General features: G+C 35.3%; 2 protein-coding genes and 2 long non-coding RNA genes across 5 annotated transcripts; 2 read left to right on the forward strand and 2 right to left on the reverse strand.

The window, feature by feature from the left end:
• Window positions 1-3371: 3371 nt before the first annotated feature.
• LOC123553562 (uncharacterized) lies at window positions 3372-9335 on the forward strand. Its single transcript, XR_006686784.2, has 3 exons — window positions 3372-3813; window positions 6936-6990; window positions 7431-9335. It is a non-coding gene; the product is annotated as an uncharacterized LOC123553562 (long non-coding RNA).
• A 2591-nt stretch (window positions 9336-11926) lies between these two features.
• LOC128556499 (uncharacterized) lies at window positions 11927-17459 on the reverse strand. The gene is made up of 3 exons (XR_008370715.1): window positions 14274-17459; window positions 13467-13506; window positions 11927-13197 (listed from the first exon to the last, which is right to left on the reverse strand). It is a non-coding gene; the product is annotated as an uncharacterized LOC128556499 (long non-coding RNA).
• Window positions 17460-23425: 5966 nt separating this feature from the next.
• Window positions 23426-27615, forward strand: LOC123552375 (probable G-protein coupled receptor Mth-like 11). The gene has a single exon (XM_045341994.2). The coding sequence runs from the start codon at window positions 23959-23961 to the stop codon at window positions 26149-26151; it is 2193 nt and encodes a 730-aa protein (XP_045197929.2). The 5' UTR covers window positions 23426-23958; the 3' UTR covers window positions 26152-27615.
• A 9198-nt stretch (window positions 27616-36813) lies between these two features.
• On the reverse strand, window positions 36814-57918 carry LOC123553563 (sialate O-acetylesterase-like). 2 transcript variants are annotated; one of them, XR_008370716.1, is made up of 10 exons: window positions 57810-57918; window positions 57214-57414; window positions 49155-49276; window positions 42334-42472; window positions 41552-41839; window positions 40926-41059; window positions 40547-40662; window positions 40014-40171; window positions 38583-38784; window positions 38337-38474 (listed from the first exon to the last, which is right to left on the reverse strand). XR_008370716.1 is itself a non-coding variant. In XM_045343263.2 (9 exons), exons 1-9 carry the CDS (start codon window positions 57871-57873, stop codon window positions 38214-38216), a joined length of 1569 nt encoding a protein of 522 aa, XP_045199198.2. In that variant the 5' UTR covers window positions 57874-57918; the 3' UTR covers window positions 36814-38213. The 2 variants fall into 2 exon arrangements, 1 of the variants encoding a protein (XP_045199198.2); XM_045343263.2 differs by lacking the exon at window positions 40547-40662 and having other exon boundaries at window positions 36814-38474.
• Window positions 57919-72089: the final 14171 nt, after the last annotated feature.

Raw genomic sequence — 72089 nt, forward strand, 5'->3', positions numbered from 1 at the left:
AATTGGATTTGATTATCATTGGCCATGACGACTGCCGACTATTGTGCAAATTTAGCAATCATGCTAATAAACTCCAGAAAGAGCCAAGTACATAACAATGAAAAGTAAAAAGGTATTTCTTAGAATGGAAAAAGTGGAAACTCCACTGGCCGCTCAACATGACAAATTGCTCTGTTTGAATGAGCCTGTTCCTAGATGGTAGTGGAAATGGATACTACCAAGCACGCCCTCTAGCCCCGGGTTGAACAGAGCTCAACATTTAGAAGTTGCTTTACGATTGTAAATACCAAAGTAATGATTTTGATTAATTTGATGTTTTCGTTAAACCCTTTCATGCTTTGTTAAATCAAAATCTGTGTTGTTGCTACAAGATATTTTAATATTAGATATATAATTCAAAGATTGCGGTTTTCGCTTTATCATTTACGTGTTTCAAAATATTCCATCTTCAAGTAATATTTCGATTTGAGCACGGTTTGTTTCCCAGATTGAAAGTGACGATATTTCATAACTACTAGTAAATCACTTTGTATGTCACAATTATTACATCCTAGAGGTGCCCTGAAAATGAGCTGGCAACAAAACAGATATGAGCTGCACCATGAGAAAACCAGCAAAGTGCATTTGCGGCTCATTTCAGGATGAAGGCAGTAATCCTAGTTATAGTGTTAGCATTGAAATGATATAAACCTTGTCGTTCAGATATATAATCATTAGACTTAAGTTGCAAAAGAATTATACCACAAGGACCAGCCCTTGTGATATAATAATACATAAAGACCACTTCTGAACAGAGATCACCTGACTGTAAAGACCACATGTTTTGTTTCCCATTTTAACATTTATAGTGTATTTTAACCTGTGAATAAAGACCACCTCCTAATAAAGACCACATTTTGGCTCTCCAAAGGGTGGTCTTTATAGATAGGTTTGACTGTTATAGACAGGTTTGACTGTTATAGACAGGTCTGACTGGTATAGACAGGTTTGACTGTTATAGACAGGTTTGACTGTAGATCAAAACCGGATGTAAGGTAACTTATTCGCTCAGCTGGCTGCAATAATAGTTGTCCGTGGATTTGTTTATTTACAAGACAATGTACTACCTTATATCACATAGATAAACTGTATGCAGCGTACCTCCATTTCAGTGTAATAAGATTCAGTCATTATATAGCATATATATAATAAAACAGATTTCAACTGAGTTCAATACTTGCATACAATACTAAAGAAAAATATTCATATATAATAAATCAGTTAAATAATTTATAACAAATATATCAAAGCAAACAAGTACTCATTTTAATATGCAATCTGAATAAGTCACAAAAGCAAGAAACCTTTTCTTATACAGACGACAATTGTAACAAGGAAAATCTTTTAAAAAGCACTTCTCTACATAACATACTCTTATCACACCCTTATTCATGTGATACGCAGACCGTATTCAGCTCTTTCTTTAATTTGATATATGTTGGTATTTGAACAGGTTTTTATCATATTTATTAAACTTACTTATCATTTTTAGATATATCAATATTCTTGCTAAATATACTGAGCCAAAGTTAGCTTTAAAACTGTGAACAGCGTCGTTTAGGATAAACGCTTTGTCTACATTTCACTCGGCGTAGCACAATCAACAGAGTGAAAGAAATTGGCACTCTCGTCCAATCAGGCAGAGTGTTGCATAAATCTTCCATTTTGATAAATTATCTATAATGCGTTATCAAGTAGTTTGATTTGCAAACTGAAGTCACGTGACATAGGTAACGAAAACGAATTTAGACGGCGTCGCCGAAAAACATCGTTGCTTTGACTGGCCACAAACATACTGCTTTGTGTATTTCTTCGTTACATTATTCATATTTTAGTCATGTGACCGTACAAAACCAAGTGCTACATGTCATGTCATGTGACCTCCCCTGTTTTCAATTTTAGCCCGTTAAGCGTTTATTGATCTTTGTTTTTTGCATCTTCTGATCATTGTTACAACTAAAATAAATGGCAAATATTTTTTAAGTTTGTCAATATTCTCCGTAAAATATTGTTACAGTACCCATGGACTTCAAATGCTAGAAATACTACATATTCATACAAACAGTAAATCCGCCAGCATATTTATTTACATTTGGTATGTGTAAACTCTGGTTATTAAATCCGCCAAAACGAGATCGCCGCTAAAAACTTGAAATCCGCTAAAAATTTATATTTCCTTAATAGACGTACGTACACCTCCTATATTAAACTTTTTTATACTAACATTTTGAAACATTATGGAAACTCATACCAGGGTGGCATTATATAATAAACTTGTCTCATTAAATTAAAGTATTGTTGTATTTTATCTTGTTGATACAATATTTAAAGTATAGAAACAGTCATTGGTCTTTATGTGAATTTTGGTAGTTCTGTATTCGGCCTTTGTGCGTAGTTTACCCATTTCCAGATAAATATCACTACCGTACCATCTTTAATTCTATACCAAATAGCCCTGTCACCTGGGCAATAGCAAATATGATAATCGTTCTGACTATTACAATATGCTTTGTCTTTAATGTTTGGAGGGATGTAGACAGTTCTGTATGTTACTGTTGTTTTCCGCCCTTGGCCAATGAAAAAACAATATACTGTGCTTAAAAGAGCATTCAATTTAACCGCAAAATTCGTATGCTTGACGGAAAGCCGTCAACGAGAGTTGATAAATATCATTATTTTAAGTGTTACATTGTACAATTGATTATTCAGAAATAAATACCGCATGCAAGTGTGGGTGATATGAGATTGGACGCAGCGGTCGAGTGGTAACACTGTCTAACTATAAAATCTTTGGTCACGGGTCCCTTGTAACTCCCAGATTTAAGAACAGGGCAGCTTCTGGAATTAGAGCGTCTTCTGTATCTTGCTCTATTCTCGACCTAAAATTCCTCTTGACGATTCGCCCATGTGGGTTACCGGTGGCAGCTATAAATAAGCTTTAGTACACAAAATGTATAACATGAGTATTGGCAACCAGAAAATAATTTCACTTGAAGCGAAACCGAGGTTTATGATTAGTTTCTAAAATAAACATTATTCATTTCAGTGTAAGTGGTAGTTGTTCTATCTATCATCCCCCGCCACCTCCCCAAAAAAAGGTTTTACTGTATAAAATTCAAATTTCCATTCCTAAAAATATGTAATTTACACTGAAACTAACCAATATAACGATTATTTTCTGTTAAGCTTTGTCGATGAACTGAACGCAGAGATAATATTTTCCAGATAACAGCTAAACTACCTTTTAATTTTTTACAATATCTTATATTTGATTTTGTGTTGCCTCACATCCTTTTTCTATCTAAAGATAGTTATCAAAAAGCTTGAACACAATAAATGTGAATATCGGATTTGTTTTCACCTCGCGTTATGAAGAAAAAATCGTTTTGCACGAAATGCGATGAAAATAAAATGTTTTTTTTACATTATGAATAATCTCTAACTTAAGTGTCTTCTATAATTATAAATTTGCAAATGGTGTTTTAGCTCGATTAGTACACGGAAATATACTTTAGACCAATAAACAGCACGATTTTGTTCGCGTTTTATTTCATTGATTATAAAAACATTTTCTAAACTTTATCAGTGTTTATGATACTGTTGTGAAGAATGTGAGTTTTCACGTTTTGACATATCATTTACCCAAAGAATTTCTAGGACAGAGGAAGAACAGAGCATTCTTGTCTGGAAAAAAAAAACGTTCATGATTTATAATTTCATATTATAAAAAAACAGATGTTTCCAAGGAAACGGAATCGCAGGTATTTAAAAACCGTAGGTATTACTTCGGTATTTACTAAAAATAAACTATTGCATTTTTCAAAATTTCGTAGAAAACACGATGCAAATGAAGAAATCCTGATTTCAAATTTATTGCAATAATTTTAAAATACCTGTGTCTAATGTTTTCTCCAAATTTTGTGATAGTTAATCTTTTAAATGTATTTCTAAACCAACTTTATTGTTAACCATAACATACAATGCTGTAAGATCTGCGGAGATTAGTGTTTGGTCGTTGAATTTAAATCTTATATGTTTAAAATTTGTAGAATTGTACACTGGCGTTTCTGGTGATTTTACTCATCCCGCATCTGTCCACCCTCAAAAACCCTTGTATTGCTAATGACAATTAACGAGTCGTAATGTGATTATAATTATATTGTTCATGTAAAATCCGTTAAAAATCAATCATCTTTTGGTTGTAGCTCTTTGTTCTTTAAAGTATATTTCTGGATTTAAAGTATGGTTTGCAGAAAAAAAACATAACGTTACGCATCAAGTTATAAAACTAAACTGGAACCTTGTTATTCTGTGTCTCTGAAACATCATGACGTCGTTTCTGTTTACAGATTTTTAATACGCTTCTATAAGAAAGAGAAAGAAAATATTTCGTTTTGCTTTATTCTGTAATTTATAAGAAAAGCAATCTGACATTAGTTGTATATGTAAATCCAGATTATAATATCAGGTGTGCTGATAATTGTTTTGGCTGAAACAAGGCTCTGCTTGTATAATAATCATAACTCTAAAAGGATTCGTTGCCAAATAACAATGAAAACAATCAAAAACAGTTTTGTTATCCCTATTGGATTTCTTGTTTTGTTGTTGTTACAGTAAATGTATTGGCATTAAAAACGCGCCCATTATTGTCAAACTCGTAACAATGCCTTTCTAAATTGACTTGCAGTCTCATTTCAGTAAATTTATTCCAAATTCTTATTCCGTTCCATTAAAAAAAACATGACACTCGGAATTTATATTGACAAGGCCATTAGCGTTTGAAAGAGCTTGGCAAAGGCCTCTCTCGGGCGACGTCTAACTCTCCTATAGCTTAACCTACATTTGCGTAGACCAGAATCTGTCTAAAAATGATATTCACAGACAACCTGCATGTAATATGTCTGATGGATGTTTAGATCTTGATGTGGCGTCATAACGCGTGGATGACTAAGGAAAATAAATCAGCTACTGATCCCGTTATAATGTACATATGATGGAGACGTAGAAAAGACGACTCGCGAATCTTGCAAAAGCGCTATGCATACGACCTCCCGAAATCTGACCAATCGAGTCCAGATAGTCACATTATATAACACTTAGTAGCATAATGGTATAAATACGATGTTGTTTTTTTTTGTTGTTGATGATGTTTTTTTTTTCATTTTAATAAGTAATACACTTTATCTCAAAGACTTTATTCAATTTGAGCCGCCCATGAGAAAATCAACATAGTGGCTTGCGCCACATGGATCCAGCCACCTGGCATCGCGCAGTTCTGGTCAGGATCCTGCTGTTCGCTTTCAAGCTATTGCAATTACAGAAACAGTAGCGACAGCATGACCTACACGACTGCGCGATACCAGCTGGTCTGGATCCATGCTGGTCGCAAAGTGATTTTTCATGCGCGGCTCAATTTTATTTTTTTTTTTTTTGATGCAGTGAAAAGCCTGCACAAGCATGCACGTGAGTTTTGCTTTACTTGTTGTTTGATAAAAAATTTATTTTCGAGTACCTAAATAACACTTTAAAAAGTTTTAGCAATAAAATTGTTTGAACTTATTGCAGGAAAAAAAGGAAACATAAACACTTTGGTTTTAATGAGGATAAGTACAAATGTTATCTTTTACAAACAACACCATCTGTTCAAAATGCAGTATTTTTTGCGAATGCTTAGTTGCAGAAGATTATATAATTGCTATTTTGTATATAATTACCGATAAAAACAAACAAGAGTCATGGAAGGTATTTGTGTTATCAAAAATAACAAGAAACAGACTGCACATTGATCGTTTTGTTTTGTTTTAATGTGGAGTCCTATCTACACAATTCTCGACATCATACGGCTATATTTAAAGTTTTTGCTGGTGGAGGAAGGCACCAGTTGCAAAATCTGACACTATTTCATTCTAGTGCGGACACCCGGGTAGAACCATCGATTGCGGACAGCGACCGTTACCACTTGGGCACATTGATTGTATTAAATAGTTAACATGTTATCTATTTATCAAGGTCAATGCATGGCCTTCAGCATATTATGCTGTTGTACTGACTTCTTTGATATAATGTGTATGTAATACGTAAGCGTGCAAGAACCGTTCGGTCACGTTTAAAATCACCATTTTGCATTTTTTATGAAAAATGATATTTGAATAAAATCACTTGTAAACGCTTTTATATAATGGGGAGACATGAAATGGACGACTCGTCAACCCTGAAATCAACTTGTTGTACGACCGCCCTAAAATTGACAAATCGCTTGTAATTTCACGTAAAATTTACTTCAAAATAAAACTAGACAATGTTTTGTTTACACAAATTGATGTATTTGATAACAGATAAACCAAACATTGCATGATCAATTTGGAAGCTGGTCTATGAAAGCACTGTGTGCAGCAATGTCTAAACAGAGCTTTCGTGTATGTATAGATGAATATCCTGTTGTTACAAAAGAGAACATTGAGTAATTTGAAATCATCAAAATTTTAAATATTAAATACATGCAGCTCTGAAACAAGCTCTGCATATCTTAGTTTTATTTAACCAAGCAAAGGGATGAGTAAGACGTTGTCCAAATGTTTATGGTTAATAGACTTAACAACGGAATAAATGCGAATCCAGCCTTAACTTAGCTACTACACTTAACATTTATTTCAATATCACATTCCTGTCCAGAATTGTTCAGCAGAAATATATTATCTGTTTTAGTAACAGCGACCCCAGTGACACAAATAAAATCCAAAGCTTTGTCGATTTTTATCTTTGAAAAAACCATCATTGGTGACAACATATCAATCCAAACTGAAACTATTGACCAGAAATATATTTCACTCTTTATAAAATGTGACCTTGACCCCACTGACGCAGATGACATCTAAATGCTCTTTTTCTTATTACAGAATATGTGTACAAAAGAATGTTACACTGACCAACGCAAAAGCCCATTCAGCCTAGGTGAATTTTTATTTTTTATTCAAAATTTAGTTTTAAAATGTGTGTTTACTAGTGTAAGAGTTACAGTTCTTGTGCACTACACTTTTTCTAATTATCACCTTTTATTATTAAAAGAATTTTTAAATTACATTCAATAGTCCCGGCGGAAAAGTGATGATGTTGAAAAGAGAAAACGGAAAAAAAAACTAATAAGTTACTGATTCTTAGTCATATGAATTGCAAACTGCACTCCTTCTCAACGTCAGTCCCCGGTGTAGATTTTAAGTAATTCTCCAGAAATAGAAAAGAGGAACAACCTAATCGTAACTAAAGCTAGAGTTGTTGCTACCTACCTAACTCCACTTTAAAGTCAATCCCTTGTGCCGGCTCGACAGGCAGGATGGTATTACGATATGATTTTACTATCAAAACCTCCTAAACGGAATCTCCTTTCATTACAGATATGAAGCTGGAAACGAATTACAACATATGAAATAAAAAGCAGATGTTTTCCTCAACAGTCCGCCAATTTGAATTGGATCTGGAAATCGATTACCATATGAACAATAACGATTACCATATCAACAATAAATGGTCCAGTGACATGGAAGGAAACAAGTTAGTAAAGAAAAAGTGTTGAATGATGGGGAAAGAGACAGTGCGGTTTCCGTTACCGTCAGTCTGACTGAAGTATACGATATCTGAAGACCTATTATTCAAGTTCTTCTTTGAAAACAGGTTACATTCTGTTACTTGTAACATGCGTAAATGTTGAGTTCTGCTCAACCCGGGGCTAGAGGGCGTGGACGGTAGCCAATACAGTAAGCATAGAATGCAACCATGCAGACTCAAACCAGAAAATATAACAACACGGAATCCAAGTACGGGGAGACATTTTATAACCACTAGACAGCAGTTAAAGTCTGCTGCTGTGATAGAAGAGTCTCAGTATAACCACCTAACAAGACAGCACTGGATTCTTTTATTCTGGAAATTAAACATTAAAAGTACGTTAGTCGTTCAAAAGCTGTGACAACTGTTAAACAGCTCTGGAAGAATTGGATTTTAATCACTTACTTCTTCGTGTAAAGGTTTTATCGCAATAATATTTCCTGGAAACATTTTACTTTTGAGATAAATCTTTTCAGTAAACTTCGCTTTATCAAGATGAATTTTAAAGTATCACGATAGCTACCTAGCTATCACGTGGCAGAAATATGCCACCATAGATGTTTAGTACTTCCGCGAAATGCGATAAAAGCTCTACCAGACATGTTTAATGGGTTTTGAACCTAAAGCGGGATTTTTATCAGATATTAAGAATGTGTACAGGTATTAAGCTTGAAGCAAGTGAAAGATATTAATGTAGCCTATGTACAAATGTCAGACTGAAATTCAGTTTTCTTTGGTTGTTGAAGCAGTATATAATTGTATGTGAATCGAAGTGCCTTCTTTTCAGTTCTACAAATCGATTTTCACAATTTAATATGCAAAATGTATCCATAGCAAAAGCTTATAGGTAGTGAACCCGTATCGAATCGACATGTTTCGCGGTCAGTAGTAGCAAGCTGGGCAGTTAGGTAATTAAACTCGGAAATCAAAATAAAAATGAAAAATTATTACACAATATTTAACATCTACAGTATATTTATAGTGAAGATGCCATTTAGCAAAAATGCTTATTTTTCAACAACTTTCTACTTGCTTTATAAAAATAAAAGTTAACAATTGCTGAAAACTATGTTACACCTAGTTATGTGATATTTCAGCATAGGGCCTTTATTGCAAAAGCATCTAAATGAAGATGCGTAACAGTTCGTTTTTTAAAAGCGCTGAACTGTCAAAATGTGTGGCCAGTTTATGCAGTACTTTTCCTGAAATTCAAAGTATAATTACATCAGTAAATTGGCAATCGTTTTGTAGAGTAATATACGTTTTTATATGATGTTATATTGCCATGCAAAACAACTATTTCTTTCTTTGATTGGTGTGGTTTCATTTGTTTTCCAAAACATAGACATAGCCGTTAAATAAAAGTGCATGGTGAGAGATAATTGTAAACATGGAAACGTGCATGAGAGCATGCAAGCATTTTTTTTTGCATACAAGAGAATCTGTTACAACACACTGATAAGCAGACTGCAGTCTGCAGTTATTTCTACATTCCAGTTCGATATTATTAAAATGTTTCGCACAACTCATAAAGAACTTAAAAGAACTGACTCTTAACACCTGACACTAATTAAAGCCATTCACAACGTTGCTATTTGACAAAACATATCCGTTATTACCGCATAGGTATTGAAGATGTATCTTATTTTAATTTTAAAACCAATTGTGTATTACAATTATGCTTAAATATCTCAATCGTGACGTGTTCTTGTTGTATCTTTATCATTTAACTATCTTTAAGGTTAAGATTCATAATGAATAACATAAAACAGTCTTACTTTTTAATCTTAGAACTAATGTGATTTTTAACGTTGTGAAACGTTGCCAAATGAAATAAGCAACAAGAACAAACCGTGAGAAAAGGGTGCTTAAAGTGTTTTAAGATATGGCATCATATTTATCAACTTTCACGTTATCTACAGAATTGTTATGCACACTTGTTTTCCTTGCTTAGTAGAATCCATATGCTTGGAATCATTTCGAAAGCCTATAAATGGAATTAAAAATAACCGTTCACCCAAAATAATATAGATTTTAATGTCTTTATCTGGCGATAGCATTTATTAGCACAATTGGACTTCAATTTAGAAATGTACTATGTAACAATACAAGGTTATCCTTCAAGTATGCATCACAAAACTGTTAACGTATTCCTTTCTATATTTTGACAATATATATAATTATAACTAAAAGAATATATATAGAACCTCTCATTCATTTGAAAACATAATTGAGCCTTGCCAGGAGAAAACCAACATAGTGGCTTTGCGACCAGCATGGATCCAGACCAGCCTGCGCATCCGCGCAGTCTGGTCAGGATCCATGTTGTTCGCTTTCAAAACCTATTGCGATTAGAGAAACCGTTAGCGAACAGCATGGATCCTGACCAGACTGCGCGGATACGCAGGCTGGTCTGGATCCATGCTGGTCGCAAAGCCACTATGTTGGTTTTCTCATGGCAAGGCTCATATGTTGTTAGCTTACAACTTATTGATTCTAGAAATTAATTACTCTTGACTCCTTATTCATGATATCATCTACCACCATGATTGTATAGTTGAGCAAGATTTCTCTTAATTTAAAGCTTCGTACAAGGGGGCTACTTGTACCATTTATCACGCCTTTGGTATTGCAGAACCCACATCCTCCGCACTCTACCATTAGGCTAAAAGGGAAGAAAATATTCTAAATTAAAGATATCAAAAATATCAACACAATCGAATTTTGCTATGTAATAATTCTATTAATGTTACGATTTCAAACATGTTTTAAGTTTAAAAGAAATATACATAGTTATCTGTAATTTACAAACGAGCAAATTTCATTAAAAACCAGGATAACCACTAGAAAGACAAAATAACGTCTTTAGTAGAATAACGGAATAAACCATGGCATTGCCCTATTTCAAGGAGTTCTGCCACAGCGTGTTTGGAATGGGTTCGGCAACAATGCTATGCCAAATTTCAAAGAACGAATGAAACGGAACAAAAGCCTATGCCAGGAAATGTTTATCTGATGCTAAACACGAAATAAGTTTTCCCGGATCTATGTTGATCATGAATAAGAATTCATATCATTATATCACATAGACTCAATGTTTCCCTTTTTTAATCTAATCAGTTGACGCCTGGTATATAGAGGATATTGCATGAGCGTCTTTTCATATTGAATTTATCAAACGAGTTGAATAAATTAATAAAATGCGAGGCTCTGCCGAGCATTTTATCTATTTTATTCAACGAGTTTAATAAATTCAATGTGGAAAGTCACAAATGTAATATTCTTTTTATCGCATGTTAGCCTTTCTTGTCAAAACATCAAAAAATCGACTTTCTTTTACAATATAACAAGTTAATTTGATCAACGTCTCCTATACTATAGTGTATTATCATTTTCATTTAATTGGTTTATTACACTCCCGCGACGTCAAACATGTGATAAACTTGCGTTATCTAATGAGATTTTGTCGTCATATGCGTTCCCTATCAAAAACGCTCTTTCAAAATCCCAAAGATCCAGTATACAAGTAAAGAAACATAATTTACTAGTAAACAGTTCCTGTTTGTTTTTTTTTTGTTTTTTTCCATCATTCGGGATTCTGATGAATAACAATAACTCTAGTCTTAACTGATTGGGATATTATATAATTAGATTTTTTCTAAGACCAACCTACAACATTTCATTCGTTTTGCCAAACATTTCATTCTACTTTCATTTTTTTCTTTTACCTAAGACTGAAATTGTTCAGAGGTTTCATCCATTTTACATTATTTTTTCGGGGAAAAATGTGGTATAATGATTGTTATTGTTTATGGTAAATGTAAAAGAAAAACAACTTCTTTACGAAAAATCCCCCAAAATAAAAAAAGAAAAAGAAAACAAAGTTTTTGGTATTTTAATTAAAACAATATTTTTGGAGTGCTTCTACACTTGTCCTGTAAGACTTCAGCAGAGTATGACATAACTGCAATAAAATTTAAGAACTTAAAAACTGCAGTTTCCTTAAGAAATTTAGTCAGTGAACGCCTTTTTGAGAAAGATAATCAAGTAACATGTTATATATACATGGAAGCATTTTTAATATATAATCGGTTGACAGTTTGGCATACTTGAGTTCTTTAACGAGATAAAAGCCGTCCTGACTAGGTTTTCCTCCGAGAGTCATACAGAATGCTCATTCCAGATATGTCAAAAGTCTGTCTACTTAGAATTTACTATTCAAATGTAATGATATTGTTATATTGTTCTAACCTAAGTTTACCATTAGGCTCCATTTCGCATTTTTTTTTTTAATTTCACCATTTAATTTACCTTTATAATTGGATCCCACTGCGCAATATTTGATGTAAATTCAATTAATAATTGATATTAATTTAAGCTAAACGGTTCAGTGGACTCAACGACACAATATTATTAAGATTACAATAAATATTCCAATCCATTTATCATTATACAGACCTTGGATCTATAACAATGTCAACATAGAAAGACAAGTTTATTTATATTATATTGCTCAACTTAAAACTTTAACAATTTAGTACATGAACTCATTGAATTAGAATTCAGTAACGACGAGCACAAAGTTCACCATAAAATCAAAAATTATGTTTTGTGAATTAATCTGTATAAAACATATATCAGTAAAACTCAAAATTTCACAAACATGTTTCATCTTCTTTCACCAAACAACAAATGTGTCTTTCTAATATGCCTTCTTTAGAGAATTGAAAAAATTCCTTTGATAATGTCATTTAGAACTTTAAACATTTATGCATAATGCATTTTTACTGTTTCCTGAACCTAGGACCAGTTTCGGCAAATACAACTTTATTATTGCATGATGAATGTACCTTTGGTGTCGGCCCGGTACAATTTCTCCTTCTTTGCTGTATAGTAAAACAAGCACTTTTGGACACGGATTGCGAATTTCACAACAAATTTACAGCACTGACAGCTCTGTATTTCTGAAGATTAATAATGTCCCAGTCAATAAACCATAAAGAAACACTATCATCAACAATGAACTTTTTTGCTACACATCAAAGTATCCAGTTAATGTTTAAATTTCCCATACATATTCTGTCATGGTTATAATGCAGTAATTCGGTCAAAAATGTGCTTCTGTGGTTTATCGAAAGAAGTCGGGAGCCAAATGGGCATTATTTCACTCGTGGAATGAATTTTACATAAAATAGGACACTTTTCATGCTAATATTCGCATGTTTTCGAGTCGTTTACTTGAAAACGAAAGTAGTGTGTTTATTCTGCGGACCGCTTTCTGAAATGCGGCAATATGAGGGTACCTGACTTCAGTTGACTTGCATTTCACTGCATACTATTCAACACCCCTTTTTCTTTTCGTTTTCTTGAAGCAAATGTATGGATATCTTGTGGAAAATAGGTCTACGACGGAGTGAAAATCTAGAAACTGTAACAAAATTGTTCTGAAGTAGCTGAATTTTATATGAAACAAAGAACAATTTCTTTTATTGGTATATAGCCTCATGGCCGCCAGTCTGTAGTAGTTTTTTAATCCTTCCGCACAGAAATGTAGTCCTGAAAAACACAGACAAACAACTGTTAAAGACATCAGAAAAATGTACACAGTGTCAATGAAAACATTTAGAATTTAACAAGTCAAAGTAGAGACAGCTTCAAATTGGGAACTTCAAAATTTCAAAGAACTGCTTCCTAGGATACAACGACCCGGAAGTACTTCAGTACCGGAGTGATACCTTATTATCTAGAAATGCGTTAGACCTTCCGAAAAATAATTCCGGCTAACTTTACAGGCTACATATGAGATACAGCAATTATAAACATACCGTAAATGTTGTAGTTGTGACACAACAGGTCCTTTTTCGTCTGCAATGAAAAGTAAACTTGCTAATGGTACAATCTTATTATCAATGTAGAGTTCATTTATGTTATATGAAAAGCAAGCTCTGCAAAGAGAACTCCGTTGTGTATGAATGTCTGTAATATTTACAATTTACGTGATTCTTAAGTTAACAATAATTTAGGGGAACGGTCCGTTTCTAATGTCGTGCTACGTAATAATAATTTATTTTTAAGTGTTTTTGTCTTTTTAGGCCCTAATTTATTGTTTTAACCATACCATTTGCAAACATTTTAAAGATATTTTCATATAGATCTGAGGGTGGACATGGAGTACAAAGTAAACAGCACGCAACTTTATATTGTATATCCCAGTGAAAACTGTTAAGTTTTACTCTGGCAGAAGCTATGATTGACTAAACATGGAATAAAATTATAATGTGATCGTTTTACGTATAACAGTCTATGAAATAAGCAGTTTGAGAGAGAGATTTCTTATCTATTGTCCTCTGCATCCTATTATAAATTATACATAATTGCTGATAAAACTTTCGGCATCTTAGAAGGACTAGATCATGTAGTTATATTTCACAAATTTTGTCATCAAAGTTACTAACAGAATGGTTAAAGTAAATATGAATGACATGTTAATAAGACAATATAGATACCAGCTTCCCTGATAATGAAATTAGATAAGGCCCTTGATCAAAATGATTCCTGATCAAAGTGATCAGGTTTAACAAGCTTGTTTCACCGACTGCGTAACGATAAAAATATCACTTTCATTCGTAAACCTTATAATATCTTGCATTCTCGCGTGCGGCGTGGCATCTGTTGTTCACTCTGAAAGTTCGATCTTAAACTGAAACAAACAAATGCTTTCTATACATTTGTTGAAATAAACAAATTTTCATTTAACCAGTTTTAATTACTAAAATAATCCAGAAGTTTAAATTAAGAGCTGGATTACTTTCAAATGACGTAATTCGAAGAAAAACTAACACTTGTAATGTAAAAGATTACTGCCAACCGGATTCTTATTTGAAAGTAGCCAGACACAAAGTCGAGCGAGCATCGATTTCAGCTTTGGGAATAAAAAATAGTCGCATGGTGCCAAGTCTGACGAGTGGGCTGGATGTTCCAAAACTCGTACCTTTTCTTTGCTCAAATAATCCTTTACAATATGAGCCTTGTATAAGGATGCATTGTCATGAAAAAAGTGAAATGTACTTTGTACCATTTTGTGGTCGATGCACTTTAAATTATTTGTTCAGTTCCTTAAGAACGGTTTCGTAGAATTTGGCAGTTACTTCCGTTTGGGCTCAAAGAAGTAAACCCGTGTGAATGCGTGCGTGCGTGCGTTCGGGTTTAACATCTTTTTCAACAATTTTTCAGTCATATAAACGACGGTGTCTACTTGTAGCAGTGAGCACAATGCCCAACTTTATAGTGCTGCCTCTGTGCTATATCACTGAAATATCACGCCGTAGACACGGAATATGATACCCCACCCAGTCACACTATACTGACACCGGGCTGACCAGTCCTAGAACTATCCTCTTAATGCTGATTTTTACGTCTTTAGTAAGACGCGGCCAGGGATCGAACCCACGACCTCCCGCACTCGAAGCGGATGCTATACCACTAGGCTACCGAGGCGGTAAGTGAACCCATGTCTCACCACCTTTAATTAATTCTGAAAAATGTTTAATGTCAAATTCAGGGTATAACTTAAGCAATTTCTTGGCCTTTCGAACACGCTGCTGTTTTTGTTCGGCTGTCAAAAGGTGGGGTATTCATCCTGTACATTTCTTTTTCACTAGCAGGATTTTGCGAAGAATGAAATGAACTCGTGCTGATGATATCCCTGATCGACGAGCTAAATCACGAACAGTTAAATCCTTGATTAACTGGGCGTTTTTTCTTGATGCTTGCTGTCGTTGGTCGTCAAGAATGTCGAAGGTCTTCTAGCTGCTCCCTTCTCGATTTGAATCGAGATATCCATCTCGTCACCACCGTGCTATATGAAACTTTATAGTGTCCATATACATTACAAATTTCATTAAAAATACATTTTGCACTTATTCCTAAATTTATAACCACTTTTCTGAATGTTTGCCGACCGTTTTGATATGTAGTAGCGTGAAGAAACCTACTTAAAAACTATTGTCCGCAACTCTTGGCCTGGCACCCATGAATATTTCGTCTATTCTCGGTGCCCTACATAGCGACATAACTATTGCGTATAGATTTCTTTATAAATGACTTACTTTCACATATGAAAGTAGCTGTGCGGACAAACCGCTTAGCTACAAAATTTATCTCGACTTTGTGGGTTCGAGTCTCACATCTCATATCTTTTTTTTTTCAAATTTTATCAACAGGCAGGAAAACTGATCAAATTTTATTGTTCATTTATTGAAAAAAAAAATGCATTTGTATTCAAGTAAACCGAAAATATAGAATAAAAAAAAAGACAAATAGCTTGTCTCCAGCGTTGCCAGAAAATTGATACTACAAGAGAAAACAATTATATTTCGTGAAATATGTTACCTCAAATTACATTACATTGAATTTAGAAAAATGGTCTGAGGTAATTTCAAACCCGTGGTAAAGTACGTGGAAGTCAGACACCTTACCACTAGGCCACCGTGTCATTAGTTAACTTTATAGGTTATTTTAGTAAATAGATCCTTTCAAGATACAAATATATTATTGCGTTAGTTAACGAAAAGGCCCGAAAATATTAGCGGTGCCAGGTCATTACTTACGGACAATACAATATTTGTACATGGTTCAATATATATTAACCAAATCTCGTGAAAAACGGAGACGAATAATTTTTCAAGCGTAAAGTATGGGTTTGGTGGTGGTAGTGCACGTGATTTTCGAGATTTTGTAACAGTTGCATTATTTATGAAACGCCTTTCGTAGTACATGCACCACAGGAACCTGAAACTCTATCCATAAGCCAACACATGACACCAGTCTATATAAAAACAAGAGCTGTCGGAGGACAGCAACGCTCGACTATTCAACAGCCTTGTCAACTGAATGAATACAAAAGTTGAAAAAGGGGCATAATTTTGTAAAATGCAAAGTAGAGGTATTGAACCTCTGTACTGCATGTCATATCATGACAGTGAACAAGTGTGTGAAGTTTCAATCCTTTCCAATTTGTGGATACTGAGATACCAGCTTACATATAAAAACTTAACAAAAAACTGCTAAGTCAAAGGGGCATAATTTTGTAAAAATGCCAAGTAGAGTTATGGGACCTTCACAGTGCATGTTAGATCATGACAGTGAACAAGTGTGTGAAGTTTCAATCCATTCCAATTAGTAGATACTGAGATATCAGATTACATACAAAAATTTAACCAAAAACTGCTAAGTCGAAAAAGGGGCATAATTTTGAAAAAAAAAGAGAGTAGAGTTATGGGACTTGCTTAGTGCATGTCAGATCATGATAGTGAACAAGTATGTGAAGTTTCAATCCATTCCCATTAGTAAGTACTGAGATACCAGCTTACATACAAAACCTTAACCAAAAATTTCTAAGTCGAAAAAGGGGCATTATTTTGTAAAAAAGCAAAATAGGGTTATGGAACCTGTGCAATGTAGATCAGTTCATCACAGTGAATAAGTGTGTGAAGTTTCAATCCATTCCCACAAGTGGTTACTGAGTTACCAGCTTACATACAAAACCTTAACCAAAAATTTCTAAGTCGAAAAAGGGGCATAATTTTGTAAAAAAGCAAAATAGAGTTATGGAACCTGTGCAATGTAAGTCAGTTTGTCACAGTGAATAAGTGTGTGAAGTTTCAATCCATTCCCACAAGTGGTTACTGAGATACCAGCTTACATACAAAACCTTAACCAAAATCGGGACGCGGACGCGGACGCCGACGCCGACGCCGACGCGGACGCCGACGCATGGGCGAGTGCAATAGCTCACTATTCTATGAATAGTCGAGCTAAAAATCACCAGGAATGCAACGCATTCACACCCCACCCACCACATATAAACAAGCAAATTTCGAAAAACAGAAGTGCGGGTGTGATTGGGTGGTGTAATTATCTAAAGGCAACTAAAATATACACGGAACTGTGCTTACTTGTCGCTGTCACCCTAAAGACTAACACAAATTCAACAGTTTCAACAACATTTCGTTCGTCGTCTAAGCCATTGTTTGACGTCACAGGTTAATGTAGATTTCTACTGCGGAGTTAATAAAGTTGTTGTGTATATGCCTGTATCCGGTAATACGGTAAGGTAAGGACCGTATACTGGATAAAGTACGATGTTATGAACGCGTAACCATGTATTTTGTCACAGCAAGACACATTTAATATCAGAAAACTTCTACCGTAATCGCTAGACATAGCTGTGTGGCCATGATAACAAAATATCAGTTACTCCCTGCTTGCGTTAATGGTCGAGTTACTACCCTGCTTTTCGGAACGCTCCAGTTACTTCCCATCTTTGCTTTTTTTTTTTTCCAACATGATTTGGCTAAATATTTTTTATTAAATTGGTAAATGAATTCAAAGATGTAATATTTATTGAAAGAAATATCTGACTCTTGAAACTATTTATTTTTTATCTCCGAGGCAAAATATGTGATGTCATGCAATGGTTTCGACGATGAACGAAATGTTGTTAAAACTGTTGATTTTGTGTTTAAAGTCATTACAGTGACAGCGACAAGTAAGCACAGTTCCGGGTTTATTTTAGTTGCGCTTAGATAATTACACAATCTGATCACACTAGCACTTCTATTTTTCGAAATTTTATTGTTTTCATGTGATGGGTGGGTTGTGGATGCGTTGCATTCCTGCTGTATTTTTTATACGCCCGAAGGGACGTTTTATATTATGACGCTGGTGTCCGTCTGTCTGTCCGTCCGTCCGTTAGCAATTTCGTGTCCGCTCTGTAACTCTTGAACCCCTTGAAGGATTTCAAAGAAACTTGACACAAATGTTCACCACACCGAGGCGACGTGCAGAGCGCATGTTTTGGACGTCTCGCTTCAAGGTCAAGGTCACACGTAGGAGTCAAAGGTCATATCAGTTTATTTCGTGTCCGCTCTGTAACTCTTGAACTGCTTGAAGGATTTCAAAGAAACTTGACACAAATGTTCACCACACCGAGACGACATATAGAGCGCGTGTTCTGGATTACTCGCTTCAAGGTCAAGGTCACACTTAGAGGTCAAAGGTCAGATATGACTTTGCTTTGTGTTTATTGCTCTGCATTGCAGTGCTCTTGTTTGTATTTGGCAGATCCCTCTTTTGTTCACTTACAATAAAATAATTTTGAACTACTTCCCTTTTATGTTACTATAAATAGCTTATTTTGAAACATTTTTTATTATTGGCCGTAGGGAAAAACCGAGACCACTTTTCCGTGGTACAACATGGATGGTACCTCGATTTTTAGGTGTATTTTGACATACCTTTACCTGGTAAGGATTTTTATGTGGACTTAGAATTTTTTGGAATTTCTTCCTTTTGTTGTTCCTGTGCTTTGGCCTTCACACTCCAAGTTCTTTAAATTTTGCTCCCGTCCTGTGATGTAACCCTTCGGGCGTATAGTGCGTATAGTGGAGCTCTTATTTATATAGAGCGGAGGAGGAGTGGGGTCTTTGTTATATAGACTTGTGTTCACTTATAATTTCAGGTTCCTGTGCATGCACCAAATATATATATTTGAGAAAAAAATGAAGAAAGTATTATCAAGGAGTACATAGCTAGTTAAATACATAGACGACCGAAATTCATCTTTAGAATATATGAAAAATCCCTTCGTAATATCTATGATAATATAACATGTATAAACAGCACTTTATAATAGGTTTGAAGCAGTACACACCTAATACATGTTTTCATAAACACAGAATAACTGTATACGACCACTAATAACTCCTGATGTTTTTGAAACATGTGACTGCTATACATGGCACTAAAGTTTGAATGTGGCTCTACAAACAATTAGTTTAATTGTTAAGATGAATTACATTCATTTGATGCATTAAAAGTTAGTATCTAAAAACGAACTACGGAAGTGAAAGGTGCGCCTTGTATATATTTAACAAATGGTACAGAAACATTACATGTACTGAAATAGACATAGATCATGATTTCAACAAATACATTATATGATATTATTTAAATATCTACACAATAGAATCATCTTTCAGCGTAAATGTACACTCGGATATACTTAATGCTTTTACATGAAAGAATTCTTATTTCTTTTTTTTTTTTTGTTAGGTTTAATGTCGCTACGCCACAGTTTAGGTCATATGGCGACTTTTCAGCTTTGACGGTGGAGGAAGACCCCAGGTGTCCCTCCGTGCATGATTTCATCAGGAGCGGGCACCTGGATAGAACCACCGACCTTCCGTAAGCCAGCTGGATGGCTTCCTCACATGAAGAATTCAACGCCCCGAAAGAGGCTCGAACCCACATCGATGAGGGGCAAGTGATTCAAAGTCAGCGAACTTAACCACTCGATCACAGAGGCCCCTTAATTTCTTTTAGCAAGGATATAGTATTGAGTACTTTTAGTATATATATATATATATATATATATATATATGACAAGGCCAAAAAAAACAAGTTATTTAAAGAAGTTGTACATTTTATTTTCTCTTAAAGTATACCAAGAAAAAAGTTTAAAAACACAAACAATACTTTTTACACTTGATAATCCTGAGAACGAAGTAACTTGTCAAAAACTGTTTCTAAAAACACTAGTAGTAAGATAAGATTTTAGGAACGTTTATGTACATATATAGTGTTTTCAGCGTCCATATCTAATTTTAGCATCTTGTTTTAAATTAGTTTATATATAATGATCACTTCCTGTACTTAATGTTACTACTTCCCGTGTCGAAATGAAACACAATGTATCTACAAGGAAGATAGAAAACGCATACGTGCTCATCAAACAAACTGTATAGTCAAGGGCAGTATCAAGCCTTATTTTGAATTAACAAATTAATTAATATGTCATAAGTCATGCGTCAAGTTTACACAGCCCTCGGACCTGCTAGCATATTAACATGGACAAATCAGGATAGTTTACGCACTGAAGAAAATGCTCTGAGGTATCAAACCACATGTATTGGAAGACTGGCAGTCCAAAGGTCTGGAGAACTATTGGCGGCATGGTTTTCTAACTCCGGAGAAGTCAGTACAATCAGGAATATATCACCTTTAATTATAGTTCTGCCATAACACTGACAAACTGTTATGCATATTATATTTTGCGGACATCAGTAATCTTAAGGCTATAAGTGTGATTTTGTATTTTTTATTACATGAGTACCTATAAATAGTAACAAATTTGTGCTGAAAATTCTCTCATTATCGCATTGCGTCATGCATTATCACATTATTATAATAAGCCCCGGGGCCATTATCGATAATGGCCCCGGCGTTAGCGGGGGAAATTAACGTCCGTAAACAAAAATGACGTCATGGCGTTTCGTGGAGGTAAAACAGCGAATATTTCCGTTTTATTTTATCATCTTGAGCGTAACATCGTGTATTCTTCGTGAAATATCGTATTTTTATCCCTAAATTATGCAATAAGCAAGAAAGTACAACTATCTAGGTTACAGTAAATAGACACTTGTACAAATAATATAGAAACTGAAAAGCTGAAATTTATTGTGCCAGAAGATGCAAGTAGGCCTACCCATAAAAATGACACAAAAAACCATTTCTTACTATATTATAGCCCTCGGGCTATTATCACCTTGCCAGGGCCATTATCACTCAAAGGCACCGCTCTCCCATTTATTAACCTATACTTATTACATGAGTACCTATAAATAGCAACAAATTTGTGTTAAAAATTCTCCCATTATCGCATTGCGTCATGCATTATCACATTATCATAATAAGCCCCGGGGCCATAATCGATAATGGCCCTGGCGTTAGCGCGGGAAATTAACGTCTGTAAACAGAAATGACGTCATGGCGTTTCGTGGAGGTGAAATAGCGAATATTTCCGTTTTATTTTATCATATTGAGCGTAACATCATGTATTCTTCGTGAAATATCGTATTTTTATCCCTAACCTATGCAATAAGCAAGAAAGTACAACTATCCAGGTATTTGATTTTATACAGTAAATAGAATCTTATACAAATAATATAGAAACTGAAAAGCTGAAATCTGTTGTGCCAGAAGATGCAAGTCTACCCATAAAAAAGACACAAAAAACATTTCTTACTATATTATAGGTAAACATGTAATAAACAGGTAAATACATGGGAGAGCGGTGCCTTTGAGTGATAATGGCCCTGGCAAGGTGATAATAGCCCGAGGGCTTTAGCACCGCTCTCCCATTTATTAACCTATACATAATGGGCGGTGCCGTTGTATATAGCCTGTAGCGTGATTAAGGCATGCTGGTAGTAATTCACTGTTTGTGCCTCCATTGTGCACTCGAATGTAGCCCGTATAAGTATATAGTGGCATTTTCCCACCTAGTAAAAGCCATTTGCATGCCAGATATCAATTACATTGATCCTTGACTATAGAGAGAAATGAGCCGTGCCATGAGAAAACCAACATAGTGGGTTTGCGACCAGCATGGATCCAGACCAGCCTGCGCATCAGCGCAGTCTGGTCAGGCTCCATGCTGTTCGCTTTTAAAGCCTATTGGAATTGGAGAAACTGTTAGCGAACAGCATGGATCCTGACCAGACTGCGCGGATGCGCAGGCTGGTCTGGATCCATGCTGGTCGCATACCCACTATGTTGGTTTTCCCATGGCACGGCTCAAATGTCTATGAATTTCAATGCTTCCAAATTTCTGCTGATAAAAGAAGTTAAAGATAGCTATTGTTATATAGTAAGTACAAGCGTAAACACTTAACCACTTCTAACCTAAATATGGGAGTGTTTCCTCCAAGGCACCGTACTGATACCGTTTTAGACAACATTGCTATTTTCCAAAAATACAATTGCATTCAATCTTCATTCTATGTAACTTCATATTCTTGTTGAATGGCTAGTTGGTCAATATTTCGTTCTATGTAGCGTTTTGGTCAGACTATCCAGTTCGTTAAGAACACACAAACAGCACAACAGTCCTTACATTCATCAAGACAATAAACAAATGGTCAATAAATGCTTAAAGTATATGGATATTTTCTCAGAGGTAGTGGAATTATGCGCATTTTTTTCAAGTAAAAATCGAGCTGAAATAGATGTGTGTGCAAAAAGGTTGGAGGAAATTATAACTTTTAACCCAATATACCAAACTCTTCCGAAATAATAACTTTAAATCTGACTTTTTTTTTATATTTTCACTGGGAAAAGTCAAATTGCACGCAGGAGTTGCTTCCCTTCAACTTAGGAAATTTCTACCTATAGGTAAGGGAGATTACTGCGTAGAAGACTGAAGAAAACTATTATTTTATTAGTCCGATTTCGTTATTTATAATTGTACACATGTAAATGCACAGCAACTGAAAACTGCATTTATAAAACATTCACCAAAACACAGTTTGTGAGTATAATGTTGATATTTTTAAAACAGTATCTCTGTTCTGCATCGGCGACTGGTTACCATGTAGACTACAATATTCTCCGCTAGCACCTGATACACGTTCTTTCCCACATATGAATCATATCATTACTGAAGAAAAACTGAATTAAGATATATATACTCTCCTCTTCCTGTCCTCATTGAGAGCACATTCTTTGCTCGAAGTTCGTACGTCTGCTCTACCTTCCGAGTTAACCGGGAGTGGTACATTTATGTGTGAAATCGAAAGCAATCCATATATGTTCCGAAGTGTTTATCAAATAAGCTTAAATCAATACGAATACGTACTAACAGATCTAGCCAAACCGTGAGCGAATTGTTCATAAACGGAAGTGACCATTAAATGTAAAAGGGCAACGGAAACACTAGTAATTACACATTATTTCATTGACAATGACGAATGGAAATGTATCAACTTAATTGCGTATTCTGTTTGTATCTTTTAAAGCTCACATAAGGTAGTGACTATATGGTACGTGACTTTTATTTGTAACTACCACTTACAACACTTAACGCCTTCATAAATATTTTTTCAATGTTTTTTTTTTCATGTATATATCTACTGAGATTGTTTTAGCTTTTACAGTATATCACAATGGTATTTTGACGGAAGTTTTATTATCTGCGACAATTTTTTTTTTTGAGGCAGGAACAGTTTTATCTTCCACGAAAGTCAAATAAATTGGATGTTGTATATTGAGATTGTTTATATAGACGGAACTCAAAAGAGAAGAAGTAAAACATTTGCTACAAGACACGCGTTAACGTGTAAATTAAACAAAGGAATACCTTGTAATGATTCTCAAGATATGTTTATATTTTTGCTGATTATATCAAGCTGAAGGGAAGAAAAAATTGCTCGCAACTCTATTCCTGTGTATTAAAGTGGAAAATAAGAACGTAAAAGTATGGAAATAGACAGATGTAAACTTTATTTTTGTCTTTTAAGAATAACGATAGCTTTCATTGTATTTTCAAACTATTTAGCGAAATCAGTTAGCACAACTTCAACACCGCCGAATCATTTATCAACACAGCAGTCAGTAGTTAGTGTCACCTCAGACTACCAGGAATACTACGAGGAACAAAATGATCCCTCTGAACTTTTTAACACGGGTACTAGTCACTGCAGGGACAAATCGTTTTGTTCAGATTGGATGTATCAAACATTTCCAAACAAAAATTGTCACTGCGACGAGTTATGTGGAATTCTAGATGACTGTTGTGGAAATTTTTATCCATCCACCGGAAATAAGCTGAAAAAGGACCAGTTTTCGTGTGTTCGGTTGAATGAGATAATAAAGAATGAAAACTATGGTGTTCATATGGTAACAAAATGTTCAGAAGAATGGGATCACAACGCTACAAAGTATTTATGTGAAGGAGATACACATTCAGACAATATTTTGCATAAACTTCCGGTCTCACGTAACTCTGTTATGTACAAGAATATGTATTGTGCGCAGTGTAATTTCATTTATGCATTTGAGTATTGGAAACCAGAAATAAAGTGTTTAAACGAAACAGGTGTACGAAGTTTACCGGAAATGACTGATTGTGATTGGTTCTACATCCGACCAAAACCGGAAATAGGATACAGAACATGTCAATTGAAACCGCGTGTAATAGAAACTTGTTTGGGGAGTAATAGTGAACAGTACAAAATAGAAAATGACAATTGCACAGGAGGGGTTTATAGCGTCGTGTATGATTCATCTGGGCATGCGTACCGTAATAATTACTGCGCAGCATGTAATGATATTAAAACAGAGTTGTACTGCGAATTAATCTTACCTTCCGCAACATTTAGTACACCAAAACCAGTACCGAAGAAAGTGTACAGTTTCCGACTTCTTGTGGACTTCAATGACGGTACTGTGTCAGAAAATGGTGTAATTTCAGACATACACATTTGTAACGACAATGAAATATATGATAGTTTCTCCCAAAAATGCCGTGAAATTTTTTGTGCTCCACCCAGTTTGGCCGTTCAAGGGTTATGTATTCTGAACAATTCAAAGGATATCAACGACACGAACACATCAACAGAAAATTGTACTTTGGTAAAACTGGATAAATCTGAATACATGATAACAAACAATTCCCAGCTGTATTTAATTTCAGACAACAAAACATACTCTAGGGAAGAATTTCAGGTGATTGGATCCGACGCATTTATTTGTTTACAAACAATACGGAATTGTTCTCATGAGTGCGATGAACCAGAATCCCTATTCCAGTTTAACATGATTGAGAGTTATATGTCGTTGGTTGGACTTATCATTTCCATATGTTCCCTTGCAATAACTTTGCTTGTTTACATTACGTTTTCACAGTTGTTGAACATTCCCGGGAAAATTCTTGTATGTTTGATTATATCTTTGCTCTTTGCCCAGCTACTGTTTCTTATATCAGCCGAGTCTGAAAATATATCTCAGCTTTGCATATCCGTTGCTGTTCTTACTCATTATTTCTTTCTTGCGGCATTTTGTTGGATGAATGTTATTGCGCTCGATCTTTGGATTACTTTTTCCAATAAGTTCATGTCAGGTGGGTCAAGACGGAATAAAAAGAGATTTCTCAAGTACAACCTTTATGCATGGATGACGCCGTTTGTCATAGTATGTTCTGCTGTGGCTCTTAACTTCTCTCCCTTTGATAATGAATATGCAACGTTAAAACCTCGATATGGGAAGGATGTGTGTTGGATTTCTTCTAAGAATGGTCTTTTTTTATTCTTTGCCGGTCCGTTGGCTTTGTTTAAGTTATTTGACGTAGTTTCTTTCGTTTTTACTGCAATTCATATCGCTCGGGCGAAGCAGCAAGGAGCTATGGCAACGCAGAAAAGTAGTTCATGTTCCTTCCTCATCAATCTTAAATTATCCCTCATCATGGGACTCACGTGGGTATTTGCATTCGTGGCGAACATTACGAATGAAACCAGCATGTGGTATCTGTTTATTATTTTCAATTCTCTTCAAGGATTATTTATAGCAGTGTGTTTTCTTTGTACAAGAAAAGTAGGGCGCATGTTGTATGACAAGTATGAGCAACTATCATCAAAGTCAACTTCTGGAACACAGTTATCATCGTTACCATAGACAAAACTATTGTAAGAATTATGAAAACAATTGAAAACTAGAAAATTTCTATATAGTCTATATAGTAAATGTGCCATAAGTATAAATGTTTTTTTTTTTTGTTTGTAGATAGTTTTGTGTTTGAAGAAGGGAGGGCCATATTTTGCTACTGCTAGATTGCTTTCTTTATTTCCAAAGGATCTTCTCATAGATTCTGTTATTGTTTGGTATGGTTCATACAGAACAGCTTAAAATATTTTTACCTTGTTGTTACATTGTTATAGTACTAAAGTTAAGAATCTGACTTTGGGTACCAGATTTATAAAGCAATCATGCCAATGGTCAAGTTCAAAATTGTGCTCAAAAACAACCAATCAGATACCAAGGCTTTGAACATGTCCTATTACGTGGGAAACCAAAATATTTATTAGAAATGGCAAGCGTACATGTGACTTTAAAATGAAATGGATTTTCATAAGCTTTATACTATTAGTAGTCTAAAATAGTCATTTACGTTTTGTTCTGTGATACCCTGATCGACTTTACAATGGTTTTGTTAGAAAAACTGGTATTTTTCTGATAAAATAGTGTTTCAATATTTTTCTTGGTGATATCTCATTTACCTTGTGAATAGAAACATTTATTATCACATGCAACTATTTTTTTTGTTATCACATGTCATACATGTTGACATCATACTTACAGAAAAGTACAGACATTTATTACAGAATTATACATTAGTCCATTGTCAGAGGAATCTGTACACGATATATAAGTACTGATAATAATATATGTAGAAATAATTACTTATGCCATTGTTATCATTTTCTGTCATTGTTATTTTTATATTACAGCTATCTTGTTGTGTTATAAATAAATTCAGTCCTGAATAGAATTTATATATAAGTTATGAGTTTTTTTAAGAAGTTTTAAAACGTCATATGAGCCGTGCCATGAGAAACCCAACATAGTGGCTTTGCGACCAGCATGGATCCAGACCAGCCTGCGCATCCGCGCAGTCTGGTCAGGATCCATGCTGTTCGCTTTCAAAGCCTATTGAAATTAGAGAAACTGTTAGCGAACAGCATGGATCCTGACCAGACTGCGCGGATGCGCAGGCTGGTCTGGATCCATGCTTGTCGCAAAGCCACTATGTTGGTTTTCTCATGGCGCGGCTCATATATACACTGTTTTGTTTTGTGCAAAATTGTAGTCCAACGAAATTTATAATGAACTATTTTTTTTGCATGGATTATCTTTGGTGTAACTAACTCTCATTTTCTATAACTGCATTTTGGATTGTGTCGCATAAAGTACAGTTCCAACGGAATACAACGTCTATGGTGAAAAATTCTAAATTCTGTTCCATAAATATTCAGAAATATTCTGTAATGATTTTCATTATATATGTTATATGTGTTATATGTTGCTAAAATGAAAGTGTTCGATATGTTCATCTATTTGAATAAACAACTTTAAAATTAATTTCATTTTCTTCTGGTTGTTATTCTTTTTGAAAGATTCGAATATCTGCATTTTTATCTTTGATCTGAACGGGTGGGAGAGTAGTAAATAAATTAGCTAGATTTCTTAATAAAAGAGAAAAAATTTTGAGAGGTGTCACTCATAGCAAGGCCAATTTTATAAAAAAAAATACCTTATGTTCATAAACGACCTTCAAACAACAACAAAGTAGTAGGGCCATGTACTTTCTAAAAGGGATTTTACATCTAGCATGTCAACATCAAACATTGAAAATACGGGTATGAGTACATGCTTAATAATGTTTGTTTTAATTTTCAAAAAATAAAGTTAAGTAAAGTACAACTCAAACACACAAAAAATAAAAACAACAACTGTATTACAATACATGCAATAAGAAAGTGGCAGGGGCCAGTTTCGCATTTGGCCCGGGTACGTTTTTTAAATAAAATAGACAGATGCACTTTAAAGGCATTTATATTCAAGTGGTTATTTATGATGTTTATGGAACTGAGCATTCCTGCGTACGAGTAGTTATTGTGTAAAGTAAATATACTTGAATCGATTTTCCTAGCTCCGTGTAGACGGCCGGGTCTAAAGTCTTACCTGAGGTAATGGAATTCAGACGAAATGGAAACGGTCATTCATCCATCCAGATTCAGCTCAAAATAGCGGAAAAAGTAAACGGTTATGAGATACTTTTCTTCCCACCATTATTTTCGTCTGGCCACATGCTTTAAAAATATGCATATGTTTTAGGTCAGTCATTTGCAGATAATACGGTACAGGTCGCGCAAGGTGTGCATTTTGGGCCATTTTTGCCTCAAAATTTAGTGTCCTGAAACCTGCGTTTTACTCGTTTTTATCACAGAAGCAACAGAATCGGCAGGCTGAAAATGTCAAACAATGAAGTGCTAAGTCTATGCAATACATTCGCTCAAAACTTGCCTTGAATTTATCAAAATTGGATTTTTCATGATTTTTTTGCACTGGTACCACCGCAGATCTGTGGAATTTTCAAATTAACTGTCCCTTGCCCCCATAAATGTTAAACTTTTCTGTCCGCCATAATCTGCCCGGAAGTGCTGCTTTTTTAGCTATTTACGGTTGTATTCACAACAGCGTGATTAAAGAACCAGTGCTGATGTACATTAGGTTGATTTCATTTGCACAAATTTTTAAAGCAACGATAGACACAAAAATTAGAAACCTTCAGTATAATTTTTTAATGCGAATAGTCCCAACAAATAAGTACTTGTACAAAATGAAATTGTCTAGAACAAACTTATGTGATTTTTGTAACATGCAAGTGGAAAGTATAGAACATCTATTTTGGGAATGTAATGATGTTCAAATTTTGTGGAATAGACTAAGTAACTTTCTTGCAGAAAAGGGAATATCGTGCCTGTTCAATCTAGAAAGAATAAGTTTTGGCATTGTGCAAACGGGGTTAAAAAGCAATACCATAAATTTCATGATTTTTTTTTTGATGAAATATCTTATTTTTCAAATGAAAAATAGACAAAAAGTTCCTGTATTCAACCAGTTTTTATCCTATTTAAATATCAGAATTTGTCTAGAAAAAGAAATAGCAATCATGCTAGACAAAATTGATTATCATTTAAAGAAATGCTCTTTCTTAAATCTTTAATATGCATCCTTACCACGCACATCACTGAGACACATTAAAAATATTTGAAATAATCTATTTAAAGGTAATCAAGAGCGCACATGGGTATACTCTTATGTTTTTTTCTCTCAACTTTTATCTTATACAGTGTTAACTTTCTTCTCAATTTAAGCGTCTTATCATGCAAAGTGGATACATTTATTTATCTTTTTTTTTTTTTTTACATACAAAACGATTTTATAAACAAAGCTGAACGGAAAATAATTGCAATTGTTTCATGTATCTCAAAGATATTATTTCAGTTTTATTATTATTTAATAGGTCTGCAGAATTGTACAAAACAAGTGTAACGTGTTTGTATGATATATGTCATAAAAGAGAAAAAATAAATTATTAAAAAAAAAATATTTCATTTGCACTCTTCAGCACCTTTTTGTATCATTTTGTTCCAAGTGCCCGAAATATTGAAAACATCGTGTATAAGAATAACAACAGGTATGGAAGATGTTGGCGTTCTTATTAAAAACAAAAACATAAATGGTACGGGTTGATTTCCAGGAAGCGCAGAGCACCTCAAATACACCCATAGAGTCATGCATCACAAAGTAGACCCGCAACTAAAAGAAACTGTAACGGAAACATAATATAGCGTACAGGTTGCTTCAAAAATCCAACAACAAGTACAAAAATATGTATAATTTAATTATATGCAATATTCAAAAAATGGTTAAGAGGTAGATAAAAGGGTAGGGTGTTGGGGAAAGTGTAAAAAAAAAACAAGGATAAATATTCAATTTGCACCTAAGATTCACAACTCTACTTCATATAGTTATGACTTAATTCTGATTAAAGTTGTCCTTTATTATGATATCATTTCATATCACAGACCATACTTGACTCTCATTGAAAGTTTTAAATTGTAATTACTATTTTTTAAGTTAAACTGCACGGTCAATGAATTAACGTTTCTCATTCTTTTAGATGTTTGTCCTTTATAAAATATGTTTCACTATATTACTAAGTTGTATATTAGATTCTGACAAGTGAAAATATGAATAGGAGACTCCTTGGCCGAGTGGTTAAGGTCGATGACTTCGAATCACTCGTAACCAATGTGGGTGTCAAACACACTTGGGACATTGAATTCTTCATGTAAGGAACCCATCCAGCTGGCCCGTGAAAATAATACACCTGAGGTCCTCCTCCTCCATGAAAGCTTGAAAGTCGCCATATGACCTATAATGAGTCTGTGGGACGTTAAACCCGATAAGAAATAAGTATGATACGATTTTCTCAAAGTAAAACTCTCATTTTCTTGTAATTTGAGATACCAATAATAATAATGATAATTTGAAATGATGTAATTAAATAATAATATATATGCGGAAAATTTGATGACAAAATTTTGCAAGACGCTTATACAAGTGCATATAACAAAGTCCTGAAATAATGATTGCCGAGCGTCTGTCGGACTATCAGTTTATACAGTCAAAACTGTTTCTACAGATCACCATTGAACACTTGTAAACAGTGGTCCTTGTTGACAGATGGTCTCTGAACGCTGGTGAGTTTACACTATTAACGGTTAAACGGGAAGAGAAAACAGTGTCCTTTGTAGGCAGGTTTTATATTAGTGTCTGTTATTCGAAAGAAGTCTTTAGCATATATTTGATTGTAATAGATAAATATGTTCAGGCACTTACGTTATGAGCTGATGATAGCTTGACAGTCGACATAACAACGCCGTGTTTGCCAGAACCAATTATATTTGCTAATGAAAAAAAGGAAGTTATGATTGAAAAGAGGGATCGATCATAATTTGGAGATAAATAAAGTGCCCAATGGCATCTTCTAAGTGGAGATCTATTTGAACTACTAAGCCATACAACCTGAAAAACATTGTGTCAGAGTTTGGTTACATAGAGATACATTTATCCCTCTCCGCAGTTTCTTCGTCTCCAAGGTAATAGATTGTTCAAGAACAGTATCATTTTTTTGTCCGTATCGTTTGCTCTGATGTTTTATATGTTCGTGATCTTGTCGCATCCCATCCCATTTTATTAATTTCATTATTTTTCAAAGGTTGTCCAATCAATATGTTACGCCCCCGCCCCTCTTTACCCCCTTCATAGTGCTGATTGCAACATATTGCCCGTTTATATTTTGTGTGTAATTAGCGGATGGTTTTAAAAGTAAAATCGCTCTTGCGTTAGGGGCAGCCTTCAAGCTGTCATGCCAATAGGTTATGCTGGCAAATGTCTCACAGATAGTCAGAGGAATTATGCCATGACTGAGTTAGAATGTCTTGGGATTTTTTTATTTGGTTTATAGCGTTACCATCAATGGATTTAATGCAGAAAGAATACAGAAGAGATAGATCACCCGCTTTGATCAGTGTGTTAAAAAAAACTTTACATAAGGCACTAGTTAGCTTGCAATCCAATCTGTTACAAATGTAGCGGTATGACATCGAGGTAAAATACCATCCAGGTAAGGAAAGTCCCCTTCCGGATACATTGTCTAGACAGTCAATTTCAGACACAGGTCCTAGCTTATCACATGAGGCAGGTATTCAAATGCTTTATTCTGGCATTCGTTTTCACAGTAAATCACTGAGGCAAAGCTGAAATGTGCTATCTGTTTGGAAAATTAAACAGCCATATCAATCTTACGAAATACCTGAGCCGCAGATTTTTGTTTTGATGGAATGACAGGATTAACATCGTAGTTGTTGATATTTAAGCAATTTGAAAAGTAGCATGATCATGAATCACATAGAGTAAATATTTGTTGGAATGGGTATCACGGCACAGATAGTCTCTCTATCAAAACTCCGAGTTTATGGAATTCGCGAAATTATTTAACTTTCAGCAGGAGATTTAAAATCAGCATTACCCACCGCGTGATTTATGGTTTTGCAGAAGTTAATGTCATGTCAAAACTGCAAACAAATTTTCACAAAATCACCTGCAAAAGAAAGATCCACTACTTTGCATATACACTCCCCCTAGACATAGGAGGCAGTAAACAGTTTTCTGAGCTTCTCGGCCTAGAGTCGCCTACCTAACTTTCAAAACCTCACACAAAAGTCTGTAACCACACCTGAAATAAAGATATTGCAACATTAACATCACTGTATGTCTATCGTTACAAACCATCTGCAATACATCTCTAATATCTAGTTTTCTGTTTACAAGACCTGAATTTTGTGCTCTCCCGGTCGCGGAAACTGATGACGAAAAAAGCTAAATTTGCCTATTTTTCAGTCGCTGCAGAAAATTCCCTGAAAATGATAGCCCCAATTGCTACACTGTTCCATACTCCAGTAACACTGTAAAATCTGAAAATAAGCTGAAATATATGGGCCATCCGTACCGTTTTTTCACTATTACACTTTTCCTGAGGCCCCTGCTAAAATGACAACCCCACTTTAAGCTAGCTCAGAGGAAGCATGTATACGCTCCTGCAAGTCATTACGTCATACTATCAAGATCAAGGCTACTCAACTGATTTTCTTTAAATAAGTGAAACTCAATTCTAGCCGCTGAAACTTCAATTCTAGCAATTATTATTATTTAGAAGTTCAAATATGCACTTCATTCCGTAAATTGCCTCTTATTTGTAAATTTCACCCCGGTCAATTCGACACTAACAGCTGAAAACTGTTTACTGCCTCCATAGGTTACTGTCCATCAGAATTATGAAGATCTAACATTCCAACCTACTAGCAAAATCTACTTCCCCGGTACATTTTAGCCAAGCCCTATACGCTAAAACTTAGCAACAAGCAAGCAGAACAAACTTCAGTTAAGACTTGAGTTCAAAACCTCTAAATACTTTAGATATTGGTGATTTGTTAAGAGTAAAATCCATAACAGTAAAACATAGAACGAAGCTGTTGTCACAGTAAAACATGATGAACGCCATATACAGTGGAAAGATCCGATGGAGTCTGCTACAGAGGTAACAGGCTACATCACTTCAGATCATATCACTCGTTATGGCCGAAAGATGAAACCAAAAGTGAAGATATATTTTTATCAGCCTGGAAATAGTTTCAGATATACAGAATTGAGTTAAGACAGATTAACAGGACATATTTGATATATTATTCATGTCAGTAAAACAAATGGTGATTAGTAAAGGAATTTACAAATTATAGAAGAGACTTACGTATCTCTTTGTTTCTGATGTTATTGCTTTGATATCATTTATTCTGATGATCATATAATATGTTAGCTAAAAGGGACTTTATTTAACATTATGTGCATTAACCATTTGATAGTAATTTCCCACCACTTTTAAATAAATATGTGCATGGTGTATGCTGGGACAATTCACGCTCAGATTTAGTGCAATGCACATCTCATTATTATTAACCTTAGATATTGTTTTTGCTTATCTAGAAAGCCACGTAACGAAACTAGATTACAAATGAATGTGAGTATACCTGACGTTTTTCGTACACAGGTAATTATTATTTGGCTGCCTTCAACTTAATTGACAATGTGGCAATACCTTTTTGAAAAGTTAGCCCACCTTTTCTCATTACATAGCATTTAACAAGCCTTTTTTTTCAATTACCGTTTCATTTGCGGAAAATACATACTAAAGTTTCTAAACAGACATCGCTTCAGAGACTGTATGCAGTTTGCCAACTGAATGGCAGACGTGGCATGAAATATGCACATAGAAGTTATGTGGAATATTTTCCTCAAAATAATGTAAAATGAAACTTTCATCATTTCAAGTGACTGAAAATTATGTCAATACTGATGTAAGCTATATAGTATTTACCAATTCGTTTCTTGCGACGACAGGTTTTTAATTTCGGCTCAATAGTTCGTAGGAAAGTGTTTGCAAAGTTAGAAGTCTCTGTGTTACGGAAAACCCCACTCGCATGAAGTATGTATTAGGACATGTAAAGCTTGTTCGTGTGGTGCTGAAAACCCGGTTTAAACTCTCCAGTAGTGGTTACCACTTACCGTTTGAACTCGGCTTTATACTGTGTTCCTTTTCCATTCATGTTTTCATTATGTTCATTTTTTTCTTCTTCTTCTTTTTGACCTTCCCTAGATGCTACAAAACTTAGTTACGGTTTTCATTTATTTCGAAAATCAGACAAAATATCGGCAGTTGGGATGCTGCTAAAAATAGACAATGACTTAAAACGGTCGGTTTTTAAGCACTGGGTATATGATAAACAGAAAATCTAGTTTTTGTCACGACGATGTATTGCTACTCCTTGAGAAAGAAAAAAATCGTATTTAAGTCGTAAAATGGTTTGTTACTTTGAGTGAAAAAAAATGTATTTTTCCTTATCAAGTGTTTCCAATCGTGTAGCAAAAACAAGTATTGTCATTAGCTATCGACACAAGTAACAACCTCGTACTTCCTATTGTCACGATTTTATAGAGTACGCTGTTTTCTTACCAATACCTGAGTATAAAGTTATTACAGCAACCTGTTCTTGGTATACTCCTGTAATTCTTTGTACAAACATTTCTTAGTGCATCCTGATATAAATAAAGTTAGCAAGATGAGAAAACTTCTGGGTTATTTCTATTTAAATAATCACAAAAGACACTGTGAAATACTGGGTTCACTTTCTGTTCGTCTTAACTAAGTTAGATCAAAGCCTTTAAAATCAAAGATTATTATTATTCATAATCTATGGAAGAGCATTAGTGCCAGGTGCGTTTTTTTATTAACTCGAAATCTCGAGTTAATAAGTCGAAATTTCGACTTACGTAACTTGCAATTTCGAATTAGCAACTCGAAATTTCGAGTTAATAACACGAAATTTTGAGTTACTATCTTGCCCTTTTATCCGCAAAATTTGAACGTCTGTCCGTCTTTCAAAGGCCAAAAATGTAATGGACGACTTTTGAATCTTCGAAGTGGAATCATCTATCTATACTGCAGATATTGTACCGAACATATAGGGACTTGAACATATACTACCATACATCAATGTATGACCAACCATAGCCTCTAGAGCTACTCCAGATTTCAAACTGTATCCAGACCTTCATTTACATGTACAGTATGTTCAGATGGTAGGGCTCGAACTAGGTCGAAAACATTCCAGATATGGTCAAAATAGTGAAATATTCTAAGTTTGAATACTTCCCGGTCACCTTCTATGACCTCTCCTCAAAATCTAGATCTGTCCAGGTACCAGATCTTGGTCAGACTCCTAACTACACGTTTATTTAGGGTATGTCTATATTTCATTGCCATATGGGCTTAAACTAGGTCGTCGAAAACCTTCCAGACTTAAACATGTTTTTTTTTTTTTTTGGTTGGATTTAACGTCGCACCGACACATGATAGGTCATTTGGCGACTTTCCAGCTTTAATGGTGGATGAAGACCCCCAGGTGCCCCTCCGTGCATTATTTCATCACGAGCGGGCACCTGGGTAGAACCACAGACCTTCCGTAAGCCAGCTGGATGGCTTCCTCACATGAAGAATTCAACGCCCCAAGTGAGTAAACATGGTTTAGGCACCTGGGGTCTTCCTCCAACATAAAAGCTGGGAAGTCGCCATCTGACCTATAATTGTGTCGGTGCGACGTTAAACCCAACAAAATAAATAAATAAACATGGTTTAAGTAGTGACATTTTCTACGAGCAAACGCTGCCCGGTCATCCTAATTATATGACTTAGTAACTCGAAATTTCGAGATACATAACTCGAAATTTCGACTTAGTAACTCGAAATTTCAAGTTAATAAATAACATACACCTGGCACTAATGCTCTTCCGTACACAAATGAGCACTTATAATATTTTCTAAAACTCAAGTAAATTTTGATAAAACTAGTAGAAAAACTAGATAAAAAATAGTTGGCTCTGATAAACAGCTAGTTCTTTTGCCAACTATCGAACTATCATCGCCAGTGTAATTAATCCCCGAGTGCATTTGCCAGGTGAAATTATAGTTCGTACCTATTTAAATTGAGAGTCCCCGTAAATATAGTAAGCTAATGCATTCAGTGTTGTTATATTTTCTGTTCCTTTGTGACCATGGTGTTCATTCAATGTATCTTAATTTAATTCCTCTTTAGCCGGTTATAGGGGAGGGCCCGGAAGGGATCTGGGTGTGATTAGGGGTGTTGTACACTTTATTACCTCTCACGTACAGACTTGATAAAACAAAATATGTTATTATTTTACTTGGTGACCTTCTATGCTCTCTACGAAACAGAACTATCACAACAGCAACCCTTACGTGCGGTGTGTCTAACGTAAAAAAAAAACAACGTTTCTCCGTACTTGGACCAAATGTTGCAATTAACCTTGTCCGTTTGGGATCACAGAGTTCATTCAATGTATTTGTATAACGCTAAAGCCAGTGTTAAGGACCACGAGGGGTGTTCAACAATTTCCGTAACTCTACTGAATTAACTCAATCAAACTGGGTCTTCTGTTATTTACTTTGGTTGAATTCTATATTACTTCCAAATGATCTTTTATATTTTGTTTGCTACATCACAACCATAGGTATTTTAAATCGAGCCAAAATTGCACTGACCTGCCGAAACCCTAGAGACTACAGTCTTTTTGAAAATATTTTATTTCGGAAACTCAGGTCTTTATTTCGTGAGAAACAAATAAGAAGAAAGTAGAACATACCATACGGGTAAAATGCATGCAAACCAAAAGCGTTAAAGTTATATATGTGCTCAATTATCTAAAATATTATCATGAAAGGAAATAAGAAAATGTATCATGTAACAAGAGGGTCATGATGACCCTATATCGCTCACCTGTTAAACTTGGCCTTAGAATCATCACGATAAACATTCGGAGAAAGTTTCATGAAGATAGGGTCATAATTACGGTCTCTAGAGTGTAAACAAGCTTTTACTTTGATTTGAGCGGGTGACCTAGTTTTTGACCCATATGACCCACTTTCGGACTTGGCCTAGGAATCATCAACATAAACATTCTTACCAAGTTTCATGAAGATAGGGTCTTAAATGTGGCCTCTAGAGTGTTAAAAAGCTTTTCCTTTGATTTGAGTGGTGACCTAGTTTTTGACCCACATGAACCAGTTTTGAACTTGGCCTAGGAATAATCAAGATAAACATTCTTACCAGGATTCGTGAAGATATGGTCATAAATATGGCCTCTAGTGTTAACAAACTGTTCCTTTGATTTGAGTGGTGACCTAGGTTTTGACCCCACATGACCCAGTTTCAAACTTGGCCTAGGAATCATCAAGATAAACATTCCTACTAAGTTTCATGAAGATAGGGTCATAAATATGGCCTCTAGAATGTTAACATGCTTTTCCTTTGATTTGAGCGGGTGACCTAGTTTTTAACCCCACGTGTTCAAGTTTCACAAGTGACCTAGGAATCATCAAGATAAACATTCTTACTAAGTTTCATGAAGATAGGGTCAAAAATTTGGCCTCAAGAGTGTTGACAAGCTTTTCCTTTGATTTGACTAGGTGGCCTAGTTTTTTTACCCATATGATCCAGTATTGAACTTGGCATAGGAGGCACCAAGATAAACATTCTTACCAAGTTTCATGAATTTATCTATTGTTGTTAATGATGTTTGTATCAAATCAAACCATAAATGAAGTCTCTATATGGCTGCAAATGCCATAATTGCCTTTTAAGGGGCCATAACAGTTTTCGAAAGAAACCGAGCTATTATGCCAGTACAAGTTGTGTGCAAGTTTGATTGAAATCAACTGCAAACTGTGTGTATATCGTGTTCACAAGCCAAAGTAGCAAATCATTTTTTTATTATACAGTTTGTAAAAAAAACTTGATCCTTTCTTACTAGGTAGCTCATAAAGAATGTTTTATTCCAAATATGAATGAAAAATGCTTCAGGAAAGGGCTGCAGTGTTATATGAAATGTGCAAGAACTTATAAAACTAAAATTCAAAGGCAAGGTTTTCAATATACAGACGTTTATTTTGAAACTCTGCAACAACATCCTTCACACTAACGGTATATATGTGTTCCGTTGATTATAAATATTTTCATATAAGGCGGCATCGGTAGATCATTCTCCTTGCTATAGACAGCACATGTTTTAAATATTGGACATGGCGACTCCCTCCAAGCATAACGTACACCCATCGTCCACATTCTATAACATGACGTAATCGTTACACTCGTGTTATCATAATCGACAATCGGAGAGGCTAACCATTTTGAGTCGGTGCCATCACATTTAGATCTGTTATTGTCAGAGCAGCAAATCTGAAAATAATCAAAGTGTAACACAAAAATTAAGAGACATTCGCCAGACAAGAAAATGACGAATATGGCCAAAAAAAAAGAAAGAAAATAACTTCACAAATATCTTACCTCAAAACCGTCTTTCGCTTTAACTTTTATTGGTGATGTTCCGTTATCAAATATCATTCGCAGTGTATTGACATTGGGACCCATTGTATAAATATTTATCATTGGGCCTAAGAATTTCCCCATTGTTTTGATATTGTAAGCCACTTGAAGAGCTGACAAAACAAGGCGGTAGGCGACATCTTGTTTATCTCTAGGATGTATACTGCAAGGAGATAAACTATAACATTTAAAATACTGCCTTACAATATGATAAAAGCAAAATCCAAGGATTTAATGCCTTAGAATGTGACAGGCCTTTTAATACAGAATATATACTCATATGTGAGATCGAGTTAGTGCCATTTCACCGGCACATTTTTTTTCGGGCTCCCACTTCGGATAACCCCATTGATTTTTGTAAGGTATGAACATTTACAAAACAATAACCATAAAAGAAGTCATTAAACAACCAATTCATATAAACATATGAATAATAAATTTAGTGATATATTGAACACAATAGTTACTTCGCCATTGAAATAGAACTTGTTCGAAAACGAAATGACAAGTAAACTTAGATGAAGTTTCTTTTGTCAAGCTTACAAATATTTTATCATACACAACATTGTGAAAAATTATACGTCTATATATGTATCTGAAATGGCCTCAATAGATTTCAATAACTTTAGTTTTTTATTATCAGTATTGTGCCATTTTATTTGTTCTTTAATTTTTCTATCTAGATGTTTATAAAAGATTCTTATTGACTGATAGCTGTTATTGAATTTACTATTATTTCTATATTTCCAAATTTCCCATTTTGTTTCATATATAATTGTATTAATCAATTTGTTCACTTGCCTGTCATCAAACAGCAAATTTAAAAGCAGAATCACAGATGTTGACATATCTAAACAGGTAGTTCAAGTTCTTATTTAAAAGTTTCCAAGTATTTTTGGCAAAATGACATTCCCACACCAGGTGCACTAAAGTTTCTCGTTTTCTTTGCATATATTACAAATTCCGTTTGATAATTTCATAACACTGAGTTTATGCTCTGTAAATATAACGTTGTGTAAAAATTTCCATTGAAACTGTTTTGCTACTTTTGAAGAAAAAGACCGGCACATTTAAATGATGGTTGATCCATCTAAAATAGTATGTGAACCTGTGAGGTCAAGCTGTTTACTATTTCCGCAGCGCATTCAGTGACTACATATATATATAGTAACCGTTGGTCCATATGTTGAATCTCAACTGTTATTTGAATTGAGCAAAAGTAAAAATATGTGTCAATAACATTTCTTCGAAGTAGATGTAGTTTAAACGTAACATTATGTTGTGTAATTTTACTGGAAATAAATAACAATAATTAACGGGATCTTTGTCTCTTTTTGCTACTGGTGTTAAAACTATTTCCACAGACATTGTTTGATTCGCTTATTTACTTACCTGGTGTAGGGTGACGAAAAGTCCGGCAGATCAATGGCCGTGGCCATGAACACTTGGGGCATTTGTGCATTAGGTACATAGCCAAAGTCACATGTCTGCTCCCAGCGAATGTCAGGGAATCCCTTTGTAATTGTAGAGTCATTGCGCCAAGGAGCCAGCTGATAAAAGGAAAACAACTTCATCTTAACAAAATCAGTGATCCCCATTTCCATTACGGTGTTTCCTTGTTTTCTCTCTAAATATAATAGTATCGAAATTATATACTATTTAAAGTTTTATAAATTTCAAAATATCTTGATTAATTTTGAATTTATCATAAAAAACAATCGTTGTGTGGTGTTTTCTATTATAAATTACGGTCATTTTGAACACACAAAAAAAAAATCTTAGCTCTATCTATAAAATGGATTGTCAAAACATTTTCACGACATCTTAATCATTTCCATACAAATAAATTGTAACATGAGACAGTTTAGTTTTTGGTGGGAACAGAACTTACATTCTTTGTAAATTGTGAAAGAAAAACAACATACGTGTTGTTGTTTTCTTTTCTTTCTTTTTTTTCTCGAGTATTTGCGTCTAGTAGCGTACGTATTAATACATGAAAGTAATCTCCAGTTTTGCATCGCATAGGATATGGCATCAAGACCTTTTGATAAAAAGCAATAAATCTAGAAAAAGTAACTACGTTTAGTTGTTATCATTACCAATGGGACTTTCCAAATACCGAAATTAAGATAAGAAATATCGGCTATGGTTCAGTTTTCAGCAGTGCCTGTTCAATCCATACACTCACAATATGTTTATCTCACACTGCTTTATGGCAAGGCGGTACAAATAATTATGTTTACTGTCTTTCAGGCGGAAAAACGTGTATACTTTTTTGTGGTGTAAGTTTATGTAACCATATACCTGAACAAATCCGAACGGAAACATGACATCGGTTTGTCCGGCTGAACCTTCGTGGAACTTCTTTCTCCAGTCATCAATCATCACAGGAAATCTGCATTTGTACAAATCCGGCGGGGAGTTCATATTTGCTTCACCTATGTAAACAGAGCAACAATACTCTTGAAAAAAACGGCATTAAACCCAAAAATTTAAAGAATTGGTTCGTATTCTCCAAACTTTGGAGTAAAACGTTTTTTATTGGTTGTCTACATGTATTTCATTTCTCAAACCGAGATCTCGCATAAATGTAAAGATAACGTGCACAAGTTTACATTGATAGCAGACATAATATCTAACTTCTATTTTCGTCGCCGCCGCCTGCCCATACAGGCGACTGCTAGTCATGTTCTGTTTTCGTTTTTTTTTTTTTGTTCTTTTTTTTTTTCGTTTTTTGGATACACACCAATTCCAGTTGTTGTTGTTTTTTTTTTAAATAAAGGATGTGTAGCACCTATACAGGACGTCAATTTAAGATCACACACGAAAGAATATTAGTGCGTTTAATTTGGAGAGCCCAGCCTCCGGTGCAGTTGCGCATGTGAAGCCAGAGCACTAACCATTAAGCTATGAAAACAAACATAATATACCTTGATACCAAACAGCACCATATATAGTCAGATTTAAGAAAGGGTGGATCATAGAATTCCATAAATGTGTCGGCATGTTCTGCGGAGCTTCGTTCACTGAAGATGTATCTACGATCACTGAAGGTTCACATGCCTCCATAGCATCCTTGGATGACCAAGCCTCGACAGGAGTGCCTCCCCAATCAGTAGCAATAAGTCCGATCGGGTATTGTAAATGTTTGTACAGATATTTTCCAAACAACCAACACACGGCGGAAAAATAGCTCCAGTCTGAGTGGCCGACTGAATCTGTTAAGGTAGTGTATACATTAATGTTATTGGCATTTTAAAGAAGGGAAATGAATTTCACTTGATAATTTTGGAAACACCTAGGCTTATTGAAAGACCGGGAACTGCTCTTAACGTTTCTAAATTTTCGGACAAAACAATATGAAAACGTCATAGAGAAAATAATGTAAACTAGACAATATTACTTATGGCAGTTCAGAATTAGAAATAGAGACTCAGTCAGAAAGTATTAATTTCATACAAATGTATCATGCAATTTGACAAAACGTTCTTGTAAATAATGAAAAAAAAAGCCGGATTTGTAAAAGTTCATTGTAATATTATATACATTGTTTGCAAATGAAAATGGACATGTGTTTTACACTGACACTGACACATTCAACCAAACGCTCCATTTTAGTGTCTTAAAAGAATTTTAACATTTTGCAGATAAAGTTTTGCCTACAGTGGCGATGGCGTCAAATGATATTGTAACATTTTCCGAAATTTTTTACCGCTGTTTGGCATACTCCAATATTGTTCAACACCAAGCAATTCGTACTCAGTCTTGTTCGACCATTTCTGGGCTGCTGTAAACAACCGTATATCTGGATAGTTAACAGCGTCTGCTACTTCTTCACTGGCATTGAATACCTTTGAACATGTATAGACATTTTTCATCACAAAGAATTATTATGAAGTGATCGAGAAACTCAGAAAGCATATGAAAGTGATATATACAGGAAGCATGTCAATTAATAATAATGTCTGGTAATTTTCCAAGAAACAACATTTATTTACAAAGAAAAAGTATTTTCTTCACGATTAAATGACAAGCATATCTATAATACGTAACTTACGTAGGCGAACACAGACTATAGTGTAGTAATGTGTAATTAGGCTGTCGGAATTTTCAGTGTCTTGACATGGCTTTTAATTTTATCAATTAAAATATATTTCGTGTACAAAAATAGTTACGTTATTGTGAACCAGTTGAACCAGTGTTAGCCATTGACACTAATGGATGTCAACAAGTTTAATGTGATCTGATGACAGGAAGTAGCCAACAATATACTAGGGGTTTTGAATAAACCGAAAGTCACTACATTTCTCTATATGTACCAATGACATACCTCGAATTTTACAGTTTAACCAGTTCTTAGTTGAAAATTCATATCTAGTTAAGAAGATAAAAAGATTTGGTTTGTTTCACTAAAACACAATTTATTAATGTAGAAACAAAATTCTAAAGGCTTATATCGCAAAATAAAAGCTATACGCGAAAACACCCTATCTACAATATGATTGCAATTTAAGTTCAAGGTAATATGAAGAATAGTAACAGTTTAGCTTAAGTGACTATATCTTTCTATATAGACGTTAGTTCCAAAATGATTGTTCAAACATACAGTGTACTTTATAGTGGACGCAACTTGACCCCGATGGTTATGGTCCGAGAGCTCACGGACTTTTATTGCAACAATTGAGGCCAAAAGAAGTTTATACATTTTTGGAAACAATATTTCATATCCTCCATGAAAACCAATTTCTTAAGTGTCAAAGCCGTGCCTATCTATATTTTGTTCACTTATCTTTGTGATATGGGAGGTTAAACTCACTTGTAAACATTTAGGGGGTAGGGTAAAGTTTACGTCTACCAGTTTTTTCACTGTTTAATTACAGTAGCTATTTGATTGTCAATAAATGTATATATGTCAACCAATGTCAGCAAAAAGAAATTCATCAAAAAGGAATGAGAGGCAAACTTGATATTTAAGGTCAAAGGTCAAATTTATGTACAAATCACAAATTTTGGCATATTTCAAATTTATTTTTATTCTTAAAAATTAGTTTGTTATCATAAGTCACTCGGCTTTATATATGTAATGTGCATATATCATGTCAAAGTCAGAAATGCAAATCTTATTGCAAAACGTCAAGGTCAACCCTGATAATTGAAGGTCAAAGTTCATTTTCAGGCAAAAATATGAAAAATTTTACATTTACTTTTTCTAACATTTTTCATATTTATTCACATTGTTAGTCACTGAAGTTAATTTGTTTTAATGTCTGTATGTCAGGCAAAGTCAGCAGTGCAAAGGTAACCACAAAACTGCCAAGGTTAAAGTTTATATCAAAGGTCAAAGGTCAATTTTTTGTGAAAAAATGCATGAATAGCTTTCTGTTTAAAATATATATGCTATTTCACATCATTATTTGTAATTGCACGTAATTTATTTTAATGTATATATGTCCCACAATGTCAGTAATAAAGATATCGTCTAAAATAAGACAAGTTCAAATGTGATATTAAAGGTTAAAGGTCACTTTCAAGTAAAAGAATGAAAAAATAGCTCTTTAACTTTTCTTCTTGTTAATGGTATTTTGTCGATATTAATCAACAATAACAGTTCATTTTAATGTATAAAAAGTAGGTGATGTCTGGTATGCACATATTATTCCAAAACATTCAAGGTCAACTATAATTTCAAAGGTCAAAGGTAAAAAAAGTGAATAAAATGTTGCAAAAATATCACCTGTTTGTAATATTTTTTATTGTTTAAAAGTATTTGTTTTGTCATTTTAGTAACTGATCGTTTTTCATTTTACTGTATATATGTCAGACGATGTCATGGAAGAGAAAATAAGTCAAGGTCGAACCTGGTATTAAAGGTCAGGGGTCATTGTTTTGTAAAAGATCAATTTGTAGCATACTTACTCATTACTTTGTTCAAAAATAATAGCTCTTGTTAGAATTTTCTGTTGGCAATTTATGCAAGGTCAGGAATGTAGGTCGTATCCAAATAAGGCAAAGCAAAACCTATTATCAAAGGTCAAAGGTCAAATTTGCGTGAAAATTAGCCAAAAAAACCCAGTATTTTTGCAACGATTTTTCATTATTTTTTAGGGTATTTAAAAACTATTAACTAATTATTATTCATTTCAATGTACTTATAACAGATGATATCATTCTTGAAATAATAATGAAAAATTAGTCAAGGTCAAATCTGACATTAAAGGTCAAAGAAGAGGGCCTTCAAAAAACTCGCCACTATGAAAAAAACTGGCAGGAACAAGTTGGGGAGTAAATGCAAAGATCCTCTGCAAGTCTACACAGGCAAAGTACGATACATAGCAGAGTACGCATCAACCTCATTGGTACCTGCTTCCAAAACCAGTAAAAATAAACTGGACAAGGTTAAATTTCAGGTCTGAGGATAATCCAGGGGGCAATGAAAACAACTCAAATAAAATGAATCGAAAAGACAGCCAACCCTGAATAATTAGAGACAAGACGAGAGTACAAAGTTTTTGTCCGTGCAGAGAAGGCAAAGAGACTACCATCCCACCCACTCCACTCAAAGTTCGAGAGCAGAACCAAAAACAAATTGAAAAGACAGAGTCTTATTCACATCGTCAAAAAACTGCAAAAATAGAAAGCAGCAGCACTGGACACAGAGGCAGAGCCGCTCGAGCCCAATGAATGGTTTCCCAGACAATTTGCTCCCAAGATCAGATTTGAGGTGCCAGGAGTAGAAGAAAGGGGAAAGCAAAATCAGGCTTACCAACAATCTCTTACGCTAGAAATGATCAATAACCGCTATCCAGCACACTCTTGCATCCAAGAATATACCAATGGATCAGTGGAAAAAGCAGTTCAGAAAGCTTGGGGTGGTGCCTACATCAAATTTTCAGACAGCTCCTCTTTCATACTCTCTCATACAGTCGGCAAGAGATGCTCCAACTAGAGATCCAGATGCAAACCCTCGCATCGGCGACACTCGAACAGTATGGGCGAGGAGAAAAGGGACAATATATTCCTAACAGACCCCAAGTCAGCTCTTCAGGCTCTCTCAGCAGGTCCATCAGACAACTTAATCAGACAGCTGTTGAAAAACATCAGTCTCCTGCCTGAGAACAACAATGTAGCCTTTCGATAGATTGCTGCACATCTGGAAATGAAGCTGAGCACAAACTTGCAAAGACAGCAACCAGATAAAGACAGCCTAAACCTCCAACTTCATACAGAGAAGCTCAGACTCTGTGGAAGAACAGCTTTGCGTCAGACTGGAAGAACATAAATGGAGGTTACCCGCCAAATCATGACTGTCTACACAAGCTAAACAGCCAATTAACTGTCTTCCGTCTGCGCACTGAAGACTGTGGCCTGAGAAAACATATGAAGAAGCTAGGAGTTGCAGAGAAAGCTAAATGTCAGTGCGGATCAGAGGAACAAACACCGTTTCACATTCTGCAGAGTTGTTCCTATCTGGAAGAAGCACGCCAGAAAGTTTGGCCAACAGACATCCCATTTGAGACCAAGCCGTGAAGAGATATCAGCGACCTGCAGAATACGATGCAGTTCATTGCCGCATCTAATCATAAAATATAAAACGGTCATAAGAAGATGGAAGGCAGTAAAGAAGTAAGGAGGTAAAGGCTAACTTTAAAATGAATTAACATCAAGCTATAACAAGATATGTTTGAACAAAGAAATAAAATAACAGTGCTATCTTTTGTATTTATTACCCGAAAATGAATTTTAAACTTTAACATCAGGGCTGATCTAGACCCATGTCTTATGATATCTCCATTGTTGACATTGACCCATATATAGATACATGTATATACATGTATGAGACTTCAAGGAATAACCATCAGATATTAATTGCAAAATGCTACTTTTTGCGAACTTTCGCGCAAATTTCATCTTTTACCTTTGATATAAGCTTTAACAATCACTGTTTTTGAAATTAGATCTGCATTGCTGACATTGATTTACAAATAAACATAAGACAAAATTGCTTTCAATGAACAAAATGACAATATAATTTGTAACGAAGAAGAAATTAAAAATGCTGTATTTTGAATTTTTACATGAAAATGTCCTTTGACCTTTAATGTCAGGTTTGACCTTGACTTACTTTTCATTATTATTTCAACAGTGATATTGTCAGTTGTATGTATTTGAAAATGAATACTGATCAGTTTTACTAGTAGTGATAGAAATAACCTACACAATAAAGAATCGAAGCCTTGAAATGTCTGATGGTTGCGGGTTTTTGGTAGATTTATTTTCTGTTTAAAATGCCAGTCTATGAATATACATGAATGAGTAATAAATACAAATTTAATGTGCCTCATATCTAAAATGAACTCTGCCTGACCCAGCTTGTGATGTAACCATGGGCTGGAATACCTTATCATTGATAGATTTTATATAATCTAAATGGTTAGTGTGAGTGGATACAGGTTGAATAAGAATTGCTTGTTCATTGGTACTTCATCCGCACTGTGCATGAATGGGACTATTTTGTGTAGCACATGAACATCTTTTGGATGTGATTCGGAATAAAATAAAGATGCTATGATAGTCAGAAATACACTTTAACTTTGGTAGCGGGATAAACCCGCAACCAAAAATCATTGCAAAATTCTTGTTATTTTGCGAATTCTTACACAGATTTGACCTTTGACCTTTGATAATAGGTTTGCCGTTTACTTATAAGGATAAGACCTACATTGCTAACCTTGCTTGACATGTATACATTAAAGTAAATTGCTAACAGTGAATTATAACAACAAGCTATTTTTGATCAAAGTAATGAGTAAGTATGGTAAAGGTTGTGATTTTTTATACAAAAGTGACCCCTGGCCTCCAATACCAGGTTTGACCTTGACTTATTTTCTCTTCTATGACATCGTCACACATATATACAGTAAAATGAACAACGATCAGTTACTAAAATGACAAAACAAATACTAAATAGGTGATATCTTTGCAACATTTTACTCACTTCTTTGACCTTTGACCTTTGATATTATGGTTGACCTTAAATGTTTTCAAAAACTGTATGTGCATACTAGACATTGCCTAACATTTATACATTAAATGAACTGATATCGTTGACTAATATCGACAAAATATTATCAGCAAGAAGAAAAGTTAAAGAGCCATTTTTTTCTTCCTTTTACATGAAAATGACCTTTGACCCTTAATATCACATTTGAACTTTTCTGATTTCAGACGATATCTTTATTACTGACATTGTGGGACATATATACATTAAAATAAATCACGAACAATTACTAATAATGATTAGGAATAGCATTTATATTTCAAACAGGAAGCTATTCATGCAATTTTTCACTCAAATTTGACCTTTGACCTTTGATATAAGCTTTACCCTTGGCAGTTTTGGGGTTACATCTGCACTGCTGACTTTGCCTGACATACAGACATTAAAACAAATTAACTTCGGTGACTAATAATGCGAATACATATTAAACAGATTAAAAAAGTAAAGGTAACATTTTTCACATTTTTGCATGAAAATGAACTTTGACCTTCAATTATCAGGGTTGACCTTGACGTTTTGCAACAAGATTTACATTTCTGACTTTGGCTGATATAAACACATTACATAAGTAAAACTGAGTGACTTATGATAACAAACTAATTTTTAAGAATAAAATAAATTTCAAATATGCCAATTTTTGTGATTTGTACATAAATTTGACCTTTGACCTTAAATATCAAGTTTGCCTCTCATTCCTTTTTGATGAATTTCTTTTTGCTGACATTGGTTGACATATATACATTTACTGACAATCAAATAGCTACTGTAACTAAACATTGAAAAAAATGGTAGACGTAAACTTTACCCTACCCCCTAAATTTTTACAAGTGAGTTTAACCTCCCATATCACAAACATAAGTGAACAAAATATAGATAGGCACGGCTTTGACACTTAAGAAATTGGTTTTCATGGAGGATATGAAATATTGTTTCCAAAAATGTATAAACTTCTTTTGGCCTCAATTGTTGCAATAAAAGTCCGTGAGCTCTCGGACCATTAACCTTTGTATTATAATACATAATGAGGCACAACCTATTATTGAAAAGGAGTGCAGTGTATACAAACTTACTGCATATAAATATACACGGATACCCTAAGCACCCCTTATTCATACTAATGAAATAATCGATATGAATAATCAGCCTAAGGTCAACCATCGCGGTCAAGTTGCGACTACTATACAAGAGCAATAATAAAGTCATAAAGTAGGATAATATGAGCCGTGCCATGAGAAAACCAACATAGTGGGTATGCGACCAGCAAGGATCCAGACCAGCCTGCGCGTCCGCGCAGTCTGGTCAGGATCCATGCTGTTCGCTTTCAAAGCCTATTACAATTAGAGAACCCGTTAGCGAACAGCATGGATCCTGACCAGACTGCGCGGATGCGCAGGCTGGTCTGGATCCTTGCTGGTCGCATACCCACTATGTTGGTTTTCTCATGGCACGGCTCATATATCGAGCAGACCACTCACCATACTGAGAGTAAACTTCATGTTACTTTGTCCTGAACATAGCCAAACATCACCGAACATAACGTTCGTTATTGTCAAACTTTCAAATCCGGATGTTACCGTTATGTTTACTGGGCCATGACCTGTTCATTTGTTATTTTTACATGTTAGCAAAGCAATACATTTTATAGAGATGGTACCTAAAAAATTCAAATTCATCTTTATAGGCTTTTTCCAGAGTGAAATGATAGCTAAGTACACCAATTTTCTAAATATATTTATGGTTTTCCTCTTCTCCGTGTCAAAAATAGAAATATTTGATACCTAAAAAATGACTTTTTCAAAATATCTGAAGCAAAATGGACAACTCTTGTATTGACCGTTCTTCAAAGATTTTAGGACTTCCCCAATTATAGTCTATATCAAAAGCTCCCACAGCTAAATAAATTCAATAGAGTATAAGGTAAGTTTACTCTACTTTCAACATTTTGAAAGAGCCTATACTGAACTTCCTTTTGTCTTTTAAAAAAGTCAAATTCCAAGACTAGCCAAGAGTCTAATACGCTTGAAAAAAATTCTGAGTGAAAGAGAATGACATGCTCTTTATTATAAGCTTACCAAAACCATACCAAAAATATACCTTAAAGAAGTTATTAAAGATTTTATATTGTAAATAAACACGTACACCATTTTACCATCAATATTTTCCACTCATGAATGCACTCAATTCAGGTGATAATTGTTGATATATTTGTAAATGAGAGGCCCCAACAAAAAACTTGTTTCAAGTACTGTAAACAGAATAAGTTTTAAATTAATGTTGATATCTAAAATTATCCGATTACTTTTTTTCAACAATAAATAAAACACCTTTTAGTTTGTTTAGGGTAGTTGACCTGTAACGAAAATCATCAAATAGAGTAATCTCCATATGCTTTTTCAGCATTTATTCGTTTTTCAAGGAAAGCAAATGATCGTGCTAGTTCCCTCCAGAGAATGTTTAAATTGAGAATTGCTTAAAATGCATTACATAGAGTCATTACCTGTCAGCTACCTTAACATGTAGTAACTACAACCACTACCTTAAAACATTGTAATTATATTTGACGACAATGAATGTTTGTGTTATCAATTTAACTTTTTTTGTTATTTCTCATTGTTGGATATATACATTTTACATTTTGATATATAAATGTTGTGTAAACCAATGTATCACCATTGAGAACAATAAATAAACATCTTTGGCTAAAAGATCAAAACTTAATAACGTTTCTTAATGTCGTTAATTTTCTTCAAAGGAATGTATGCATTATTCTATATAATCTTCATGTATTACTAAACTTTCTATCAGGGCCTCACTACAACTTACAAAATAACTGTCAGTGTAAGCCATGAGAAAAGCGTGCATATTGTATATTTAATACAAAGGTATTTAAACAAATGTAGGTCATATTTTGTCTGCCTGATAAGTTGTTTGAAAAGGGACCTATCTGATTCTTCTTTCACTTTTGATCAATGTTTAATGTTGGCTACAGTTTATTGATCAATTCAGAGTTGTCCCCCTTTGATTTATTTGGGTAGGTACCATCTCTACATTTTAAATAACGATTAATTTCGTAGTGTTCTATTTCTGTTTATGGAAGCGATTATTTCATTAATACTTTATTTTGTCGTGGTAGCGTATGATATTTCTGTTGCTTTCAATACTTACTAATAAACTTTGATAATGGAGCAAAGAAGAAAAAAAATATGGCGGATGCACAAATTTGAAGCTCCGACAAAATTGTGTTTTTAAATAAAATTTGGACTTATGGTGTACATAAATATTGGATGGATTTATGGATAAAGAGATATTTTATTGGATTACAGTACTAACAAGGTAGCTTGTACCTTAGAAATATGACTTTTTGATGAAAATTTATTCTCATATTGTCCTCTTATCAGATGTACACAGATGTCAAAAAAGAGTCCATCCCGTAAAAAGTGTTCACGATTTGATTGCACTAACGGTCAAATATCGTAACTGTATTATAGACAAATTTTGTATTGTGTTGTGACGGCGATCGTCTGTCCCTGTGTGAACTTTGACAATGGAAAGGGATAATCCTTTGATCGAGTTAGAGCCTGTTGAGATTAACAGTCAGACACACATCAAGGTGCCCGTTAACAATACAAACTTTAAAAGTGACAAGTTGACAAATGAGCCACAAAACGATGCGGCATCTCTTGAACCAAACATTTCGCAAATGCTAAATTCTAATAAAGTGTACACTTCATCTGCAAGTATATTGCTGGCGGCCAATGAAACCTCTGACTTAGCCGAAGTGCATCGTCTGCAAAACCTACTAGAGGAACTACCATCGGATATGTTCATAGATCAACTTTTACTGGATTATCAAAACTCAGAGACAAATTTGGAGCGTACACGTCAGATGTTATTTGAAATAATCAGACAATCTGATGATTATCCATACAATCGTGATATTGAACTTAAACGGCGTGTAAAAACGCGATATGGCAAATCAGTAGCTTCAAAACTAGGCCGTGATATACATATGCTTTTATCTGTAGCCGAAGGAGATGACTATCAAATTCTGGTGGATATACTCAGCGCATCTAAGAGCTTACGTACCTGCCATTCCACACCAAAAGAAACATCAGATGCTACTCAAGCTGTCACGTGTCCATGTAAGAAAGAAATCGATCTTCTAAAGGAAACGATTTCATCACTCCAAGCAGATATTTTGCAAATGAAACAGAAAAATGCTGCTGAAGAGAATGAACGCACATCAGAAATTAAAGGTATACATTCTTATATCGATGTATAAAGCATGAACTAAATATTAGCATTTCCAAAATAGAGTCCTCAATTTCTGATGAACGCATACGCTGTAAATCCGAGCAATTGAAACAGAACGGTCATCTTCACGCCTTCCAGAATTACATGTTATCAATGAGGACGGCGGTAGAAAATTTGCAAAGATCGGTCAGTGTCTGTTACGGTAAAACTGGCATTGGTCAAGTGGAAAATTCAAGTCAATGCACTAAGTCTGCGTTAGTGACAACTGAAGATCAGGTCTCTCCGCTACCTCCGGAAACCTCTTCCTCTCAGATAATAATACCAGATCAAAGAGCGGAACAGACAAATATACCAAGTCCGACACACCACCGAAAGCAATCCTTTCAGAATCAAATAAATACATGTGATTCTCTCCCTTCATCGCAAAGTAACAATAATTGTAGCGAACAAGCTGTGCAAAATCAGCAACCCATCCAAACTATAATATCTGACCGAAAACCCTTTAGTAAAAAGCAAAATGCACACAGGCGTCGTGATACCCAAAAAGACCAACGGAAGCGCAATATCAACTTTCAAGTGATTAATAAAGAACTAGCAGTTTCAAAAGAAAACAAACTTCGTGAATTCCGATTTCATTATAATCGGGGTAATCAGTACGACGACAATATTAATCAAGATGATTATAATGATGAGTCAGACAATGAGGAAGATTTTGAACAGTATGTAAGAAAAAGACCCAAGCGTTTTTATATTGGTGGCTTTGGTCCAAAAATTACAGAAACAAAGATAGCAAATTATATAAGAAGACGGGGGCCTAAAGTTACAAAAGTGACAATTTTCAGAAAAGCACGATTTGGGTCAGTAGTCATACGCGTTAATGTAGAAGATGATGAAAATGCTGACTGTATGACCGAGGAAAATTTTTGGCCGTATGGAATAACATGTAGACCATGGCTTTCCTATGGCATGTACCGTGGGCGTTTCAACAACAAAGATGTAGATGACAAAATGCGAAACCGGAACCCCCCAAGGTTTCATAGAACAGAAGATTGGTTTCAAGGCGGTTTCAATAGTGACAATAGGTATGAAAAGTTAAACATTGACCTTGACGATTAAATGTGAACTGATAATTTGCAAATGTATAATATTGTGAATGATAGATTAAGAGTTGGAACATGGAACTCAGCTGGTATTATGTCGAGTTCCAGTTATCTTAGCGACTTTCTTGAGCGTAATTGTATCCATATATGTGGCATTGCTGAACATATGCTTTATTCTTATGACCTTAACTTTTTAAATTGTATAAATAGTAACTATAGCAGTTTAGCTATAGCAGACCCAGATTTGAGTATTATGGGTAATAGAAAGGTTGGTAAAGGCGGCATCGCCATAATGTGGAACAAGATGCTAAATGATAAAATTGCACCATTGAATATACAATCCAGATACATTATAGGTATTGAGGTCAATATCTCCCCAAGTCAATATTTGTATATTTTTCAAATTTATCTTCCATGTAAAAACCATTCTGTAGAGACATTTAGGAACAGTTTGGATGATGTAGAAAACGTTATATGTAGATTCAGTGATAAAGGTACAGTCTTAATCATGGGAGATTACAATACTGAACTTCCTTCCAGGAACCAACATTCTTTCCATTTTGATCAACGGGGGCATTTGCTAGTTGATCTTATGATCAGAAATCAGCTCATCGCTATTGAAGGATCAGAATTGTGCTCTGGGGCGATGTTTAGTAACGTACCATATAACAGTAATAGAGAGACTTTAATTGATCATATACTGTTACAGTCTGAACATGTGTATTTTGTTGATTCCTGTGCTATATTAGACGACGACTGCTTAAATGTATCAACGCACCGTCCGATTGTATGTACATTAAATATCTCTGTTAAGTCGAATATGTCTAATTTCCATATTAAGGCGAATACACGTATTATTAATTGGAAACATGTCAAACCCGATATTTTAGAAAGATACCGTTGTAGCTTAGATGAAAATATTCAATTACAGCAATTGCTATATACTGAAATTAAATCTAAACAGGACATTGAAAAACTATACCAGTCTATTGTTAGTATATTGCAATCTGTTTCAGAAAAGTGCATACCTAAACAATCGTTTAAGCCTTACATAAAACCTTACTGGAATAGTGAGCTTACAGAGCAGCACAATTGTATGTTAAATAAAAGGCAAACATGGATTAACGAAAATAGGCCAAGAGACACAAACTGTACAAGTTATATGAATTACAAATCAGCTAAAAGGAAATTTCGACATATGCATCGAATGTATGTTACAGGATATATAGAAAAACTAGAACATGAGATAGACACGGCCGCTGAAATAGACAGCAACGAATTCTGGAAATTGATCAACAAAAGACGCAAAATGAAAAAGAATGATCCTGTTTTTGAAATGGCCTTCGATGGCAAAATGTACAGCGAACCCAAAGACATAAATGAAGGATGGAGACGGTATTTTGAGCTCTTATACAAACCCACTCAAAGTGAAAATTTTGATCATGAATACATTTCGAAATGCAAAACAGAACTGTTCAATATTACCGAATCACTGAAAACAGTGAATTTTGAAAAGATTAATATAGATGAAGAGTTGGTCCGAAAACAGTTGAAAACATGTAAAAATGGAAAAGCTAGCGGACATGATCAAATTAATTATGAGCATATCAGAAACGGCGGGAACGTTATAGTATCCGTAATCACAAAGCTATACCAAAGCATGTCTGACTTTATGTACGTGCCAGACAACCTTAAAAAAGGTGTTATTACTACACTATACAAAGGGTCAAATAAAAACAAAAGAGACCCCGACAGTTATCGCGCTATATCTCTGTGTTCGACAATACTCAAGTTATATGAAAAATGCATATTACATATTATCAACCAGGAAAATACCGTGAAAGTGAATGCCATGCAAGGTGGTTTTCAAAAACAATTTAGTTGTACCATGACATCGCTGTTATTACGCGAAAGTATCTATTATGCAAAGGAAAATAACGCAAAACTGTTTACATGTTTTCTGGACGCAAAACAGGCCTTCGACAGAGTTTCACATCCAATATTAATGTTAAAGCTCTTCAAAACGGGAATAAACAAACACATATTTACAATAATTGTCGAAATGTTTAGAAATGTACAAAGCTGTGTTAGAACACAAGGATATACTTCAGACTGGTTCCAGATCCAACAGGGAACCAGACAGGGCCAGTGCATTAGTCCGTTTTTATACTTAATTTTTATTGATAGTTTAATAGATACAGTTGAAAATTCGAGGCATTGTTTTCGTATTAACAACATCAGCTATGGTTGTCCCACTTCCGCTGACGACATGGTCCTGACGTCACTTAGCAAAACTGGATTAGACGGTCTAATGACTATGTGTTATGAAAATTCGACAAAGGAACACTACTTATACAATGCTAAGAAAAGTAGTGTTGTAGTCTATAACGAAGTACCTAAGCATTACCAGAAAACCTTAAGAAAATGGAAATTAGGTTGTGACAGCGTGCTAGAATCAGACAGTTACGTACACTTAGGTGTTAAGTGTAATAAATATATGTGCTTAAATGAAAATATCAAGGATGCATGTACGAAACTGCGCAAAACGTACTTTAGTTTCGCAGATTGTGGAGTACACAGTGGTGGGATACACCCAATATCGGCCAAACATCTTTATGAGACTATTGCATTGCCAAGAACTCTTTTCGGATGTGAACTTTGGTCTGCTATGACACAAACACAATTGCACTCTCTAGAAATTATCCACAGACAATGTATAAAATCTATGCAATCATTACCACGACACACCAGAACAGATGTTGCCTTAAGCCTCATTGGTTTATATTCAATTGAACATGAGATTGATAAACGGAAACTGCTCTTTTTTGGCCAGTTATGTAATTTAGACAGAGACAATCGAGTGAAGAGTATGTTTGATTTCCGTCTTAATTGTTTTATGGATAGCCCAAGTAAAATGCTAGGTTTTGTACCGGATGTCTTCAGAATCTTTGGAAAGTATAACATGATTACTTACTTTTATGACTATTACTACAGGGAAAGTTTTCCATCGAATAATGTCTGGAAAAGAACTGTTAAATCAACTTTAAGTTACCATGCACATTTTGCGTACATTAGCAGGTTGATAAACGATGCTACTTTATCTGATTTCTTAAGCATTCATACCGAAATAGTACCGTGTAATTCTTGGCGGTTCAGTCAGTTATATCGTGATTATTTACCCTATTGTCGGACTGTTGTGTTTTTTATAAGTCAAATTTTTACAAGAGAACGTATTCTAATATGTCCAAAATGTCGACGCTCTACGAGATCAGTGATACATCATGTTGTGTTATTTTGTCCTTTAAACGACATGTATAGACATAAATTATGGAGAAAAATACATGCTATCCTAGGAGGTGAAAAGTTTATAACTTTCTGTGAACTGAATTACAAAGAACAACTTCTGGAAATGCTGTCAGGATTTCCGTGTCAAAATATAGAAGATGAAACGAGGGTGACGCTTTTTAAAATTGTATCCAAGTTCACTCATTATGTGTCGCATCCACTTTATAATATCCTTTTATAAGATTGTATGCAATTATGTATACCACAGTGACCATATGACATATTTGTATTAGACATAATTTATGTCAACATACATGTAAGCTTGGTTATTTTGACTCTCTTATAGAATATACATAGTGATATATATTTTCCCGTGAATATTGTAAATTTGTATTTCTAATGTAATTGTAACGTTGTACATGTATATATTTGTATTATTTGTAAATAGCATGCTCTTCTTATTGGAGGAAATAAAGAATATCTATCTATCTATTTTCCAAAACAGGTAAATCCAATATTTGCTTTACAATAGATCTATGAAGGGTTATCTTTGAACACCCCTGGACTTACTGGACTCAACTGCCACATTATCAAAGTTTATTAGTACGCGCTTAAGATCATAACAGAGACCCCAAGTGTTAGTTTGAATAATTCTTTTCAGGTCACTATGATAACTTTAAGAAGAGCATGTATAAATACTTTTAAAGTAAATTATGATAAGAGCTAGCTGTTATGATATAATGATCATATCGTATTGTTTGGTCAGAAAAATATCTTCCCCTTTGATTTGAAAACCACATAGAGCAAAATGTAAAACTACTGTTTTATGTCATCAATAGATCCCACTTAAGACATACTCATCTTAAGGCATTGTTTGATACAAGGAGCTGTTAACCTTGTTGCGGGGGTAGAAGGACTTTCCACACATTTCTTCCAATTGTGTTGTCCATATACACCGTAGTTTGAACACGAACCTGGTCACCCAGTGTAACAGTGACGGTAGAACCGACCATATCAGCATAACCCCATATCTGACTGGAGGCAGGAGCCTTCTGTAGCACCATGTTATCACCATAGTACGAGGCAAGGGAAAGTGCTGCGTTATATAAAATTTGAATGTGTAATACATATTTTATGAAACAACAAAAAAAATAAAATAATAACTGTTTTGTTCTTTTCATAAAATTATCAAATATCATCACAAACGAAAATATACATTTACAGGAACTTTTAAACCTGTTTTAATATTTTTTGCCATGCTCATTCATCAGAAATTCGACACAATTTCAATGTTCACAGGGAACAAAGATAAAGGTCTAGAGACATTCAAAATAATTTACATTAACATCCTGTTATTGTAAATTTCCTTGTAATGGCTATTTCATTGTTTAGATATAATGAGTCTTATGACATTGTTTTTAATCCCAATAAAATGAGGGCGTTAATTATAACAATTCAGTAAGTATATGTAGAGAAATAACAAGTTCTCACGTGTTTTGCAACTACATATTTTTGACATTAAAAAGAAGCAAAATAATAGTTCCAACACTGCCATTTTTCCACATTAAAATGTAAGCATTCTATAATTAACTGTGATAAGGTGACCTTGATAAAAGTCTGAAAATTAAAACGGCATTCGAATGTAAGAAAATGTAACGCATATCATTTGACTATACTGCAGTATTTAGCCGGTCTTTTGTTTCTAAGGTGCATGTTTCTTTAAAAAGAATCAACATCTATAATATGTCAACAATGGTATTGATACACTACTAGTGCTATAAAAATGTTTTTGTTGGATTTAACGTGGCACCGACACAATTTAGGTCATATAAGCATATGCTTCAGTAACGTCTATGACCGGTCTAATTAGATGACATCCTGGAAATTACAAACAAGTCCAATGTTATGGTCTTGATCACCAAGGTGACCTATGTTTTATCATCTCAGTTGCATAATAGTTACGTAATAATTTCTCGTATATTTAACATATAATAGTTTAATAATATAATACGTAAAACAGCAACTTAAAGAGAATTCCTATAGTTTTTTTCCTTTCATAGAATTTTTTTAAATTCACATATATGACAGGAAAATTTGTGCTGAAAACAATGAATAAATAAAAACAATAGGTCACCAGGCTTGTTGTTGTGAAAAAATGTTTTGAACACATCCACTGTTGCTGAAACTGACAGCGATTTTTCAACATTTCCATAATTTTCTGCTTATTTATAAATACCAACCAAAATATACATCCAGGCAGCACAATACGGCTTTTTCTTTTTACAGATTTTATTAATATACTTATTTGATATCATAGTCATATTTGTAATACTCTATCCTTACAATAATGGGTACAAATGAAAAAAAAAATATTGTTTTATATTTACTTTCGTGGACTTTTTTTCAATGAAAAATACCCATAGTGAAGAATATTTTTTTTTAATTTTGAAAAAACTCTTTTATAGAATTTTTTCTTTTTCTTCTTGTGTATAGATAATTGTATTGTGAGCATAAAAATGAATAAAAATGTATGGGTCACCAGGCTAAATTTTATGTTAAGACTGCTAGAATACAACACCAGTTCGGACGGAAATGGCGCGAACCTGGCCAAATTGATTACATGTATGTCTGCTAAAAGTTTAAAAAAGTTTTAAAAATTCTTAATTCTTTCTATAATTGAATGCTAAATAATCTGAAAGATGATATTGTCTTATCAGTACTAAGTCAATTATGTTACATTATATGAACAACACTGTCTTTGTACTAAAATGCGATGTGAAAACACAACCACAAAAATAGCAAGATACCTGTCAGGCATGATACTTGTCAGTACAACATAAACCAGTATCAACATTTGATTACTGATATAACTTATCAAAAATGTTATTTCATTCAAAATTCCTCATATTTAAGATTGTCTGTAACATGTTTCAATAAATGTTGACTACAGTTCAGTTTTCCATAGAAAGTGTAGGCTGCGCAGAAAAATGCGCATAAAAAACTATAGGAATTCCCTTTAAGGGACGTCCTTAAAAATTTATAATAGATATCATTCAACTCGGATAATATATGAACAGCTATTTGAAGAAAACTCTTTTGACAGATAAAATAAAAGAAAATATGACATTTTCAAATGTAAGGAACAAGTTTTATATTTGTTTTGTTCCTCGAGCCAGGCGTCTTGGAAAGCATTCTTCTTTATATAAGTTATGTGGGACTCTGCAATCAAAGTTTATAACCAGCAAAAATGCACAAAACAGATAAATCAAATGACCGTCAAAGTATGTGGAAATGGAAAAAAATAAACTCTGCAAACAAATATAGAACAAAAATGTCTTTATTTTGCTCAAACTATGAACGAACTAATTAAGACTGGGGACAGCACCGACTATAAGAACACGTTAAATAAAATAACAGTCAGAATGTAGGTAATGTTTTGTATACTTTCAAATGGTAATTAAATGCAATATGTATAACCACCACGCAGTTTTCGTTGCATACCATAACCCATTTTAGGCACATTTATTTGTCTAAGGCAACTGGTGTCTGGTCCACTGTGATCATAGAAGAGTTAGATCCTAATTCCGGATGTCACTGCGATCGCATTTGAGACTTTCATACTTTTCAATGGTAATCCAGTGTAAAAAGTTAAGCAATACGTATAGCATCTATGCGAATTTCTGCTGTATACAATAAGGTTAATATAACGGTAGCTCGATCTGGGATGCCGTATTCGGCTCGAGTGGATGTTTGCCAGGTCGGATCTCACGAGGCGCGCAAGCGCCGTGTGTAATCCGACCTTGCAAAATCCATGAGTGCCGAATACAAAATCCCAGATCTAGCTATTGTTATAATGACACTCTTATTATATACCTCCACCTTTTTGTTTGTTGTTTATAGAACTGCGTCAGGTCATGCATATTAATGAAAGTAGCCCGGCAACATACAATACAAAAGGTACAATACGGACTTTTTCTGCCTGTTCATATTTACTTGTGAAATGCAAGCCGATTTTTTACAGAATTTATATAGGTATATAATACATGTGTATATTTAGAAACGTTTGTTCGCTAATAGTCCAGAAGGCGACTTGGACTCGGTGGTGTTATATTTTCTATCGAGTTCATTTGTGTAATCAGCTAAAGCAAGCGCTTGTGGCATGACAGGCGTTCCACATTCGTTACCTCTCATGAACTAGAGATAGACCCTAAAATTTTCAATGATAGTAATACATTAAATAAAGTCTAGAAATTGGTTTCCAAGTCCTTGAAATAACCAAAATGATTTCAAAATTGTGAAGTTTATCATTATGATAGTTTTGTTAATATCAATAACAGAAGTTTTAATTTTTAATTTAAAGTTGTGATCCACAAAGAATGACAACTCTTGCCTTGGGCTAGTACTTATAAGCAGAGATATCTATTAGTTTACTTCCCTTGCAATAACACATTTGAGTGGAAAATGAAAACTTTTTTAGACACAATATCATACTTTTTTGCACAACAAAAACATATAGGATTTATTCATTTGTGTTTGATTTACCCCTCCAAACATGGTTCCTATGATTCTGTCAACTTACATATGGTAAAAGATTAACTTTTAACAAGACAATAATAAAATGAAGTACCAGTAAGTAATTAATAGTGCAGATAATACAGTTTTGCTTGTATCAAAATGTCACACTAGAAGCACTTTTGTAATACAGAACACCTGGTAGGATTAGTAAAGGTGCAATTATATTGATCTCTATTTCCTATGCCTACATGAACAGGCTCAGTCAATCATTTTGCTTGATTGCATTCTTTGCTTCCATAGGATCTTTCTATATGTTGTGTCATCTTCAGTCCGGGTATTATGTGGGCAGTTATCCTCCATCCTTTAAGCTAGTATGTGGCACACTGAAATCGGATTTGAAATAATAGTAAGTAGTTTAATTCCACCGTTAAAATATTGTTGTTTGTTAATGACGCTCAATATGCCATCTAGTAAAGCTTTTTATAAGATCCAAATTTATTTTTCTCTAGTAGTCTTTGTCAGTGGTCAGAAAACTTTTACAAACACGACTGAAAATGTCGTTTAAGATGAATTATGTAAACAAACACATGACGAAAAAAGGTGCTTTTTTTCAGGTCTCGCCGGGAGGAGCTGTTTCAGCCAGGAGTAGCAAAATCCCCAAGTATACCATAGCTGCAATTTTCAGCTTACTGAATGTTGGTAATGTTTGATGCTTTCTATTGGTAATTCAATGCAATAATTTACGCAGTATGCATAACATCATTATGAATTCCCGTAATGGATATGTACGTACTAGTATTAAAGCTTGAAGGTGACAAAAGCCTGGTCCTTTGTGACTTTTATTGCGGGTGTTAATCTAAAGACAGTCCTCTATCTTTTACTCTGGTTTGCTGCATCATGCAATCGGATTTGAAGTAAATAGTATGATAATCTTCAAAAAAATACACAACCGCGACGCTCAATATACATGTATAATCTTGCACAGCTGCTCGGTCTGGCATTTTGAAAGAAGGGCCGATGGTGAGGGTGAGGGTGAGTGCGTACAGTGCACTGTGGTATACTGTAAATATCAAGTGAGAGAAATGATTCGCTGTAACAAGTATGGATGCATGTTGAACCAAAAGTACATGTACTGGATTTCTTTATATTTTGACCAGAAAGTGGGTTTTTGTTATTTTACACGAAATAATTGTGTCAGCGCGGTGGCGCAAAGCTTATTTCTTTATAGTCAGACAAAAATGTTTTACAGCAGCAGGATTTTGACTCAAAATGATTTTAATTTTTGACTCTACACATTTTTCTGTAAATATGACTCGATTTTTTTCACTTTTTTTCTTTTATGAAGCATTCAATCATGGATGTCATAATTTATTGGCATAATATTTTTGGTTTAATTGTATATTATTTTCTTGCACGCGGATAATGAGTTCACGTAGTACGCATGATGACTATTTTTACCTCTCAGTCCATCTGTTCGGACGTCTGTTCCTACACCACCTGATAGAAGATAATAAAACTGGGCACGAATCATGTTTCCTCTAACGGTATTGCTCAACTGCACATATGGGCATCAGGGCTAAATAATATACTATTTATGGTCAAACGGGATGACAAAATTAATAATAGCTTTTATGAGCAGATTTTATAGAAATGGCCTTTATTATCTTTTTCACGGTTTTGGGTGAATCTAATCTGACCATGAACTAGTGGTATGCCTCTATTTACAGATAGTCTTTTGAACATGTTTGACCATAATATTAAAACAAATGGTTGTTGCAAAACAAATTTTATTTAGTTATGCTTAAACATGTAACTTGACAATATTAAATACATTTTGTCAATAAATCCTTATTATTAATAACATCTGCATTAAGTTTGACTTGTAAAGGGAGGTAAATGGCGCCTGCACAGTTGTCAAGCAATCAGGGATTTCTCCTCTTACAAAAAAAGACCACATTTTGTATCAACATTTATCAAAAATAGATCAGTGATACTTTTAGTAATCAATTAATTGTTACCGACACGCGAATGCACGTGTATACGCTCCTTAGATTGATCGTAGACACGTGTAAACACGTATATTCATTAATCATATAGTGTCAAAATTTATCAAAAGTAGTCACATTGACCGGTCATTGAAAATTTCCTTGTTAGTCTTATTATCCTTCCTAATGACTGTCCAGTCTCCCTATATTCAAACAGAGAGTGACCAAGATAATAAGTACGATGTTGATCCATTAACACATTATTCTTGGACATTTCCTGGATGCAGAACTTGAAAAATGGTTTTGTTTTCCTATGTAAAAAACAATTAACAAATATCATATGCGAAAATGTGTCTGTTGTTTACTGGGTTTAAAACTATTTCACTGTAATATCTAAGTTATATCAAGGGGCCAGTTATGATCATGAAGTGTTGATGTCAGTCTCTTAACCAGTATCACCATAATCATTCTCCGCTAGTCACTGACAGCTTCCTCACTTGTTTCTATGGAAAGCCATAGCTGTATTGCACAATCAATGAACGCATTGCATATACATCTGAAAGGACCACTGTGACATATAAAGTTATAAAAACACCGCACATACTGATGCAAGCACCTCATATACGGTGCACATATATAACCACTGCAAACATAAATAGAGGCACTTCATTGATAAAAATAAGCATATGGCTTTCCATATGTTCACAGGACGAATTTTTTTCGAGGAGACCTTTCACAAGGGGTCATGTTAATTGTAAGAAAAACATTTACAGTTCCATAAACACACTGTAAAATGAGCTAAACGTGAGACCAGCCATTAGTATTTGGTATGTCACCAAATTTCAGATGGGTGAAAAATGAAAATGCTACCAAAATGTTGGGCATAATTAATTAATTAATGTTGGGCATAGTCATAATTATGTCATATCATTAAGTATAGTGCTAAGATATCGGGGTCTATGTTTTAAGATAACCTATATAACTTATAAAATAGTTGAAAGCATTTATGTATTTTGTCTGTACATTTGTAGGCTTCGCTTCCTTTTTTTGACCAGCCAAGCTGGGTTCAATCTTTACAGTTTTCTAGCAAAAAGCCCGGAGTTTAGTATATAGACCAAAAAAAAACAGGATTTTGAAAAGGCTATTAAGCCTCAAAAAGGCGAAATGGGTATGTGGAGAAGGCGGTGTTCCCCTCCCATCAGAGAGATTTAGGGCATGTACCCCATTTAGACTCTGACGAGTTATCGTTATCAACATTGTGTACATTACGGTAACACTTTTATACTTTCGCACTGATGGAAAGGAGTGACGTTACGCTATATGTATAAAATGCGTTATCTGTGGATATAAAGCCCATTTCTAAGTTCCCTGTGCCCTAAACACACACACACATACACACACACACACACAAATGGACAATACATGTTTATATATACGAACTGGCCATTGTCGTTTAGATCTGACACAGATTAAGATGAAAACGGAGGGGATAGGTGTGGGAGATGGTGCTCAGAAGAAATTACGGATCTGAGGAGTGTACAGCGCGATGTTTAATCCCTTTTCTATGTTATCTTTTCCCTGTATTCTAAGACATTCGCTGCTTGCCAGACAAAGTTCGAAACCGCTCCAGCGACAGATACTGTATAACTAATTAAAACACAACAAGGCATGCAGACATCAGGGCTTAAGGCGGTTGTGATTGAACTATATACTGAACAGAACAGTCAACTCACCATTTGTTATTTTGCAAATGTCTTTCACAAATACCTTCAGTACTTTGTTGTTGACATTTAGACGATTAGAACAACAAGTCAAATGGTTTATCGCGGCCAGAAATTTGTACAAACCGGACAGAAGTTGTGAAATTGTCATTTGTGCAGGAAAGAAGCGTTTACCATAATGTCCAGTACTGGACAGGTATAGTGACATACGTTTAAGATATCATGCTTTCTGTTTATTGAGGGTAAACTTGTGTTTGGTTAAATTTCAACAGAGCACAATTGTCTGAACAGTGTACAAACTCATTACTGTTTTTTCAGGCAAGGGTGGAAAAAAAAGTGGTAGACAATGAAAGCAGTAACATTTTTATTAAAAAAAAATAAACAATGAGACAAACATTTCCAACATCTTTGGACGGTTCAAAAATCCCATGTTAAACATACGATAAAGCCCGAAACGCGTGAAAATGTTCCGAATGTAAATCGGGTGAAGTAGGCACACTATGTGTAGAGTTAGATTATGCGTCTTGATACTGTATCAGAGGGGTCGGTCAATTGTGGGTTATTGATTACACTGGGCGAGTCTACTAACTTATTACTTGAGAATGAAAAAAACGTGTTTTTTAAATGTTGCTGTTAAACAAGGGTGGCGGTTGAACTACAAAAAGTACAACAACAGTTAATTCACAACAAATCGTACGGTATGTTTTATAATCAGTAGAAGCTAGTCGTATTTACGCTTATGAGACCTGTTTCACCCATAAGTAAAGAATTCACAGGTCCATCATGAAATATTTTCCCCAGCGCGCATATACTTCACCTATTCAATATGATCGCGGCTCTAGGCCGCGATCAATAATTTATGTTGTTGAAAAATATTAAAAATTTCAACAAAATGAAACAATAACTTCATATAAATGAACTCATTTACAGACTTCAACCAAATTTTGAAAACTAACATGTAGAATTAACAAACTGTCGATGAAAAAATACAAAAAAATGGAGTCATTGTCGATATTATTTGACATTTACCAATTCATATTAGTAACAACATATCGATCTAAACGTATGCTTAGTGCAAAAAAACAACAAAACAACAACAACATTTTGTAACTGTTAAAATATAAATTGTGGCGGATTAGCTTTTTATTTAATTTTTACAAAGGAGAATAACTTTCGTCTATATAAATTGTCAAGTATTGTAGCGGTTGCTTCTCTTCTGTCTGCCTAAATTACAAAAAAATAATTATTTCAGCAGCACGAGGACAGTTTTGTTTGTTTGTTTGTTTGTTTGTTTTGGGTTTAACGCCGTTTTTCAACAGTATTTCAGTCATGTAACGGCGGGCAGTTAACCTAACCAGTGTTCCTGGATTCTGTACCAGTACAAACCTGTCCTCTGCAAGTAACTGCCAACTTCCCCACATGAATTATCAGAGGTGGAGGACGAATGATTTCAGACACAATGTCTTTTATCAAATCGTCACGGAGAACATACGCCCCGCCCAGGGATCGAACTCGCGACCCCGCGATCCGTAGACCAACGCTCTCCCTACTGAGCTAAGCGAGCGGGCTGGCACGAGGACAGACCCCCTCACTGTCGTAGATTGATCAAAGACACGTGTAAACACGTGTTGTAACCAAAAGCACGTGCATTTATCATGGTTAGTGTCAGTGCTTCTTTGGCGGAATTAAACATAATATAAACACTGATCAATGAAAATTCCCTTATTAAATATAACATCTATGATTAATCACAGCTCAATAATCTTCTCTTTCAAATCAACCACGCGCACGCATCAGTCCCCTTAGACCATTTCTGGACAAAGAGTGACCAAAATTAATTAGCGGTCAACGACCTGTGTTGCTAAGATCACACGTATTGAACCATATCAGTCACCAGTGATGAGACACAGTCTCGAAGATGACTGCTTTGTGTAATTTTTGCTTTACTCAGCTTGTCCTCTGTGACCAGAACGTGAAATAATCTCCAAGTTAAAAATGTGTCAGACTTTGAATTTATTGAAGATAGTCTGAATGTTGTTGTTGAAAATCTGTAAGCCCTAAAGCCATAGCCGTATGAATGTGTACATGCTACGAAATGAACTGTTCTTTTTAGGCAATCAACTAAAATTATGAGTCATCACATAGACCTCAGTGACACGATTGTGTCGCATTTAAAGAATTAATTAAAATACGTTAATAACCATTATTATTACATAAATCCTAATTAAATTACTAGATATCACCGGTCCATAGGTCCATCATATTCAACATGTCACAGCGCTATCAAGGCGCCTCCGTGGCCGAGTGGTTAAGGTCGCTGACTTCAAATCACTTGCCCCTCACCTATGTGGGTTCGAGTCTCACTCGTGGCGTTGAATTCTTCATGTGAGGAAGCCATTCATCTGCCTTCGGGTCGGTGGTTCTACCCAGGGGGCTCGCCCGATGAAATAATGCTCGGAGGGGCACCTGGGTTCTTTCTCCACCATCAAAGCTGAAAAGTCGCCATATGACCTATCATTGTTGGTACAACGTTTAACCTTACAAAAATAAAAGCAAAATAAAAGAAATTCTGATTTCGTGTAATAAAATACTTGCTGGAATTTTGACTATTTACACGGATCCTCCTACATCAAAGTTTCGAAGTCACGTGCTGTGTGCAATTCTTTTGCAGACGCAACGTTAAAAAAATCAATTTTCCCATTGTACGCCCAGATGTGTTTTACGGTATTTTTATTGCTTCAAGGTCAATATGTCACGTTTTTTACAATATAGGCCATCGAAGACATTACTCCCGTTCTATGCTTTTTGTTAATCAGAGGTCGATGACCACAAAAAATATCAGTTAATGTATTGGCTTTGTTGTGCGCTTAGGATAAGAAAACTAGGCCGCGACCCAGTTATTTTAAGCGTGCTTTATAGACCATCTGATCATCAAACAAAGAGGAATATCTATCTGCCAAAGTGGTTTACCTAGTTCCAGGAATTTGTGTAAGTGCACGATCTCTATTCCTATCTCTGACTTAGCATAATGATCTCCGTTTTTGAGCTCGTATTTTTTTTTCAAATCGTAATAATCATTACACAGGGAAATATAGTTTTGGTCATAAAATTGACATTGTTTAAAATGTCTTACAACTTCCAAAAATATCCTGCTATACCAACCTTAGTGACCTTTTGAATGATGTATAACTTCTATCATCAAAACTTTAACGTAGTCCTGCCCCTGAGCATAGTTTTTATCTACATACAAATCATACTAATATAAACACATTTATTTGAAGCAAATCATAAATTTAATTGAAATAAAATCAAAATAAACATTCTTGAAAGATCACTTCTTGTCATGTATGCCATAAAATATCTGTTTCATATGGTGGCTGATTCAGAACATTTCGTTATATATGCAACTTATGGCGCGTTGGCGTGCACAAGACATTTGTTGTATCTTCCTGGACCTTTGGACAGCCAAAAAAGGGTCACATTCAGAGGACATTTCCTCCAGCCAATCAATATGATTTAAATCATCTAAAACGCTGCGCTTATCTAAGCAAGATCGTGTGCTTCAATCAGATTGGTGGGCAACTGTAGTACCGTGTTTTCCGTCGTCCGTTCGTCAGTCAGATTGGTGGGCAACTGTAGTACCGTGTTTCCCGTCGTCCGTGCGTCAATCAGATTGGTGGACAACTGTAGTACCGTGTTTCCCGTCGTCCGTGCGTCAGTCAGATTGGTGGGCAACTGTAGTACCGTGTTTTACGTCGTCCATGCGTCAGTCAGATTGGTGGGCAACTGTAGTACCGTAGTACCGTGTTTTACGTCGTCCATGCGTCAGTCAGATTGGTGGGCAACTGTAGTACCGTGTTTCCCGTCGTCCGTGCGTCAGTCAGATTGGTGGGCAACTGTAGTACCGTGTTTTCCGTCGTCCGTGCGTCAGTCAGATTGGTGGACAACTGTAGTCCGTGTTTGTGGGCAACTGTAGTACCGTGTTTTACGTCGTCCTTTCGTCAATCAGATTGGTGGACAACTGTAGTACCGTGTTTTACGTCGTCCTTTCGTCAATCAGATTGGTGGGTAATTGCAGTACCGTGTTTTACGTCGTCCGTGCGTCAATCAGATTGGTGGACAACTGTAGTACCGTGTTTTACGTCGTCCTTTCGTCAATCAGATTGGTGGACAACTGTAGTATCTTGTTTTACGTCGTCCTTTCGTCAGTCAGATTGGTGGACAACTGTAGTACCGTTTTCTCGTCGTCCGTTCGTCAGTCAGATTGGTGGGCAACTGTAGTACTGTGTTTTACGTCGTCCTTTCGTCAATCAGATTGGTGGACAACTGTAGTACCGTGTTTTACGTCGTCCTTTCGTCAGTCAGATTGGTGGGCAACTGTAGTGCTGTGTTTTACGTCGTCCTTTCGTCAGTCAGATTGGTGGACAACTGTAGTACCGTGTTTTACGTCGTCCTTTCGTCAGTCAGATTGGTGGGCAACTGTAGTGCCGTGTTTTACGTCGTCCTTTCGTCAATCAGATTGGTGGACAACTGTAGTACCGTGTTTTACGCCGTCCTTTCGTCAATCAGATTGGTGGGCAACTGTAGTGCCGTTTTGTTTTGTTGTCCGTGCGTCAATCAGATTGGTGGGCAACTGTAGTACCGTGTTTTACGTCGTCTTTTTGTCAGTCAGATTGGTGGACAACTGCAGTACCGTGTTTTACGTCGTCCGTGCGTCAATCAGATTGGTGGACAACAGTAGTACCGTGTTTACGTTGTCCGTGCGTCAATCAGATTGGTGGACAACTGTAGTATCGTGTTTTACGTCGTCCTTTCGTCAATCAGATTAGCGGACAACTGTAGTACCGTGTTTTACGTCGTCCGTACGTCAATCAGGTTGGTGGACAACTGTAGTACCGTGTTTTATGTCGTCCTTTCGTCAATCAGATTGCTGGGCAACTGTAGTGCCGTGTTTTACGTCGTCCGTGCGTCAATCAGATTGGTGGGCAACTGTAGTACCGTGTTTTTCGTCGTCCGTGCGTCAGTCAGATTGGTGGACAACTGTAGTATCTTGTTTTGCGTCGTCCTTTCGTCAATCAGATTGGTGGACAACTGTAGTACCGTTTTTTTCGTCGTCCGTGCGTCAATCAGATTGGTGGGCAACTGCAGTACCGTGTTTTACGTCGTCCTTTCGTCAATTAAGTTGGTGGACAACTGTAGTATCTTGTTTTACGTCGTCCTTTCGTCAATCAGATTGGTGGGCAACTGTAGTACCGTAGTACCGTGTTTTACGTCGTCCATGTGTCAGTCAGATTGGTGGGCAACTGTAGTACCGTGTTTCCCGTCGTCCGTACGTCAATCAGGTTGGTGGACAACTGTAGTACCGTGTTTTACGTCGTCCTTTCGTCAATCAGATTGGTGGACAACTGTAGTACCGTGTTTTACGTCGTCCTTTCGTCAATCAGATTGGTGGGCAATTGCAGTACCGTGTTTTACGTCGTCCGTGCGTCAATCAGATTGGTGGACAACTGTAGTACCGTGTTTTACGTCGTCCTTTCGTCAATCAGATTGGTGGACAACTGTAGTATCTTGTTTTACGTCGTCCTTTCGTCAGTCAGATTGGTGGACAACTGTAGTACCGTTTTCTCGTCGTCCGTTCGTCAGTCAGATTGGTGGGCAACTGTAGTGCTGTGTTTTACGTCGTCCTTTCGTCAATCAGATTGGTGGACAACTGTAGTATTTTGTTTTGCGTCGTCCTTTCGTCAGTCAGATTGGTGGGCAACTGTAGTGCCGTGTTTTACGTCGTCTTTTCGTCAGTCAGATTGGTGGACAACTGTAGTACCGTGTTTTACGCCGTCCTTTCGTCAATCAGATTGGTGGGCAACTGTAGTACCGTTTTTTTTTTGTCGTCCGTGCGTCAATCAGATTGGTGGGCAACTGTAGTACCGTGTTTTACGTCGTCCTTTCGTCAATCAGATTAGCGGACAACTGTAGTACCGTGTTTTACGTCGTCCGTGCGTCAATCAGGTTGGTGGACAACTGTAGTACCGTGTTTTATGTCGTCCTTTCGTCAATCAGATTGCTGGGCAACTGTAGTGCCGTGTTTTACGTCGTCCGTGCGTCAATCAGATTGGTGGGCAACTGTAGTACCGTGCTTTTCGTCGTCCGTGCGTCAATCAGATTGGTGGACAACTGTAGTATCTTGTTTTGCGTCGTCCTTTCGTCAATCAGATTGGTGGACAACTGTAGTACTGTTTTTTTTCGTCGTCCGTGCGTCAATCAGATTGGTGGGCAACTGCAGTACCGTGTTTTACGTCGTCCTTTCGTCAATTAAGTTGGTGGACAACTGTAGTATCTTGTTTTACGTCGTCCTTTCGTCAATCAGATTGGTGGGCAACTGTAGTACCGTGTTTTACGTCGTCATTTCGTCAGTCAGATTGGTGGGCAACTGTAGTACCGTGTTTTACGTCGTCCGTGCGTCAATCAGATTGGTGGGCAACTGTAGTACCGTGTTTTACGTCGTCCTTTCGTCAATCAGATTGGTGGACAACTGTAGTACCATGTTTTTCGTCGTCCGTGCGTCAAGGTGTACTTGTTTAATCTTTTTTTATTTTGATTATAACAAAACTTGATTGTAAGTATGAGGCGATGATCCCTATTAGCAAATTTTACTCTGACGACGACATAAATATATAATTACCAGGTGAAATACTGTCGCCGGCAGGCAATAAATGCAGCAACAGTGACACCGACGACACGTCTCAATAGGTGCATCGAATGTTAATGGCGGGGAAAAAATTGACTTGTTCTAATTCCCGATTAAGGAAACAGCGACTCCATGCCTGAAACGTACAATAATGCTGCTGAAAACCATGTTTGCGTACGCAAGAACCAGTTGCTTCACGACAGCAGATCAAACAAAACATTCATGCCGCCCACTCCTATATCAAGGGATACTCACCTGTCCGTATACACATATTTTGTCGGGTGATTTCAGCGTATAAAACATCTACTGAGAAACTGTTAACGATATTTACGGGAAAACGGTATTTTAGATAATTCGTGTGTTTACGTCAGTCATATTCAATGAATTCCATTGGCTGGCGACTCGCACGCAATAAATAACCTTGGGTCTGGTTCTCGTTTTACTTGTTTACGATAAACGCAAATGCGGGAAACAGAGTATGAATTGTTGCGAATGAAGGCGTTAAGTTGCGTATACCATATATGGTATTTTTACTACGATTGGCGTACTAATAGACGTCAGAGTAAAACGAGCTTTTTTTCAACGACAGGCTAATCGTAAAAAGAATCAAACGGACACCTATTGAAATGTAGATGAAACGTGAAATAACACATGTTTTACGTGTTGTTGCAATGTTAATCTACATCAATGAATTCAATATTAAAAGGAGCTGCGTCACATAATGTCGCCTTTCAGCCTTTTCGAAGGAAAATCTGCACATATATTTTAAGCATATTGGACACCTTTGTATCTATAGCGGTCGAACTTCCGCAAGACAGCTGATAGCTTCATCATCTGAAATCATTTAATATCCAAATTTGACAAA

Source organism: Mercenaria mercenaria, chromosome 4 (genome assembly GCF_021730395.1).
Source record: "Mercenaria mercenaria strain notata chromosome 4, MADL_Memer_1, whole genome shotgun sequence".
NCBI lineage: Eukaryota > Metazoa > Mollusca > Bivalvia > Venerida > Veneridae > Mercenaria > Mercenaria mercenaria.

What these genes read in the sequence shown, in the direction of transcription:
- LOC123552375 (XM_045341994.2), top strand. Translation starts at nt 23,959, where the DNA reads ATGGAAATAGACAGATGTAAACTTTATTTTTGTCTTTTAAGAATAACG.
- LOC123553563 (XM_045343263.2), bottom strand. Translation starts at nt 57,873, where the DNA reads ATGGCAGTGTTGGAACTATTATTTTGCTTCTTTTTAATGTCAAAAATA. An exon ending in TTCCGTTCGGATTTGTTCAG is followed by an intron (nt 40,172 to 40,925) that starts GTATATGGTTAC and finishes TCCTTTTATCAG; the next exon opens with CTGGCTCCTTGGCGCAATGA. An exon ending in TTTTCGTCACCCTACACCAG is followed by an intron (nt 38,785 to 40,013) that starts GTAAGTAAATAA and finishes ATCTCCTTGCAG; the next exon opens with TATACATCCTAGAGATAAAC.